Source organism: Polypterus senegalus, chromosome 3 (assembly GCF_016835505.1).
Source record: "Polypterus senegalus isolate Bchr_013 chromosome 3, ASM1683550v1, whole genome shotgun sequence".
In the NCBI taxonomy this organism is placed as follows: Eukaryota; Metazoa; Chordata; class Cladistia; order Polypteriformes; family Polypteridae; genus Polypterus; species Polypterus senegalus.
Window position 1 is genome coordinate 167,882,582 of NC_053156.1, and position 72,089 is coordinate 167,954,670.

Sequence of the window (72,089 nt, forward strand, 5' to 3'; positions counted from 1 at the left end):
CCGCTTTTATTCACATTGCATTTTGGAAGTCAGCAAAACATACAAGCTATTGATCTGAAAATCATCGAATACAAAAACGTTTAATGAGGCAGTGTCATGAGCATATACTGTTGTGATGTTCACGTTGGTTTTGTAAACTAACGTGAAGCGTCACTCAGTCTCTCTGACATGACCGACATAATGGGTGGAATAGAAGCTGAACTGTTAAAATATGCGTGCTGCCTTAGGGCAAATATACTCATCAATTTACGTACACAAAACTCCACACCAAGAAACATGGTATCCCCCTTGAATCAATCATATTGTCTCTTTAAAAACATTTATGAACTTATAAATAAGTAATACATAACTGCTTTTTAAATGTGGTTATTTTTACTTTGACCCTGCTGTATCTGCAAGCCCCACCTACAGGAACCGCAGGTTTTGAACTTATGTCGAGACGGAAAAGAACTACTGGTTACTTTTTCACCCATAGAAACCCAGCAGTTAACTGTTTCTCCAAATCGTCTTCTGACTGTTGAGATTCCCGTGAAGTAATGCCGCTAGCGCGCCTCATGATCACGTGACGGGTGCAGTTGAACCAAGCCTCTTAGCCAATCACTAAGTGCGCGTGTATTACGTCACTATTTGGCGTTACTTGTTGGAAGTTGGCGCTGGTATGGACGGCTGAGTTGTTGAGATTTTAGCACAAACAATAAAAGGTTGACAGGTCAGATTTTTTTTCTTTTCTCAAGCAATGTTGAAATGGCACTGTTTCCCATTTTACATTCTGAAATATATACCAAGTTACTGGAAACCATTAAAATACAGACAGATTTGTGTTGTTGGAGGGGAGTTTTTGAGGCTTGTGGCTCTTTCGGCTATGATTCGTTCACGGCGTACCATCCATCATTACAATTAACAACACGAGGCTTTATGTACTGATATTACTCTCAAAGCTTTTTAACAGAATATCTAAAAACGTGAAGCGTGTTAGGGCCACGGTGAATAAAAAAAATACGGACATAGTGAAGAAAAAAAAAACTAAATGTCGAGAATAAAGTCGACATGGCTTTATGCTTGACATTTCCACTTTAATGTCGCCGTTTATGTCGAGATTAAAGTCGACATGTTGACTTTATTCTCGTTGTTTGTCATTAAAGTAGAACATCATAAACTAAACTTCATCTTAAAATGAATATTTAATTTACTAGATTTCTCTCAAACCCCGTTATAAATTATGTAGCGCATGAAATGCTTTGTGTTAAGTGTTCCCTACGCCATGTTGATCGCAATGCGCTTCTTAAAATGACTTTCTCTTGCACTAAGAGGAGGCGCAGGCAGCAATCACCGTACAGAATACATTCATTTCATTATATTCCTTCACCCCGAACATTTACAGTGCTAAGATAAATACTTGATATTTTAATGAGTTAATCAATTGGGGGCACGGTGGCGTGGAGGTTGCACAGCTTCCTCGCATCAAGGTGGTCCCTGCCTTGTTTTTGCATGTTTTTCTGGTGGGTTTACTCTGGCGTGCTTCAGTTTCCTTTTAAAGTCATGTAGGCAGTGGGGTTTTGTTCTGCTAAATTGCCCCAAGTGTATATGTGTGCTCGTATTCACCCTGCGATGAGCTGGAGCTCCGTTCAGGATTTGTTCCTGCCTCGCACACTATGCTTGCTGGGATGGACGCGACCTTAAATGGATGGCATAATTAAAAATGTATAACTAAGATTTTTAAAGTTCTGAACACTGCATGGTCGCAGTTTATAACTAGTGTTAATTTCATAAAGACGTTTATCTTGTGGTGATTGGTTATGTGGAGAAAGAAAAAGGAAGGATAGGAACTGGGGTTTTGGTACGTCAGATAGAGACAGCACGCATGCAATAAAGAAAGCCCACTGAGAAGAACATCCATTTAATTCTGTGTTTGTGTCTCCGACCACCAGCTCATGAACCCAACATTTACACAGTATTTCAGTTAAACCTGTGCGATACCCATTCATATATCCAGTTTTTTGGAGCCTCCTCACACCTGCTGTAAAGTACTCTATACTGAACGTACACATGGGGACCCCTCATTGCAAGGGAGCAGCACTACCACCACACTACCGTGCATGTTTAATACCTGCTTTAATGCATTTCATCATGAAAATGATATCAAGTATTTATCGTAGCATTGTAAATGTTCAGAGAGCAGGAATATCATGAAGTGAATGTATTTTGTGCGGCGATCGCTGCCTGCGCCTCCTCAGTGCAAGAGGAAGTTAGTTTAAGAAGCACGTAGCGATTAACAACAGGGTCGGGGAACACTTAATACAAAGCATTTAATGTGCTAACTTATGACGGGGTGTGAGAAAATCTAGTAAATTAAACATTGATTTTAAAATTAAGTTTAGTTTACGACCTTCTACTTTAATGACAATAAAATATGAGACTAAAGTGGAAATTTTGACTCTAATCTCGACATAAACGGCAAGAATGGAAATGTCGAGGATAAAGTCAACATGTTAGGCTGGAAAAGGACCGCTGAGTTCTTCAGTGGCTGGAACCTCATTTCTTCTGCGGCTCCCACCCCTCTGGCTGCACATGCACGCTGCCAGCCTTGTTTCACTATGCTCACCGGGGGTCAAAAACAGCCTGTACGCCCACACAATCCTTCCAAAGCCAGGGTCCAAACACACACACACACACACACACACGGTATGCTGGTAGCCACGCACCTAGGGCATTGGTCTTTTGTAACTGATACACACAGTCGAAGGCATGTCCTGACCTTGGACGTTACAGTATCAGCTAACGGCATTTTATATGGTGCATTAGCTCAAAAACACTAGTGAGCCAGAACCTCATGCTTTCGCCATCGTTTCAAGTGACTAAAGGATCATGTGTAAGTGGAAAATGTAATCCTTCTTTTCCATTGGAACACAATTGAATGTGATTTTTAAAAAAAGCAAATCTTGCATCTTCTGAATAATGTATTGAAACAAGAATAACAAAGTGCAACAACAGGCCCTGTTGCGCCTGCGCACCACAATGCTACTTGGTTTTGTATGGCATGTTTTAGTCAAAGGGAGACTTGGTGCTTAAGGTTTGACAGGGCGAGTGGCATTAAGAAAGCCATACCTTAAAGGTAAATGAGGGCATTGAAATCCAGGCTATAGGCTACTGTAAACTGGTCAAAGTCTCCTCTTCACAGTAGAAACTGAAACTTAGTTTTTTTGACCAGTGTTAAGCTGTGTTTGAAGCTTCTGTGCTGTGAGGTGCCTTTCACGTAAGATGGTGACCCTACAGAAACTTGGGTTGCGACTGTCTCATTTAATTTGGTAATTTACATTTTCTTGCCATTATCACTGGAATTTAAAACTTTTTACAGTGTAATATGGTCGAAAAATAACTTGAGGGTGTAGTAACACAGTTTCAACTTTAAGACAGTGGGTTTTTAAGTAATCAACAGAAGTTGAAACACCTGTGTAAATTGTTTCAACTTGCAAGGCTTAATTTACTTTAATTGCTGCAGATCTGTAGATTGTACCGGGGTGGGCAGATTCAGTCCTGGTGGGTCGCAGTGGCTGCAGGTTTTTGTTCCAACCCAATTGCTTAATAAGAAGCACCTCCGGTTTCCTCATGCAGTCCAAAAACATGCAGGTTAGGTGTATTTGTGATCACCAATTTTCCCTAGTGTGTGTGTGTGCCCTATGGTGGGCTGACGCTCTGCCCGGGGATTTGTTCCTGCCTTGTGCCCTGTGCTGGCTGGGATTGGCTCCAGAAGACCCCTGTGACCCTGTGTTAGAATATAGAGGGTTGGAAGATGACTGACATAACTTATCACTCAAGTAACACATCTGCTTCAGTCGTTAAGATTTTGAACCCTTATTGCTTGTTTTAGTCTTAAACAGCTGTAGTATTGGTTTTTAATTGCTCCTTATTAGCAATAAGATGCAAATGATAAAAAGAACCCGTTTCTCCCATCTATATATATAATTCACTAAGGCAAGACAACCATGGAAAGCACGCCGGAAGGGGGCGTGGACTCACTGAGCCGCCGACAAGTAAGACACCTATGGCACACGCAGAAGGAGCCACGCCCACCAACTCCTGGCCCCTCTGAGCCACGTTGACTGTTCATAGAGGCATGTTTCTCGCGGAGGTGAATCGCCATATGCAGCGTGTTAAACGGTTTGCGAGGGGTATCCCATGGGATCCTCAAAACAATCCTTTACAACTAAGGTTAAAACACAATGAAGTAAGCAGTCTTTAAAAACGAGTTTTGATTCGACGCCGCGCCGCGTGCACCATATCAAACTGTTTTACTGTGTTGGTTCGTTCCATGCATTGTTATAATGTTGCTTTTCTTGCTGATTTATTACATTACCGATTTATCAAATGTTAATTTTCTCCCTGTGCTTAAAAATCATTAAAAAACCACGCCTGATTATGCGTATGGTACGCTGTGGATTGGCTAGTTTAGCTTGTTTCCATTTATACCCGTTTGTATTTATCATGCACCATTGAGTTTAATCAAATACTTGGAAAGTGAAGTGAAAAAAATGATGATATCCTTAGAAAGGAACACAAATCTAGGATATGAGAATTACCTGACATAGCAGAGTTAAAGCACTAACAAGCCATGAAATTAAATAATTGACAAGGATTGGTTCTTAATTAAGCAACTGGGTTGGAACAAAAACCTGCAACTGCTGCGGCCCTCCAGGACTGAATCTGCCCACCCGTGTTGTAACCCATTAGTTGTTCCCTGAAAAAGCCATATTTGTAATATTCTAAAATTTCCTTTTTTTCAGTTTTTGCTAACCTAAACTATATACCTTTGGTAGTTTACTGCTTACCTTTTCACCATTTTATGTCATTCATTGCATTTCCGGTGATTAAATTTGAAGAAAAACTGAGGTGTTGTCAAACATTTATATATGAGTTTTTGCTGTACACATATTAGCTGATTTTACTTTTCTTTTAAATTACAGTCAGATGTCCATTAATATTTTAATTGAAGATACTGTCATCTTAACATCTGTCACAAAACATGCTGGGAAACTTTCAAAGCCTGCAGGGATGTATAATATTTTATTTTTTACATAAAATTGCAAATTTGGTGGTCAACAAAATTAATTACATCTCCTGACTTGACAAAGAATGCGTAACATCACTCACCGTTGTTGACATTTTAAAAGATGGCTTTAGAAACAGACAAATCTAAATCTTACAATAGTAAATGTGAAAAACCCAACAGTGATTCTCTGACTAACCAGATTTTAAAAGCATGCAGTTAGAAAAGCAGATGAAAAAAAATTGTTTAAATTAAAATATTATTAATTATCCTGGAATTCACTATTTCAACAGTACAGATATAATATTTGAATTTTTATTTTTTTAATATTTTGTAAGCAGTGTTTTTTCAGTTACTAGAGAAAATATGTTGGAGAATAAATTTGTAAAGTATTCATGGTAACATAAAGATAAGATAGGTATTGACATCATCTTTAACCCTATGCTAAAATCTCTTCAAGATTATAAAATTTCCCTCATTTATTGTTACGCCGGGGGGTTCTGTGGTGTAGTAATTAAGGCTTTGGACTTTAAACCCAGATGTTGTGGGTTCAAATCCTGTTTGTGACATTGTGTTTAACACAAGCATGTCATATTACTTGTCTGTGCTCCAACTGGAAAAATAAAAGAAATTAAACCAGTTGTATCTTGTATGTTTTAAGTCACCTTGGATAATGATATCAGTCATATTTATAAATACTAATACATTTATTGATTTTAGTATATATTCTGTTGCAGAAAAAAGCTCAGTATTGTTCACTTTAATAATCGAGGTACTGTATTTTTACAACCCCAATTCCAATGAAGTTGGGACATTGTGTAAAAGGTAAATAAAAACTGAATACAATGATTTGCAAATCCTTTTCAACCTATATTCAATGGAATACACTACAAAGACAAGATATCGAATGTTCAATCTGATAAACTTTATTGTTGTTTTGAAAATCTTCACTTATTTTGAATTTGATTCCTGCAACACGTTCCAAAAAAGCTGGGACAGGGGCATGTTTACCACTGTGTTATATCACCTTTTCTTTTGACAACACTCAATAAGCGTTTGGGAACTGAGGACACTAATTGTTGAAGCTGTGTAGGTGGAATTCTTTCTCATTCTTGCTTGATGTACAACTTCAGTTACTCAACAGTCCAGGGTCTCTGTTGGTGTATTTTGCACTTCATAATGCGCCACAAATTTTCAATGGGAGAAAGGTCTGGACTGCAGGCAGGCTAGTCTAGTACCCTCACTCTTTTACTACGAAGCCACGCTGTTGTAACACATGCAGAATGTGGCTTCACATTGTCCTGCTGAAATAAGCAGGGACGTCTCTGAAAAAGACGTCGCTTGGATGGCAGGATATGTTACTCCAAAACCTGTATGTACCTTTCAGCATTGAAGGTGCCTTCACAGATGTGCAAGTTACCCATACCATGGGCACTAACACACCCCCATACTATCACAGATGCTGGCTTTTGAACTTTGTGCTGATAACAATCCGGATGGTCCCTTTCCTCTTTGGCCCGGAGGACACGATGTCCATGATTTCCAAAAACAATTTGAAATGTGGACTCATCAGACCACAGCACACTTTTCCACTTTGCGTCAGTCCATCTCAGATGAGGTCAGGCCCAGAGAAGCCAGAGGCGTTTCTGGGTGTTGTTGATATATGGCTTTTGCTTTGCATGTTAGAGTTTTAACTTGCACTTGTAGATGTGGCGACGAACTGTGTTAACTGACAATGGTTTTCTGAAGTATTCCTGAGCCTACGTGGTAATATCCTTTACAGAATGATGTTGGTTTTTAATGCAGTGCCTGCCTGAGGGATCGAAGGTCACAGGCATCCAGTGTTGGTATTCGGCCTTGCTGCTTACGTGCAGAGATTTCTCCAGATTCTCTGAATCTTTTGATGATATTATGGACAGTAGATGATGAAATCCCTAGATTCCTTGCAATTGTGCGTTGAGAAACGTTCTTAAACTGCTGGACTGTTTGCCCATGCAGAGTTTACAAAATGGTGAACCTCGCCCTATCCTTGCTTGTGAACGACTGAGCCTTTTGGGGATGCTCCTTTTATACCCAATCATGACAAACACCTGTTTCCAGTTAACCTGTTCACCTGTGGAATGTTCAAAACAGGTGTTTTTTGAACATTCCTCAACTTTCCCAGTCTTTTGCTGCCCCGTCCCAGCTTTTTTGGAACGTGTTGCAGGCATCAAATTCAAAATGAGTGAAGATTTGCAAAACAACAATAAAGTTTATCAGTTTGAACATTAGATATCTTGTCTTCGTAGATATCTTGTATATTCTATATACATCATACATCAAACTTCCAATATGACTCGGAGTCCTGCCACGTGCAAAAGTTCGCTGATGACACTGCTATTGTGGGCTGCGCCAGGAGTGGGTAGGAGGAGGAGTACAGGAAGCTAATCAAAGACTTTGTTAAATAGTGCGACTCAAACCACTTACACCTGAACATCAGCAAGACCAAGGAACTGGTGGTGGAGTTTAGGAGGCCCAGGCCCCTCATGGACCCCGTGATTATCAGAGGAGACTGTGTGCAGAGGGTACAGACCTGTAAATACCTAGGAGTGCAGCTGGGTGACAAATTGGACTGGACTGCCAATACTGATGCTCTGTGTAAGAAAGGTCAGAGCCGACTATACTTTCTTAGAAGGTTGGCGTCCTTCAATATCTGCAATAAGATGCTGCAGATGTTCTACCAGACGGTTGTGGCGAGTGCCCTCTTCTACAAGGTGGTGTGCTGGGGAGGCAGCATAAGGATGAAAGACGCCTCACGCCTGGACAAACTTGTTAAGAAGGCAGGCTCTATTGTAGGAGTAAAGTTGGGCAGTTTAACATCTGTGGCAGAGAGACAGGCACTAAGCAAACTCCTGTCTATCATGAAGAATTCACTGCACCAACTGAACAGTGTCATCTCCAGTCAGAGGAGTAGCTTCAGTGACAAACTGCTGTCACTATCCTGCTCCACTGACAGACTGAGGAGATCGTTCCTCCCCCACACTATGCGATTCTTCAATTCCACCTGGGGGAGTAAATGCTAACATTACTCAAAGTTATTGTCTGTTTTTACATGCATTTTTTATTACTCTTTAATATTGTTTTTTGTATCAGTATATTGCTGCTGGATTATGTGAATTTCCCCTTGGGATTAATAATATCTATCTATCTATCTATCTATCTATCTATCTATCTATCTATCTATCTATCTATCTATCTATCTATCTATCTATCGTATTCAATTGAATATAGGTTATGGATATGTGTTCAGGGTCCTCCTTGCATGGAGTTCGCATGTTGCGTGGGTTTCTTTAAGTTTTCTATTTTTCTACCACAGGTGAATTGGTGATGCTCAATTGGTACTAGTGTGTTTTGTGTGTGTTCGGTCTGCAATAGGCCAGCTCCCTGTCCAGTGTTTGTTCATGCCTTGCATCCTCTTCTAGCTGGGATAGGCTCCATCAGGTAGTCCCCTGGACTTTGCAAGTCTGTAGTTTGGTTGTTTAGATTTAAAAATGGGTAGTCACAGGTTTCCAGATTACCGATTTGTCCATCTGTTAAAACAAGTTTTCTATAAATACAAGAGTTTACATAAACAATTATACATTTTGTTGTATTAAATTAAATTCCTATCTATAGTGGCAGTATTTACTTTTATTGAAGATGCCAACATCCTGCAGAATATAACATTACATTAGCCACCACTGGTCCTGTTTGTGCTTTATACAGTACATTTCTGTTTTAAGTATTTTTTTTGTCATATTTTGCCCTCATTGATTTTCTAGAGAGAGTAGGAGGCGAGAGGATGCTGGCGTTGAATGTTCGCTGCTTCTCCCACTGAGTTTAATATGACTAATATTTTTGTCAAGTTTTATCTGTCTACTCACTTGTTGTTTGGATATATTGCCTTACTGTCTGCTGTGGATTTTATGGATTTTATTTAGTTTTATTAAGTTTTTGCTTTCATCTCACCTGTTGCCCGGATATATTGTTTTACTGTCTGTTGTGGATTTTACGGATTTTTATCAAGTTTTTGCTGTTTACTCACCTGTTTACTCATCTGTTGCTTGTATATATTGTTATATGGGTTTTACGGCCATAACCAGCCAAAGTGCTCTGCTACCAACATTTCATCTTTTTGGTCACCTGTCACACGTTTGACGCATCATCAGAGCATCGTTGCTCCAACTACAGTACTATCAACACTGGAAGTATTGTGAGATCTCTGCACCCCCAGTATGCGAAATACCCGAGCCATTAAAGAGAAACATTGCGAGATCTTCACATCCCTGGCTGGATTTATTTTATTGAGTGGATTCTAAGCTGCGTGGAGTGGATTTTAATATTTAGCGACCTGTACAGAGATTTACTCCACAGTCATTGGTTAGGTTTGAACTGTTTAATTCTCAATCCATCAGTAATAAATCCACACTGATTGAAGAACACATTAGGGAGAAAGGACTTTGTGTCTGACAGAAACCTGGCACCAGTCAGAGGTTTACTCTGCCCTAAATGAAGCCTGTCCTCTGGCTACAGTTACTTGGAGGCAGCTCGCAGCCCTGGGCGTGGTGGTGGCTTAGCTATCATCCACTGTCAGGACCTGGGGTTGTCCCCTATTTCGATACATGCAATATCTTCCTGCGAGTGCCTTGCATTTAAATGTAAGCCCCCTTTTCCCATGACTGTTCTCCTTATCTACCGACCTCCAAAACCCAACTCTGCCTTTATCCTGGAAATGACTGATCTTCTTACAACACTCTGTGCTACCTCTGCTAACATCATAATCCTAGGAGATATAAATATTCATGTTGACAATCTCACAGGTTATCTCACTGCTGATTTCCTTGAGCTGCTAGATTCTCTCAACCTACAACTACATGTTGATGTCCCCACACATTCTAGGAGTCACACATTTGATTTGTTCATTTCAAATTTTGCCCCAATCAGTAACCTACAGGTATATGATCTTGGTATTTCAGACCACAAAGTAGTGTCAGTGGAGTTGCCCTTTCTTTCCCCCATACCAAACCAAAACGACAGATCTATTTCAGAAATCTGAAGAACATCAATGTGGATGCCCTGGCCCTGGACCTTAAACTTCTCTCCTCTGACACTTCTAGCTCCCTTTCTGTTGCTAATCTCGTGAATTTTTACAACCAGTCCCTGAGCAGTCTTCTGGACTTCCACGCCCCCCTTAACATCTAGGTCCATCTCATTCTCATGCTCAGCACCTTGGTACACCTGCGAGCTGTGAAGAATGAAGGCAGCTGGGCTTGTCCTTGAGCAGCGCCTTAAGGCTTCTGGACTGACTGTCCACAAACAGGCTTACAGGGAACACAAGAGAGCGTATGCAGAAGCTCTGAAGGTTGCAAGGTCCAGGTTCTATTCTACCATCGCCAGAAACAGTTCCAGGAACCCCAAAAAAGTTTTTTTAATTATAAATCACCTTCTCAAACTTCCTTCACCTGCCCACTCTGAGGCTACCGATAAAAGGTGCAACATGCACATCAATTTTTTTTAAACAAAAAGTTGATAACATCCGCTTAAACCTCTCCACTACGGATATCCTGTCCCCCTCAACTGTCGACCCACTGTCTGAGACTGTTCAGCCCTTTTGTTCCTTCTCTGTTGCCACGCGGGATGAGGTGGAGGATGTCATCAGGAAAATGAAACTGTCTACCAGTTCCCTGGACCCTTTCCCCTCACCCTTGCCGAAGGCCAACATCTCTGCCGTCTCTCCACTTATCACCAGGATCATAAACCATTCCCTCCTGGCAGGTCATATTCCTTCTGCATTAAAAACTGCTGTCATCAGACATTTACTAAAAAAACCCACTCTGGATCATAAAGTTCTCTCTAACTATAGGCCCATCTCCATTTCTTTCTAAAGGTCTTGAAAAAATAGTTGCAGCACAACTTCATGATCACCTCAAACTGAATAACCTGTTTGAAAACTTTCAGTCTGGTTTCTACCCTGGCCATAGCACTGAAACAGCCTTGGTCAGGGTCACCAATGACCTTCTGATGACAGCAGATATTGGTTCCCCTTCTCTACTTATCCTCCTTGATCTGACAGCTGCTTTTGACAAAATAGACCACAGCATCCTTCTTCATCGCCTGCAATTCACAATTGGACTCTCAGGAAATGTTCATAACTGGTTCACCTCATACCTGACTGGTAGAAATGAGCATGTCGCCTTGGGCAGCGCAAAATCTCATGCCCATAACGTCACCTGTGGTGTCCCACAGGGCTCTGTGCTAGGCCCCATCCTTTTCACCATCTACATGCTCCCTCTTGGAAATGTCATTAGCAGACATGGTTTATTTTTCCATTGCTATGCCGATGACACGCAGCTTTACCTCAGGACTACCCCCACCTCCTCTACTGCTCCTCTGCCAACATCCACACTGACTACCTGCCTGGAGGAGATAGAGGCATGGATGAGGCTCAGCTTCCTTCAGCTAAACAGATCTAAAACAGAAGCCATCTTAATTGGCACACCACACCATCTTCGCTCTTCTACCATCACCAGTATCCCTTTCTCTGGCCAAAATATTCCTCTTTCCACATCTGTTACCAATTTGGATGTTAAAATGGACTCTCAACTCTACTTTGACACCCACATCAAACACCTCTGTAAGTCATCTTTTTACCACCTCAAGAACATTGCCAAACTCCGCCCAACACTCACCCTGGCAGATGCAGAGAAACTCGTCCATGCATTTGTCTCCTCCAGGCTGGATTACTCTAATGTGCTCCTCATCGGGATTCCTGGCAAGAGTATCCAGAGACTCCAGTATATTCAAAACAGCGCTGCCAGGATCCTGATTAGGGAGCGAAAGTATGACCACATCACTCCCATCCTGAAAACCCTTCACTGGCTCCCTGTCCCACTCAGAATAGAGCACAAGGTCTCCCTTCTTACCCATCAGTGTATTCATGGACATGCCCCCCTTTACTTAGAGGAACTTCTCACCCCTCATACTTCCTCGCGCTCCCTCCGCTCTGTACACGCTAACACTCCCCAAGTTCCTAGAACCAAGCTCATCAGCATGGGTGAGAGGGCTTTTTCATTTGTGACGCCGAGGCTGTGGAACGCCCTCCCTGACTACCTGAGTCCCACAGTCGACCGATGCTTTTAAACAAAACTTAAAAACTCATCTTTTTAGAAAGACATTTTGTTCAAGTATTTTATAGATTCTCTTGTTTATTACTTTGTTTTTACTCTGTAGCACTTTGAGATTGCTAAAATATAAAGCGCAATACAAAGAAAATTTATTATTATTATTATTATTATTAATATGCTGTCAATGTGATATAATGATCTACTTTTAACTGAGCTCTGATATTACTTTTGACTTCACTGCCTTATACCACACATGTACCAAATAATTAGACAAACTGTTTTTTTATGGTGGAGTGTATTTTTTATTTAGGACCTTTGTCATCTCCCTGAAAATAAAAATTCAAAATAACACTTAAATTGACTACAAGCATAATCATCAAATTATAGTTTATTATGCTCCTTTTTCCTACCCACTTAAATGACAGTACTGGGGGTGAAGGAGAAATGGTGGAAGTACAGCTCTGCCAGTGATCATCTAAGAAAAAATAATGTTTATTAAATGCAAGGTAATTAACTGTTAACAGTTACAGTATGTAACATTAAGTGCGGTAACACTTGAGCTGGGGGACTCAAGACATTGAAAACAGTATATTGTTTTAAATGATTGCTGTGCTGTATTAGATGTTTCACCAGGTTTGTTGTACAGGCTCCCTTTAAAGAAGTTGTATTGCCACCATTACTGCATATTGTGTTGTCACTATTTGCTGTAATGAAATGTTGCTATATGTTTGAGTGTTTGCTGCAGTCCATAGTTCATGGCCTGAGTGCTGAGTAAACAAATTAACACCCCATTGATGCGTGACTTAGGCTACACTGTTGTTATTACACAGGTCCAGGTAAGGATGTATGTGTCTGCATCAAGGACATTTATTAGACGTGCAGTTTATTGAAAACTAGCAAAATACCCGCGCTTCACAGTGGCGAAGTATTGCCTTAAAATTCTTATTAAGAAGAGAATTAAACCTTTTTAAACTGAGGGAAAATATACCAATAATTATTTGTTAAGGATCTCTTTGTATACCACATTGTCAGTTCGGCCCTCCGGTTGTAACATGACCAAGCTGTGCACTGAGCTTACTCTTGAGCATGCAACGTACAGCTGGCCATGTGCAAAGTAATCTTGTCTCAAATCTCACAGCTTGGATTGCTGTTGTCATAATCGGTTTGAGTTTCATGGTTTATTTCAGTTATGACAGTATTTGCAGGACTTGTGCTGAAGTGACATTCGGCATCTGTCAAGTGTTGTAAGCACACAATCGGCTTCATTAATAACTTTACATCCAGCTTTTGAGAGTTTAAACATTCAGAAACATCAAAGAGTCCACTACTCAGATCGTCACCTGTGAATCTAAGATGTTTAAGAGGCATTGGCGGTTGTCGAAAGGTGTAAAATATTTGGCCATTTCGGTACACTTGAAAGCAACAACCAAACAATTCAGTGGCAGCCATCAACTCACATGCAGAACCATGGGTGAAGGGCTTAAGCATTTCACTCTTAAAATGCTCCTGTGTAGTATAATTATCTCCTGTACCGTCATTAGTCCACACCTTGAACCTGTTACAGTCATTCAATACATAAGACACAATGTTCCTCCGGATATCAAGAGTGAGCCTGATATGGCCGTGCAAAATTTAACAATGAGAATGGAAAAGGTAGGTGCCATCTCCAGGCATGGAAACCACTCGGTAAATGACAGTTCTTTGATCAATGGTGATCACCTCGATAGACATGTTAATGGGGGTACGGTTGGAACTATAAAGGAAATGGGTACCTGAACAATGTAAATTAAGTCTAAAATACCTACACAATAACTACAATTATAATAAATGAACAATAAAACTGCGGAGAAGCCGTGGATTAAATAAAAAGGCTGTAGTTATCAGCAGGGAGACGTGAATCCCGTGGCGAAGCAAGGAAGAGAATGTAGAGACTGGAGCGATGGACGGTTTTATATAGGCAGGCAGCCAACAACGTGGGAGGCTTTGGGATGGGGGACCCAACGCCGCCTCACACCGTGACCGAGCTGCAGGCTATGGACATATATATGTACATAAGTAGGATTCAGTTAGCGTTGGGAACACGCGTACCAAATTTCTTGAAGATGGGCCCATAAGTAACAAAGACCATTGGAAAGTTCAATATGTCGGCCGACAGTGGCGTCTTACCACCGAAATAAGTACGTACATTGGTTTCAGTTAGCGCAGGGAAGCCGCCTACCAAATTTCGTGAAGATGGGGCCATAAATAAGAAAGTTCAACATGGCGGTTGTTGTTGACCGTTATGACCGTTACACGTTGAATTTCGAAATGAAACCTGCTTAACTTTTGTAAGTAAGCTGTAAGGAATAAGCCTGCCAAATTTCAGCCTTCTACCTACACGGGAAGTTGGAGAATTAGTGATGAGTGAGTGAGTGAGTGAGTCAGTCAGTGAGTGAGTCAGTGAGGGCTTTGCCTTTTATTAGTATAGATATACAGTATATACAGTAATCCCTCCTTGATCACGGGGGTTGCGATAGGTGAAAATCCGCGAAGTAGAAACCATATGTTTGTATGGTTATTTTTATATATTTTAAGCCCTTAGAAACTCTCCCACACTGTTTATAAATATTCTCCGCAAAGTTATACAGTAAACCATCCTTTATGTGCTCCATGACAAGACAGAGATGATTGTTCTTTCTCTCAATTAAAAGAATGCAAACATATCTTCCTCTTAAAAGTAGTGCCGTCAGGAGCAGAGAATGTCCGAGAGAGAGAGAAATGTAAACAATCAAAAATCAATAGCTCTGTTTGGCTTTTAAGTATACAAAGCACCCGCGAATGAAGGGATCAATGTGAAGGTAGTCTTTCAGCATTTTTTAGAGGAGCGTCGGTATCTTCTAAGCAAACAGCCTCTGTACAAACAGCCCCTCTGCTCACACCCCCTCTGTCAGGAGCAGAGAATGACAGAGAGAGTGAGAGAGAAAGGGAAAAACAAACAATCAAAAATCAATACGTGCTGTTAGAGCTTTTAAGTGTGCGAAGCACCACACGGGAAGCGTATCGTATATCATTGAGGAGTTTTATTTAATTCGTAATACGTGTTTGGATTGGGTAACTTCTCAGCCATCTGCCAATAGCGTCCCTTGTATGAAATCAACTGGGCAAACAAACTGAGGAAGCATGTACCATAAATTGAAACACCCATTGTCCGCAGAAATCTGCGAACCAGCGAAAAATCCGTGATATATATTTAGATATGCTTACATTTAATATCTGCGATGGAGGGAAGCCACGAAAGTCGAAGCGCGATATAGCGAGGGATCACTGTATCTATACTAATAAAAGGCAAAGCCCTCACTCACTCACTTACTGACTCATCACTAATTCTCCAACTTCCCGTGTGGGTGGAAGGCTGAAATTTGGCAGGTTCATTCCTTACAGCTTCCTTACAAAAGTGGAAGCAGTTTTTCTCCATTTACTGTAATGGAGATGAGCTTCAACGCCGTGGGGGCGGAGTTTCGTGTGACATCATCACGCCTCCCGTAATCACGCAGTACATAGAAAACCAGGAAGACCTCAAAAAGCGCTCAAGAAAACATGCATTATATAATTGAGAAGGCAGCGAAACAATAAGAAGCGAGCGAGTGACATATACAACCATATTCATGAGTTCTGCTACTTCGGAAACAAAGCATGATGTAAACCTACACTTTAAATTAAGTTCATAGACAGGCTGCCGCTGGCGTTTGTAATTTAGTGCCTGCCCATATAAGGCCGTCCGTCAGCGGCAATCCAATAGCAAACTGCCACGGGTAAATATTCACGGGTGAAGGACTGTGCTTATGGAGAGGAAGATGAGATGGTCAGGGTGGTGTTTGACACAAACTCAGCGAAACTGCGAGAGAAAGTTTTAAGTGCCAGGACTAAGGTAACATTAAATACAGCCATGGACATAGCAGGAGATGGCACCAGCACAGCTGGGAACCTTCGATGCATGTACACCGAGTGGCTCACGTGAACTGGCGCAGTGCACAGATAAAAGCAACAGTTCCAAAGAGCTGAACAAAACCGAATTACACAATTGAAAAGGCAGCAAAAATATGAAGCGTCTCATACATACAAGCATATTCATAAATCCAACTACTGCGGAAACAAAGCACACGTTGGAAAAAGTCAATGTCCCGCTAAAGGAAGACAGTGTAAAAAAAACCCGTGCATGCAGTGTGTCAGGTCTCAGATAAAGAAGAAGACGAGCTGTTTATTGATGCAGTAAGAAACGAATCGATGAATGAAACCTGTCATCTTTACAACGATTGACAAACACGGAATGTAACTTGAACACAACACATCCTACAAATACGAACCTGATTGAAAGAAATAATGATAATCAAATCCTTGATGACGCAACACTCAGTAACACTCACAAAACAAATACTGTATATTGACAGTCATGTTACGTTATTTTTAAAATGTTCCCTTTTCTTTTCTAGCTTTTTAACACACTACTTCTCTATGCGATACGCGGGTATATATATATGTATATATATATAACCCGATCTACATACTCGAATAATGGATACTTTATTCGCCATCAATGATTGTTTTGGTAAAGCCATACTCAGTGTATTCATTAGATGAGCGGTAAAAAGTAAGGCGAGGGAGGATGACTCATTGAGGCATGCAGGCTGTAGTCGCGTCAACTCTATCTGAATTGCGATCACATTTGAAAAATATATCTTTTCAAGTTCTATTTAGTCCATATGTGTCAAACTCAAGGGCGCGGGCCACATCCGCCCGGCGTGTAATTATATCCGCCCGAGATCATTTTATATACTGTATTATTGTTATTAAAGCCCGGGTATATGAAGCGCTGGTAACACAATAAACTACAGATCCCATAATGCAACGCTAGCTCACACGATGCTGAAGAGAAAAGTTGATTCTGAAAATAGAGCCTTTAAAAACCGATGGGAGGCTGAGTATATGTTTACTGAACCCGTGTGTCTCATTTGTGGAGCTATTGTGGCTGTAATTACAGAATTTAATCTAAGACGGCACTATAAAACAAAACATCAGGGTAACCTGAAAGACCTGAATGCAATGCAGAAGATACAGAAAGCAGAAGAATTAAATAAGAATCTGACACTTCAGCGGACGTTTTACCCGTGCACAATCACAAAGTGATTTCAATTGAGGCTGCTTTTATGGGAGACACAACCACTTGCCCCACTTTCCCTGTTACCAAGTAATGTTAAACCAAGTCGTCACTACGGTGTTCCCAAATCGCACTTTGCTGATAAACTGAGCGCACTGAGTTTGCACGGCGCTTTGGTGACTTTGAAGAACAAAAAGTCCGTCTACATGCGGCTCGAACCTTGTGCATGTTTGGTAGCACATATCTGTGTGAGAAGCTCTTCTCAGTGATAAAGACTAACAAAACAGCACACAGGAGTCGCCTCACTGATGAGCACCTGCAATCCATCCTGAGAATCTCCACAACACAGAACCTCACACCAAACATAAACGAACCTGTGGCCAAAAAAAGATGCCAGGCGTCCAGCTCTAAAATGACATATGAGCAAAGACAACTGAATGATTTGATTTGTTATTGCTGAAAGGAACACATTTTATTTATATTTCCAGGTTTTGTTATGCAGCATGTTCATATTTGAATTTGTATAATTTTGACAGGATATATTTTTATGGAGAGCAAAATCTTTTGGGATATTTAAAATCTAAGTTTATTTTTATAAAATATAAAATTACATAAGAGTAAAGAAATTTGAATGTTTGTTCTTTTAATGTTTACTTTATTTCTAACTTGTATAATTTAGACAGGATATATTTCTATGGAGAGCAAAATATTATAAGTTGTTTAAGGTTTGAGTTGATTTATTCAGGAATAATATTCCTGTCTGTTTTTACTATTCCTACCAAAGATATTTCTGTCGACTAAATAAAAATTCCTTCTATTTCAAATTTAAATAGAACTTGAACAAATCGATAGTTCATAATATCCACGCAGACTTGCACGTAAGAGCGGGAGTTATCCGTTTTAACAAGCAGCGTATTGCACTGATACGAAATAGCTGTGTGTGTATATATGTAGATATGTATGTATATATATATGTATTTGTGTGTATATATGTGTGTGTATGTATGTGTGTATGTATATGTATGTATATATATATGTAGATATATATATGTACTGTATGTGTGTGTATATTTATGTGTATATGTATAGATATGTATATATATATGTTTGTGTGTGTGTGTGTAAATATATATATATTTTATATATATATATATATATATATATATATATATATATATATATATATATGACATCACTCATCACTCACAACAGTGACAAAACAATTACATTGACAATCATGTTACGTTATTTTCAAAATGTTTCCTTTTCTTTTCATTGCTTCTTTAACACACTACTTCTCACTTGAAGCGGGTATTTTACTAGTATAATATATACAGTATATGTGTGTGTGTGTATATATATATATATATATATATATATATATATATATATGTATATATATGTATATATATATATATATGTATATATATGTATATATATATATATATATATATATATATATATATATATATATATATATATATATATATATGTATATATATATATATATATATATGTATATGTATGTATATGTATATACTGTAAACTGTTCCTACTAATGTTTATGCACTACTGTTCTAGCGCCCATTATTGTAACGGGCTTAATGTCTAGTTAATATAATAAAACTGAACTGAATTTAACAGCTGTAAAAGAAAATAGCATGAAATAGTTCAGTTTATGATTAACACCATACGGACACAGGGCAGTGATATTCTTTCTTACAAGTTTAAGGAACATAACACACCACTGTTTGTGTGCACACTCGTCTCATGTAAATAATTTTATTTACCCATATTGACACAGAGCCAGTTCATTTTTATAACTTTAAAAAAAGGAAATACAATACACTTATCATACATTTTTTATTGAAGAAATAAATGGTATGTTTAAAAATAAAAGTGAAAGATCTGTGAACAATGTTTCTCAAAAAACTATTATACACACACACCCATATTTATATGTACAGTGGTGTGAAAAACTATTTGCCCCCTTCCTGATTTCTTATTCTTTTGCATGTTTGTCACACAAAATGTTGCTGATCATCAAACACATTTAAACATTAGTCAAATATAACACAAGTAAACACAAAATGCAGGTTTTTAAATGATGTTTTTTATTATTTAGGGAGAAAAAAAATCCAAACCTACATGGCCCTGTGTGAAAAGTAATTGCCCCTTGTTAAAAATAACCTAACTGTGGTGTATCACACCTGAGTTCAATTTCCGTAGCCACCCCCAGGCCTGATTACTGCCACACCTGTTTCAATCAAGAAATTATTTAAATAGGAGCTGCCTGACACAGAGAAGTAGACCAAAAGCACCTCAAAAGCTAGACATCATGCCAAGATCCAAAGAAATTCAGGAACAAATGAGAACAGAAGTAATTGAGATCTATCAGTCTGGTAAAGGTTATTAAGCCATTTCTAAAGCTTTGAGACTACAGCGAACCACAGTGAGAGCCATTATCCACAAATTGCAAAAACATGGAACAGTGGTGAACCTTCCCAGGAGTGGCCGGCCGAACAAAATTACCCCAAGAGCGCAGAGACGACTCATCCGAGAGGTCACAAAAGACCCCAGGACAACGTCTAAAGAACTGCAGGCCTCACTTGCCTCAATTAAGGTCAGTGTTCACGACTCCACCATAAGAAAGAGACTGGGCAAAACGGCCTGCATGGCAGATTTCCAAGACGCAAACCACTGTTAAGCAAAAAGAACATTAGGGCTCGTCTCAATTTTGCTAAGAAACATCTCAATGATTGCCAAGACTTTTGGGAAAATACCTTGTGGACTGATGAGACAAAAGTTGAACTTTTTGGAAGGCAAATGTCCCATTACATCTGGCTTAAAAGGAACACAGCATTTCAGAAAAAGAACATCATACCAACAGTAAAATATGGTGGTGGTAGTGTGATGGTCTGGGGTTGTTTTGCTGCTTCAGGACCTGGAAGGCTTGCTGTGATAGATGGAACCATGAATTCTACTGTCTACCAAAAATCCTGAAGGAGAATGTCCGGCCATCTCTTCGTCAACTCAAGCTGAAGCGATCTTGGGTGCTGCAACAGGACAATGACCCAAAACACACCAGCAAATCCACCTCTGAATGGCTGAAGTCCTGACCTGAATCCAATTGAGATGCTATGGCATGACCTTAAAAAGGTGGTTCATGCTAGAAAACCCTCAAATAAAGCTGAATTACAACAATTCTGCAAAGATGAGTGGGCCAAAATTCCTCCAGAGCGCTGTAAAAGACTCATTGCAAGTTATCGCAAACACTTGATTGCAGTTATTGCTGCTAAGGGTGGCTCAACCAGTTATTAGGTTCAGGGGGCAATTACTTTTTCACACAGGGTCATGTAGGTTTGGATTTTTTTTTCTCCCTAAATAATAAAAACCATCATTTAAAAACTGCATTTTGTGTTTACTTGTGGTATACTTGACTAATGGTTAAATGTGTTTTTCACACCACTGTATATAATTTGTGTGTATGTATGTATGTGTGTGTATATATGATGTAGATAGGTATGTGTATATATATATATATATATATATATATATATATATATATATATATATATATATATATATGTGTATATGTACTGTATATAGATATTGTTTATATGTATATAGATATGAAGATATGTATGTATATATATGTATGTGTGTGTGTGTATATATATATATATATATATATATATATATATATATATATATATATATATATATATGTAAACTCAAACCCATTATGACAGCAGCAATCCAAGCTGTGAGAAAACAGTAAAAAGGAGGTGTGTCAGATGTCATGGTACATTTTCTGATGCAGCTAGACGAAAACAACTTCGTGACGCTGCCGCCAAATACACAAAGCAATTACTTTGACAATTATGTTACATAATTTTTAAAATGTTTCCTTTTCTTTTTCATAACTTCTTTAACACGCGACATCGCTGCGAAGCGCGGGTATTTTGCTATATATATATATATATATATATATATATATATATATATATATATATATATATATATCACAGCGACACTCATAACAGTGACAAAACAATTACATTGACAATTACGTTACGTTATTTTCAAAATGTTTCCTTTTGTTTCTCTTTCCTTCTTTGACACACTACTTCTCCGCTGCCAAGCACGGGTATTTTGCTATATATATATATATATATAATAGATAGATAGATATATTTATATATTCAATGCATTCGTAGTCTGAATCACAATCTGATTGTATGGTTGGTTACCTACCAGGTAACGCCTGTGGTTGGTCAGCAAGTCGGCTAACATACTCCACAGTGCCCTCTTTCAGTTGCGAGAAGCAGATCATAGAATGGTTGAAATAGTTTTACTGTCAAATAATGCAAAGAGTAAGCAACACGTGTTTCGCCCTAATTCTGGGCTCATCAGGCATACACACTCACTTCATCCCCTCTCTGGAATCAAACCTCGGAACGTCAGCAGCGAATCCTCTTACGTTGTGCAACGGCGTGTGGTTCATTTATTTGACAGTATGTAGATCAGAGTAATTACATTCAATGCATTCGTAGTCTGAATCACAATTACTTTGTATATTCAGAAAATCAATGTATTTGCCTGTTTGGTAGACCATAGTATATGTGTGTGTGTATATATGTAGATCTTCATTGTAAAGGGTTTAAACAATGTTTTCCATGCATTTTCATTACCCATAATCAATTAATTAACATGCACCTGTGGAATGGTCGTTAAGACCTTAACAGCTTACAGAAAGTAAGCATTTAAGGTCACAATTCTAAAAACGCAGGACACTAAAGAGACTTGTCTACCGACTGTGAAAAACACCCAAAGAAAGATGCCCAGGGTCCCTGCTCATCTGCGTGAACGTGCATTAGGCATGCTGCAGGGAGGCGTGAGGACTGCTGATGTGGCTAGGGCAATAAATTGCCATGTCCGCACTGTGAGACGCCTAAGACAGAGCTACAGGGAGACAGGAAGGACAGCTGATCATCCTCGCAGTGGAAGAGCCCGGATCTCAATCCCATTGAGCACATCTGGGACCTGTTGGATCGCAGGGTGAGGGCTAAGGCCATTCCCCCCAGAAATGTCCAGGAACTTGCAGGTGCTTTGGTGGAAGAGTGGGGTAACATCTCACAGCAAGAACTGACAAATCTGGTCCAGTCCATGAGGAGGAGATGCACTGCAGTACTTCAAGCATATATATGCCAACAACACTCATGACAATGACTAAACAATTACATTGTCAATCATGTTACGTTATTATTAAAATGTTTCCTTTTCTTTTTACTTCTCCGCTGCCAAGCACGGGTATTTTGCTATATCGATATATATATATATATATATATAGATAGATAGATAGATATAGATATATATATATATATATATATGGATATGGATAGATATAGATATGACAACAACACTCATATCAATGACAAAACAATTACATTAACAATCATGTTACGTTATTTTTAAAATTTTTCCTTTTCTTTTTCATAACTTCTTTAACACACCATTTCTCCGTTCTTGAGTATTGTATTCTATAGTATATATATATATATATATATATATATATATATATATATATATATATATATATATATATATATATGTATATATATATATATATATATATATATATATATATATATATGTATATATATATATATGTATATATGTATATATATATATATATATGTATATATATATATATATGTATATATATATATGTATATATATACTGTATATATATGTAGTTATGTGTATATATGTGTAGATATGTATATGTGTATATATGTGTAGATATGTATGTGTAATATATATATATATATATATATATATATATATATGACAACATACAGTGGGATGCAAAAGTTTGGGCAACCTTGTTAATAGTCGTTATTTTCCTGTATAAATCGTTGGTTGTTATGATAAAAAATGTCAGTTAAATATATCATATAGGAGAGACACACAGTGATATTTGAGAAGTGAAATGAAGTTTATTGGATTTACAGAAAGTGTGCAATAATTGTTCAAACAAAATCAGGCAAGTGTGGGAAATGTTATTCAAAGTTTTTCAAAAGAACATCATGAGGAGGCTGAGATGACATGCATTGAATCCATAAACACAAATATGCTAATAGAGAAAATATTTTGTGGCTCACCATTTGAGATGTAGGATTAGACACTTGTGGAGATTTTTCAAGAAACGCAAAACCCAAGCATCTTGTTGGCATCTCAAGTGCAAAGCTAGCTGTCGGAAGCACCAATTTCAAGAGACGAAAGGGCACTTGTATACTGGGAGACCAGTAAGTGTCATTTTTCTGCATTTGCTGAAATGGCATAAGCTTACCTTTCTGCACTATACAAAAGTGTACTGTAGACAGCAAACATTTGTTCACCTCAGCTTCATACCAGATGAAGAAAGAAATAGAATAAACACATTTCATACATTTAAATATTTAGCTGACACCTTTATCCAAGGGGACTTGCAACATCTGGGGTACTGTTGATTATGTGTGTTTCCGTTTTTCCAGTTGGAGCATAAACAGGTGAAGTGATTTGCTAATGGTCACACATTGTCAGTAGTAGGATTTGAACTTCAACCCCAGGGTTGAAAACTTTAACAACTACACACGGCCTGACCACACAGTGGCAAGTGTTACTAAATATTCTGCCTAAATGTAATGTTTGGGTTAATCAAGAAAGTTTTAATCTTTAAACACATACAGTAGTTGCCAATTATATACAATGCAGCACAATTAGTCTTTTTTTTGTTGCCTTATCATAAATAATAGTTAATGCAAGTTAGGTTAAAAGTTCATTGATGATGAAATTATACCCTTTTTGAATATTAATTTGTTTATTTACTAACCTGTTGTAGTCCCCATGTTTCAGGAGCCACACACTCGCTGTCACAGGGCCATTTTGAAGTGGTCTCTCATAATTGAAACTAAGTAAATAATTAAGTAAAAATATTGTTTTGGATATGGAACTGTTGGAATTTAGGATTGTGTACCTTTAAGATTATGGCACATTATGCTGAGTCAGGGAAATTTTGTGTGCAACTGTTTTGTGTACTTTAGGGTAATTTATTTTGCTTCTGTACAATACTGAATACAGGAGGCATCAAAAGTGAATAAATGAAAAGTTGCTTACAAGTGTGTTTACCTGGAGGCCAGGAGGTCAATGGTGCTAAAGTAGGTCAGAGCAGAAAGGTAAGCAAGCTTTAGGAGACAACCAGGAGATTGGACAAAACGTGAGACAATCTTATCAATTGCTGAGGCTCAGGTTATCATAACCTGCAAACCTCCAAGGTTGAGGATTTTCAGATGATAGCATACAGATTTTATGATGGGACAGGAACTTTGGAGCATGTTCAAGGACAATATAGATACAGGCACAATCATGTTCTCAGGTTGCAGTCACACAGGTCACCATCACAACTCCAGGGTTGTTAGTCAAGTCTGTTAGGGAGGGCACAAATTCAGATCCATCTCCAGCATTGTTCGTCTTTGGTAATGTAAGAAAATGGAAGTTATTGGTTGACATTGATTCAAATTAATTTTCACAGAAGTAGTGCCACCTCCCTTAGAACTGACATGAATTTACAGTGTTCAGGGAAACCTTATGTAAGGACACACAAAATGAATAAGAAAATGTACTAGTACCAAGTAGCGAAATGCTATGTAGGGTTGCACATGTGAGTGGTTGGAAGCAAAGGTAGCTATAGGGACTTCACATCAAAGTCAGAATGTGTGCATACTTTGGAAAGGGCTAGAGAATTGCAATGGTATGACTAAGCAAACTAGCAGAAAAACATCAGATTAGCTGTGGTTGAGGAGAGAGGAGCCTCACTGTGCATACTGTTTTTTCTGACCCTCAGAGGGTGTAAAAGTTGCACCAGCTGCTTCTAAGAATGCATACTATGGTAGAATGATTGAGAGTGGCCATGATAACCCAAAGGATTTGTTCTCTGTGGTTAATAAATTATATCAACTTGTATCTGGCACTAGCACATCTTACACTACAGATTGAAAATTTCATTCATTTTTAACATGATAAAATTGTAAACCTCAACAGTTCAACTAATAAAATGTCGTCTTTGTATTTTTGTATTTTTCCCTATCATCTCTCTAAATCCTGCTTCCTTTACATATTTTTGCCAATTTCATTAACATCACTGTTTCTCAGTTATTTTGGTGTCACAACCCACTTTTTTCCATGTAAGTTTCTTTACACCTCCTTTGAATTCAGTACAATTGTCATAGCGGTGACCCACCACTACACACTATTAGTGACACTACCCACAGTATCAACTTGTGACTCAAAGGCGGCAAACTTGGCAAGTCCTTTTTATCACGGTGCTTGGCTTAAAGTTGCTGAAAGTTTCAACAACCTGGAAGTCCTATGGGGACTTTTATTGCGTTGACAGTTTAGCAATTTAGACAGCAAGAAAATGAATTGAACAGAAATTTTTGTTGTTTTGTGTATTTCAGTGATATGTCATCAAATTTTAATGTTTATCCATTCTTCTGTGTATTAATCTATCTACCTATCAATCCATCTGTCTTCTAAACTTGTGTGATTTCTGCATGATGGTCACTGTAATGTAGGCTAATTTCTTTTGTAGGCCTTGTTTCTCCTCCCAGTGGCCTCCTCTCTACTTTCACAATACTTAAAAACAACTTTTGATAACCCCTGAAGGTCTCTTTGCAATATTTTCTGTTTTTGCACCCCTCAGTACTCATACTAGTACTCTGCAAATGTCTGTTTTCTTTTTTCTTCTTTTCCTCCCCTAACAAACAGTTTAGCTTGCAAATCACACCAGCCAGCTTCTTCTCTCTACTACAGCTACAAGTCTCTGGAGTGACCCACCTGTGGAGATGTAATTTCCTCCACTTTGATAGCCCGCTGACCACCCACTACAGACAACCTGCTTGCTCTTCTCCATCGTAGCTAATCACCGCAGCAGGCAACGAAGGCATGATGGACAGCTTGTGGCATATTCTTCCATCAGCCACTGGACAAGGGGCATTCTCTTCCCAACATAGTCATGTTGTCTAATGGGATATAGGAACATGCTCTGTGTCATGCATAATGAAATGGAGAAAAAAAAAACACAGAAGCTGTTTGTTGTGGACAGGCTTTATTTTCATCTATTACTGTCTTACATTCGTTCCATCTCGCTAGGTATTTCTGTTTTTAGTGTTGAAGTAAAATGGGCTTGTTGTTACTATGAACTTCTGTAATTATATTGTAAACTTTGCATTTTACATTAGTTCGATATCTGATTTATTTTTATATCCAAACTAATCACAGTCTACTAAATTAAACTTACAGCCTTTCTTTGCAATAAGCTTGTTCAGTAGGGAAAAGCACTGCTAGCTGCAATTTTACACTGTGTTCTGACTGCACATAGTGTTACCAGCTCATGAAATTGGGATAATTTATAGTCTGATTTTTTTTCCCTCTGTCCATTGTTTGTACAACTACTTAACTGTACCAATTAGTACTTAAAATTTCTAATATTTGAATATTAGTTTAAGACACTGCTTTTAAATAATTTAATCAAAAAAATTTCCCATCCTCAATCATTTCACCTCTTAACTGTTTGTTTAAAATAAATCAATCTTTACTTGAATCTCATACCACTTAGTTCCAGAATCAGACAAGTCACTCCACTCTGGACTTACTGTAACACCGCTTTGTCTTTTTTGTTATATGGACTGAAACTGAACACAGTACTCCAAGTGAGACCTTACTATTGCATTTTATAACTTAAGCTTAACCTTTCTTGACTTGTACTCCACACATCGCAATACACACTGATCAGTCACAACACTTAAACTACCTGCGTAATATTGTCCCTAATGTACCACCAAAACAGCTGTGACCTGTTTAGGTAAGGATTCCATAAAACCTCTAAAGATTCCCTGTAGTATCTGACACCAAGACAGTAGCAACAGATCTAAGTCCTGTGAGTTGCGAGGTGGGGCCTCATTGGATTGGACTTGTTTTTCCATCACATCCTACAGACATTTGATTGGATAAAGATGTGGAAAATTTCAAGACCAAGTCAACACTTTGAACTCTTTGTCATGTTCCTCAAACTGTTCCTACGCAGTTTTTGCAGTTAGAAATGGCACATTATCCTGTGGCTTCTGCCATTAGGAAGTGTCATTGCTATGAAGGGTGTACACGGTTTGCAACAATCTTTTAGGTAGTACATGTCAAAATCACATCGACATGAATGCCAGGCCCTAAGGATTCCCAGCAGAGCATTGTCCAGATCATCACACTGCCTCCTGTAGCTTGGCTTCTCTCCATAGTGCATCATGCTGCTATCTCTTCCCCAGGAAATGATATACACATACCCAGCCATCCACATTATCCAAAAGAAAACTTGATTCATAGACCAGGCCACTTTCTTCCATTCCTTCATGGTTCAGTTTTGAGGCTTCATGTCCATTGTAGACTCTTTCAGTGGTGGACATACAGTGGGGGAAATAAGTATTTGATCCCCTGCTGAATTTGTAAGTTTTCTCACTTACAAAGAAAAGAACAGTCTCTAATTTTTATGGAGCGAGACAGAATATCAACCAAAAATCCAGAAAAAAACACATTACATAAAAGTTATAAATTGATTTGCATGTCATTGAGAGAAATAAGTATTTGATGCCCTATAACCCAGCCGGAATTCTGGCTCCCACAGATTGGCTGTGTGCCACAATCAGTCAATCAGTTACAGATACTGCTGATCTCAACTCGTGTGTATAAAGCACACCTGTCCACAGAATCAATTTCTTCCATTCCAACCTCTCCACCACTATGGGCAAGACCAAAGGATGTCCGGGACAAGATTGTAGACCTGCACAAGTCTGGAATGGGCTACAAGACCATCAGCAAGAGGCTTGGTGAGAAGGTGACAACTGTCCACAAAAAACACCATTGGTAACACACTATGCTACAAGGTCCCCCTGCTGAAGAAGGCACATGTACAGGCCTGTCTTCAATTTCCGAATAATCGTACCAACAGTTGTCAACTACTCACCAAGCTTCTTGCTGATGTTCTTGTAGCCCATTCCAGCCTTGCACAGGTCTACAGTCTTGTCTCTAATGTCTTTAACAGCTCTTTGGCCTTGCAAATGGTGGTGGAGAGTTTGAAATGGAAAAAAATTATTCTGTGGACAGTCAATCTGTGGCAGTCAGAATTCTGGCTGGGTTGTAGGGGATCAAATGCTTATTTCTCTCAATGACATGCAAATCAATTTATAACTTTTATGTAATGTGTATTTTCTGGATTTTCGGTAGATATTCTGTCTCTCTCCATTAAAATTAAACTACCATAAATTTTAGATCCTTATGCTTGCCCATTTTCCTGTCTCCAACATATCATCTTCAAGAATTGGCTATTCACTTGCTGCCTAATATATCATACTCCTTGACATATGTCATTATAACAAGGTAATCACTTCACCTTTGAGTAGTTTAAATGTTGTGGTTGATTGTTGTATAACTTGATATCTTGTTAGCTTTCTTGATTGCTTCTGCACACAGTCTTAGTGTAGGTAGTGATGAGTACAATTTGACTTCTATGTCCGTTCATAAGATGTACTTTCAAGTTTCTTATTTCCCATTGTGTATTTAGATCTTACATTTACTTACATGTAGGAAGTAAAAATGTTAAAGTATTACATTAAATTTCATCTACCTACACCTGTAGGTTGTCCAAGTCTCTGTGTAACAATTTAGGTGATTCTGCATTATCTACACTTCCACCAATTTTGGTAGCATCTGTACACTTAAATATATATAATATTATAATAGAATATAAGAATATAATAATTGTATTCTTGCCAGGATCATTTATGTATATTAAAAAGAGCAGTGGCCCTAGACTGATCTCTGAGCAACACCCCTTTTAACATCACTAATTCTAATAAAGCCCCCCTAACCACTAACCTTTGCTTCCTATGTTTGAGACAGTTTTGTACCTACCTATAGATGGAGCCTTGAATTTTCACTTCTGTTACTTTGATCTCTAACTGCCTGTGGTACCTTTAGTGCTGGGCAGTATACCGGTTCATACCGAAAACCATTTTTTTGTTATGATATGGATTTTTCTTATACCGCAGCACCGGTTTAAATTGCCTAAACAAAGTTCGGAACGTGGCGCAGTGGTAAACTGTTTAAGGGGGACCTTTTTCACTGCTACACCGCTAAACACATGCCACAGAAGTGTTGCGCGGGGGCTCTTTTTCACTGCTACATCGCTAAACAAGCATACAACAGAGTACAGTACGTGTGTTAGTATTGTGCGGTGAAAATGGACCAAGAACATTCCGAAACTAAAGCTGTAACAGACGATAAAGTTGAACATGATGAAACAGAAGAACTTTTGCTAGGAAAAATAGTCACATCTGGAAATACTTTGGATTTAAAAGGTCGGATGTGGACCATTATGTTCAAATGTGTGAATACTGTTTCTATACTACTGGATAATACTACAAGCCAAGTTGTATTTTTTTAAATACTATATAATGTACCTGGGTACTGTGTAATAGTGTGACGACATGTTGACTTTATTCTTAAAATTTCCACTTTAATCTTGATGCTTATGACGAGAATAAAGTCGACATTTCTAGTTTATTCTCACCATTTGTCGAGGTTAAAGTCGACATGTTGACTTAATTCTCGTAATTTGTTATTAAAGTAGAACTTCGTCTTAAAATAAATATTTAATTTACTAGATTTTCTCAAACCCCGTCATAAGTTATGTAGCACATTAAATGCTTTGTGCTGTGTTCCCGGAGCTGTGTTAATCGCTACTGCCTCTCAAACTGACTTACTCTTGCACTAAGAGGAGGCGCAGACAGCACATAGAATAAATTAATTTCATGATATTCCTGCTCCCTGAACATTTAGAATGCTAAGATAAATACTTGATATAATTTTCATAATTAAATGCATTAAAGCATGTATTAATCATGTTGAGGGCACGGTGATGTGGAGGTTGCACTGCTGACTAGCAGGAATGGGCTCCCAGGTGTTCCCTGCTTTGAATTTACATGTTTTTCTGGTGGGTTTACTCGGTGGGCTTGTTTTCTTTCAAAGTCATGTAGGATGGCGGGTTTTGTTATGCTATATTAACCCTGCTAGTGTATGTATTGCTCGTATTCACCCTGCGATATGCTGGCGCCACGTTCAGGATTTCCTCCTGCCTTGCACACAATGCTTGCTGGGATTGGCGCAACCCTGAATGGACGTCATAATTAAACATGTATAACAAAGATTTTTTTTTAAGTTCTGAAAACTCCGTGGTCTAAGTTTATAACTAGTTTTAATTTCACAAGGACGTTTATCGTGTGGTGATTGGTTATGTGGAGAAAGAAAAAGGAAGGATAGGAACTGGGGGTTTAATACATCAAAAAGAGACAGCACACATGCAATAAAAAAAGCCTGCTCAGAAGAAAATCCATTGAATTCTGTGTTCGTGTCTCTGACCACCAGATCACGAATCCAACATTTACACAATATTTAAGTTAAACCTGTGTGATACCCATTCATACATCCAGTTGTTTGGAACCTTGTCACATCTGCCATAAAGTTCTCTACACTGAACGTACACCTGGGGACCTCTTACTGCGAGGGAGCAGCACTACCGCCTCACTACCTTGCATGTTTAATACCTGTTTTAATGCATTTCATCATGAAAAATTATCTTAGCATTGTAAATGTTCAGAGAGCAGGAATTTCATGAAGTGAATGTATTCTGTGCGGCGATCACAGCCTCTTAGTGCAAGAGGAAGTCATAGCGATTAACAACTGGGTCGGGGAACACTTAACAAAGCATTTAATGTACTACATAACTTATGACGGGGTTTGAGAAAATCTGGTGAATTAAACATTGATTTTAGGATGAAGTTTAGTTTACGACATTCTACTTTAATGACAAAAGAAACTACGAGAATAAAGTGTAAATGTCGACTTTAATCTCGACATATAGTTTTTTTTTTCTTCACTGTGGCCCTAATACAATTCCGTAGGGCTATACCTCAAATAGCATTATAAATGCAAATTGCAGTTTTATTATTTATGTCTATAGCTTAGCTTGAAGCAAGGTCCATGTTATTGCAATTTGCCTTAATGATGGTTTAGTTGGTAAAGATGTCATCACCAAGTTGCACTTGTTTTATTTTATTTTAATTTGGTGAATATTGTCTAATGCACCTGGGCTTGAAGTGTGGGAAGTAATAGTATTATTACTGAAAGTTGCACTATTATTTATTTTATTATTTATTAGTTTAAATATTATGCAGTTTAAAGATGGTAAAGTTGTTTAAAAAGTCACTTTAACATGTCAGTGAACAGAGATTGTTAACATTAACAAAGTGTAGTTGGTTTACAAAAAATATTTACTATTTATTCCTTTTCTAAGACATTGTTCAGTGCAATACAACTTTTGACAAGCACCTCTGGATATTTTACTAAGTCTAAATGCCTCTTTGGGTTGTTGAAAATATGTTGTCAAAATTTTAGTTTAAGTTGTTTGCAAATATTGTTCAATAAAAAGGCTCTATATTTTGACTGCAACTGTCATGCAGTGTGATTCCTTCTCTTCATTAGTTCCACCCCCTTGAAAATTATCACTTTATGGGGTCATGCAAACCTGTATTAATAATACTGCACATTAAAAAAAGTTTTTTGTTCAATGGACAATTCTCATGACAGTGGGATAGGTTATTCTTAGCCAATAATTGCAGTGGAAATGTGGTTAACATTCACTCATGCATGGGGAAAAAAGTACTGTCCAATACCGGTATAATTTTGAAAAATACCGTGATATAGAATTTTGGTCATACCGACCAGCACTAGGTACCTTGTGAAAAGCCTCCTGAAAAGATAAATATCATAGAAACCATTCTGATCATACTTTTTTGTTGCTTCCTCATAGAATTCTGGCATATTAGTAAAACATGACCTTCCTCATCTGAAGCCTGTTTTAGTATTTGCTTCTCTTCCTGTTTCAATATACTGTATTTGTTGTTCAATGTTTTCCTTGCTAATTCCTTCTATTATTTTACCTGTGTTGTGCATTGAGTTTACTTGCCTATATTTATTTGAATCCGCCCAGGCGCCCTCTTTATAAAACACAGAGTAATATTTGCTAGCCCTCCTGTCTTTAGGAGTTTCCCCAGTGTCCAGTGAGTTTCCAAAAATATGTGCCAAGGGTGTATATATGTACTCGCTAACCTCTTCAAGCACTTGAGGATAAATGTTATCTGGTATTGGTGATTTGCTAGATTTCAGCCTATTTAATCTAAGCAGTACTTCTCCTTCTACAATTTCCAAGTCAGTAAAGTATCTCATTAGTAATCCCTTTTACTTCTTTGAAATGATTGACTACTTCACATGTTTAGCTGCTGGTAAGTAAGGCAGGATCTAGCATGGGTGAAATGCATACCAAAAGAAATCTTTCAGTCCAAAAAAGGTTTGTTTTAAAAACGTTTAGTGAAAATTCAAAGTAAACAGTCCTCACAAGAATAGAGAAAAGTTGTGATACATGTAGAATAAAGGGCAAAAAAAGGAAAAGTGTTTCTTCTTAATTGTTTATATACTAGATGATGAGTTATTTCTCTGTGCTTTACTTCACATTTAGTACATTCTAAACGTACAGGTCTTCACATAAAACTAACCACGTTAAGGCACAGTTTAGTTTGAAACCATATGCCTTACCTATAGCAAGGCAGGTCACTAACTGAGACTAGTCTATGGTCAGAGGGAAAAGAAATACTTAGAATATATCAATTCAGTTCATCTTGTGGGGATTATCAAAATGTCCCATATACTATGTACTAATTTATAGGCAAACATTTAATATAACTAAGAAAATACTTTTATCAACTTAACATGACCTAAATAACTGGCAAAGAGCTCTTACAACTTGTATAAAATGCAAAAGGAAAGCATTTGACATTGGATCCGTGCCAGCTGTTTTGAAAATCACTTCTCTAACCTTAGTCTTAAAAAAGTCAGGCCTTGTTACTACTATAAAACTTTCAAAGGCCTTGCACTAGACAATATACATAACCTCCTCTATCATTTTGCTCTTCACCAACGACTAATTTTGGTAATATTCTTGTATTCCAAATTAACATATGCTGTATGGGTAATGAAACCTTAAACTTTATTTCATCAAGACTTTGGAAACACCACTAAATTAATTAGATCAGCTGACTTAAGGCATTTAACTTGCTCTCTCTGGCCAGATGCTAAAGTTGATATGTTTTGTATCAGAAATTATTTATTTGAGGATTTCTTATAGTATTATGTAATTTTGTGTTACTTCCATGGAAAGGTTTGCTACCAAGTTTAGTTTATATTCTAATTCCATGATATTCAAAATGTTGAAAAAAGGTTGTTTATGGCATCGTGTCTGTGTGGGTGTGTGTTTGATTAAAATCAAAGTTTTCACATCTTGAAAATGACAATTTTCTTTGGAAAATTATGCATTTTTCTGCATTGTGTGGAAACTTAGAGACCATAGCAAAGTTACAGCAGTTTCTGAGATATATGCCCTAAATGCTAAGACTTACGTAAAATGATAACTTCATTTCAATCACATGTTAACATGTTTTTAAGGATATGAAGGTAACGACTGTAGAAATACTTTAGTTTAACCAGAATGTTTCCAGTCTACTCTGTTTAAGCCTATTGATTTGCAATATTTTTGCACAAATAGTTTTTGTAGATGGGTAGTTTATTTACACACATTGATGGAGGCAAATGCATTACTTGATATTTATTGGTAATAAAGTTGTAATGGGTGGTTCTTGGAGAGTGTGTCCTTTTTGCTTCAGTGGTAATCACTTGGAGGAATTGGGCATGTAGTTCATGCAAATGAACACTGCAAGCATATCTGCATCATTGCACAAGTGGATCCTGTAATTGGATAGAGAAACAGGGCTTAGTGTGTTAAAAATAGAAGTTTCCCTGCACAGGAAAAAGAGAGAAAGTGGTGAGCTGCATAGAAAATGCGTTGTGAAGTGGATAAAGAAGAATTAGTGTCTGAGAATCAGTGTCTGATGATTGCATATAGCGCCGAAGTTACTGGTCTTTACCATTCTTTCCTCTGCATGTCCTGTAGTACAAAAGAAACAGCATACAGCAACATGCGGGGACTGGCAGGAACACTCAATAAAACTGAATAAAAAGAAAAGCAAGTGACGGTGTTTGGCGTTAGTATGCATCGTGGTACACTGCAGAGCTATAGCGCGTCTTTAGTGAAAACAGCTGTGTCAGATGGGGTTGTATGGATTGATTCTGAACGCGACTGAGAGAATGAAAAGTGAATTAAAAATAAAAAAAAAAAAAAAGCTAGCCTTTACAAGGATCATAAATTGCACCGGCTGTTACATACTGAAATCAAATGTATGCTTCTATTTTAAAACAGTAAGACTAAGAGCAGTTTACTTCTCAAAACGGAGGGGCGCAGGATCGAACTCGTGACCTTTTGATTCCCAAGCGGGGGCTGAGTCTATTGAGCCACGGAGTCAGTTACAATAAAGTGGTGTCAATGTCACATGTTAAGGCGGCTTTTTGTTTCTGCAGTTATATTTTTGAATAAAAGTGCAATTGTGTTATTCTTGTGAAAATGTTTCTTTGGTATTTGGACTTCAGGCTTCATACATTATATAGTTTATGCCTACATTTTGTCATCTACTACTAGAATATAAAAAAACGTTTCTGTTTTAACAATGTGTTGACACAGATTACTGTAGAAACGAAACAGACATGAAATGCGTGTGTTCCAAACAACGATCTATTATTTCCACTCTAAAACTCCACTTCACTCCCAGATACTCAATCAAGGCATGAGCTGAGAGAAGTTCGTGCACGTTCTAAATTGGTGGGGGGATGGAATAGCCGGCTGCTCCGAGCTTCTCTTTATCAGCACATTTAGAAGACAAAGGCTGGCGGAGAGGTGTGAAGGGATTTAAGAAGCAGTTTAAGGTGGGACGGAATTACGAGTTTTTTCGTAGGCTCTGGTAATTCTAGTGTTAAGTGAAACTCAGATGTGGTTACCAAGTGGCCACCTTGGGTACACAGAGTACTGCCTATTTTGTTGGCCTCTTACTACTTTTAATGAGGCATAAAATACATTCAAATTCAAGTCAGATTGATTGTTGAGTGCTCTTCTGTTCATGAACTACAAAGAATGGGGTATGGGAGAGCTGCTTTGTAGTAAAATACATACAACTAGCCATGCTACGCCGCATAATCAGGCAGGTTTTTTAATAATGTTTAAGCACAGGGAGAAAATTTTACATTTGCAAAATCGGTAATGTAATAAATCAGCAAGAAAAGCAACATTGTAACAATGCACGGAACGAACCAACACACAATCGTCCGTGTGGCGTAGTGAGGTGGGAGGGGGGTGTGCACAAAGTGCAGGAGCATTTAAGAAGATGCATGTTTGTCACGGATGCGAATTGCTGTATGTAACGTGTACAACACTTTGCTATGCTGCACGCGGTCGTGCGTCGTAACTGAAAACTCGTTTTTTAAAGACTGCTCACTTCATTGTGTTTTAACCTCAGTTGTAAAGGAATGTTTTAATGATCCCATGGGATACCCCTCGCAAACAGTTTTACACGCTGCATATGGCGATTCACCTTCACAGGAAACATGCCTCTATTAACAGTCAACGTGTGGGCGGGGGGTGTGTACAAAGGGTAGGGACGAAAACAGTGGGAGCGTATGAGGCGCACTTAGTGGCAATTCCACGGTTTGCAGCCCGAATGGGGTTCAACGGCTTACCCACGCCTAGACACACGCTCAATCTCATGCATAATTATTTATTGAATGGTAAACACTTCTGGAAAGACACGGTTGTCTAGAACAGGTTAGTGTGAGAATACAACAGTAAGTGAATGAAAAGATGGAACTCTGGAGAGAGCAAAATACAACACAATAGTGAACCCACGGCATAACAAATGCCGCATAATTATTTATTGATGGTTGAACACTTCTGGAAAGACACAGGGACACCGCTCGCAAACTGTTCTACACGCCGCATACAGCAAATCACATCTGCAACATGATTTTTCCTAGATGGTCCTGTCGCGTCCACCCTCGTTCTCGAAGCATACACACCGCCTGGTCATGTGTCCGCTCGCAAGAGAAACTCACGGAGAGCCGCCCACCAGCTGCCTGTGTGTGTGCCTCTGTCTTGTCTCTGGCGCGGCTTTCTCTTGCGCTGCCTCTGTGTGAACTGGTCAGGCACAGAGAAGGTCAGCTGCTGACAGAGCATCTCGACTGTTGCAGGGCCTGCATTGGTGAAGCAGGTGAGACGGTAATGAAACAGAGGCACAGGGCTTATTGGTTTTTAAAGACTGATTCCTTCATTGTGCTTTAACCTCAGTTTTAAAGGATTGTTTTAAGGATCCCATGGGATACCCTCGCAAACCGTTTCACACCCTGCATATGGCGATTCACCTCCGCGAGAAACATGCCTCTATGAACAGTCAACATAGCTCGGAGGTACATGACATTAACCTGACCTGCACTGCATGTGGCCTTTACGACAGACGAAAAAAAATGACGCCATTTTTTCTGTGTCGTCGCGTCCGAGTTGGTGGGCGTGGCCCTGCGAGTTGTCGTCGTATCCAATGGTCTTGGAGTTGGTGGGCGTGGCTCCTTCCTGTGTGCGCCATAGGTGTCTCACTTGTCAGCGGCTTAGTGAATCCACACCCTTTCCGGTGTGCTTTTCATGGTTGTCTTGCCTTAGTGAATTATATATATAGATATTGAAGAGAACAGGGGTGTCCCACTTCAAGCACTATGTACAACGCAAGCCAGGAGCAACGGCATACCTTGTTTAGTTTAAATACCTGCAAACTTACTAAACGAGTCCTCCACTTGACAGAATGTAGAGGAGGTGGACATTTCACATAGTTTGTGGTTGTATTTCTTTTCTGCAAAGTGTTTATAATGTTCATTGTATTCCATTGGACAGTTAAACATGCAACCTGTAAACTCCAATGCTGTGTGTAGTAAGTGTAAAGAAACCACTATTCAGCTTGTATTGCTCTTGATCTAAACCTTCCAAAACTTTGTGAAGGTACAAGATTATACGTAGATCAAAGCTTCACATTCATATCTGACTGTAGCTACCACATTTACAAGTTTTTCTACAGGTTCAAATTATATTTATACCCAAAGTTCCCATTTTTCTTACATATTGCTTGTTTGAATTTAAAAAGAATACAGTTTCCTCTAAAATTCTTTTTTGCAATGACCATCAACAGAAGCCAAGTCACTAGGAAAAGCAAAAACTGATCTACGGCAGGAATGTTTGACTCATGTGCAATTACGTATAGCACGTTCAAGAGTGGGCTGCATGGTAGAAGTAATGATCTTAGTGATAGTGATGTAGACTTTCTAACATTGAATAAAATGTGGCTTAGTAGTAATGGCAGTGCCCTATTAATTTGCGCAGTACCTCTGAATTATAATTTCGTTCTTACTATTGACAAGGGTAAAAGAGCTCTGAACAAGGTTTTCTGGAGCTGGTAGTAGTTGATTAGATTACTGTAATACTCTCCCAACAGGACTAACTTTGCAGTTAATTCAAAATGCAGCAGCTACAATCTTAACGAGCAAAAGAAAATCTGCGTGCATCTCATTGGTTTTACTATCATTACACTAGTTTCGTGTGTCCTTTACAATGCATTTTAAAGTGCTGCTAATGGCGTCTAAAGCTCTGAAAAATTTTGCTTCCATTTATATTTTGGAGTGCCTGTCCTCTTACATTCCCAGTAATAACCTTTGATCTTTTAACACTGATTAGCATAATATATTGAGAGCTAAGCATAAAATAAGTAGTTAGGTGGCGGCCTTTTGCTGTTATGCACCAAAAATTAGGAATCCTTTACTGATAAAGATAAGCCAGGCTAATACCATGGAACAATTTAAAAAACTTTTAAAACCCCACTTTTTTAAAATGTTCTTGTCTTATTTTATTTCTGTTTTAGTTCTAATAGATTATATATGCATTGCAAAATTATATACTTCATGGATGTGCTATCATTATTAATTCAAACTTTTCTGTTTTACTTCCTGGTTTCCTAGTGGCGTTTTATGTAACCACCAACTGATCACAGTACTATGTAGTGGAATGGAAGTAGATAGTCTATCTTTGAGACCAAGTGCATTGAATTGACTACTAAAATTAAAAAAATAATAATACTGACTATTGCACCTTTGTTAGGTAGATTGCCCATTGGGGGCTCTTTTAGCCTGGAACCTCTGCAGGTTTTTTTTCCTGCCTCTCGCCCTGGAGTTTTTTTTGTCCTCCTTGACCATCTGACCATAGGATTGGACTTTACTTAATAACCTTGAAAAGCTTATATTCAAATTTAAGTTCTGCTACTTGTATATCAGTGTTATGTAAGTGCATACATTTTTTAAATTATTTTTATTTAGTTAAATATATAACTATTTCTAACTTGCTGTTTTTTTCTCTAGAATCTTTTCTATTGTGTAAAGCACTTTAAGCTACATTCCTTTTATAAAAATGTGCTATACAAATAAAAATATTGTTTTTGCTTTGTACCCTATGCTTCCTGGGTATAGGTTCCAGCTCTCCCGCCATCCTGGTATGTCCAAGAATAAGGAGCTCCAGTGAACTAATTATTATAGAGCCTAGGTAGTGGTGGTGGTGGGGGGATTGTATATAGAAAAGAACTCTGTTACTTGCACAGTGCTTCTGAAATCCGACTTGTTTTAGGAGATTTCCTGGGTTAAGCTCAGTAACACAACTAATATGTTTGTATTATGATGATATTGGTTGAATACCTATAGTGACACATTGTATGCAAGTGTTGTCCTGGGAACGATAGACTGAGGCAGTTCTAAACTGCAGGAGGAAAAGCCTTTGGGACTCGCATCATCCAGTTTGTCTGGGAGCAGGAAATGGCTGGGTGTAATGTCCTGATTTTTGGTGCAAGAAGCTCTAAGGGACATCACCTTAACCCTTAGCTGTAGGTAAAACCTAGAGTACTATTAACCAACTGTGCCATAAATTCTAGAAATAATACTGAAAGTGATGAAAGATTGTTAAAGGCTGAGCTTCAGGCCTCCATATGATCTGTAGATTCCAGCTAGCTTGAAGATGGTGGCACCATGAAAACCAGGGCAAATAAAAACAAATACAGTGATCCCTCTCTATATCGCGCGTTGACTTTCGCGGCTTCACGTCATCGTGGATTTTAAATGTAAACATATCTAAATACAGTAATCCCTCCTCGATCGCGGGGGCTGCGTTCCAGAAAATCCGCGAAGTAGAAACCATATGTTTGTGTAGTTATTTTTATATATTTTAAGCCCTTATAAACTCTCCCACACTGTTAACATTATTAGAGCCCTCTAGACATGAAATAACACCCTTTAGTCAAAAGTTTAAACTGTGCTCCATGACAAGACAGAGATGACAGTTCTTTCTCACAATTAAAAGAATGGAAATAGATCTTCTCTTCAGGAGCAGAGAATTTCAGAGAGAGAGAGAGCGCTCGCAAAGAAAAGCAAACAATCAAAAAATCAATACTTGTGCTTTTAAGTTTGCCGCGGCATTTTTAGAGGAGCGTCAGTATCTTCTAAGCAAACAGCCTCTGTGCAAACAGCCCCTCTGCTCACATCTCCTCCGTCAGGCGCAGAGAACGTCAGAGAGAGAGAGAGCAAGATTAAAGCAAACCATCAAAAAATCAATAAGTGTGCTTCTGTAAGCACCACGATAAAGTGGCATTTCTTAGAGGTGCGTCTGTATCCACTAGGCAAACAGCTTCTGTGCAAACAGCACCTCTGCTCACAGCCCCTCCGTCAGGCGCAGAGAATGTCAGAGAGGGTGAGATAGAGGCAGAGACAAGCAAACAATCAAGCTCCGCGCTGGAAGCTTATTTAATAGCATTGAGGAGTTTTAGTTAATATGTAATATATGCTCTGTAGCTTCTAAGCCATCCGCCAATAGCGTCCCTTGTATGAAATCAACAGGGCAAACAAACTGAGAAAGCATGTAACATAAATTAAAAGACCCATTGTCCGCAGAAATCAGCGAACCAGCGAAAAATCCGTGATATATATTTAGATGTGCTTACATTTAAAATCCGCGTAGTGAATCCGCGAAAGTTGAAGCACGATATAGCGAGGGATTACTGTATATATCACAAATTTTTCGCTGGTTCGTGGATTTCTTCGGACAATGGGTCTTTTAATTTATGGTACATGCTTCCTCAGGGACGCTATTGGTGGATGGCTGAGAAGTTACCCAATCAAAGCACGTATTACGTATTAAATAAAACTCTTCAATGATATACGATATGCTTCCCTCGTGGTGCTTCGTGCACTTCAAAGCTCTAACAGCACGTATTGATTTTTGATTGTTTGCTTTTCTCTGCCTCTTTCACTCTCTCTGACATTCTCTGCTCCTGACGGAGGGGGTATGAGCAGAGGGGCTGTTTGTACAGAGGCTGTTTGCTTAGAAGATACTGACGCTCCTCTAAAAAATGCTGAAAGACTACCTTCACATTGATCCCTTCCTTGCGGCCGCTTTATCGCGGTGCTTCCACTTAAAAGCTCAACAGCCCTATTGATTTTTGATTGTTTACTTTTCTCTCCCTCTCTGACATTCTCTGCTCCTGACGGCACGTCTTTGAAGAGGAAGATATGTTTGCATTCTTTTAATTGTGAGAAAGAACTGCCATCTCTGTCTTGTCATGGAGCACAGTTTAAACTTTTGACTAAAGGGTGTTATTTCATGTGTAGAGGGCTCTAATAATGTTAAAAAAACGTATTTAGAAGGTCGTAAACAGGTTTTCAATGCTCTTAAGTGCGAAAATATTAGTTTTATAGATAAAGAATCCTACTTCGTGGAAATTCATTTATCGCGGTAGAGACTGGAATGGATTAACCGTGATAAACGACGGTTTACTGTATGGGATCTTCTGAGGCTAAAATGGCAGAGCTAAAAAAAATACTTTGTATCCCATGGCCATAACAGTGGGAGAGTTCATACAACTTGTAAATAGTTACAATTCCAATATAAATAAAGTACCAGATTTTTTTATTCTACATTTTTTTTTCCTGTTGTTTCTCTATTCCTTTCCTCTTTGTACTCCAAGAGTTCACAACAATGTTTTTAATACATGTGTTTTGTGTAATAATCGTTAGATACAAAAATAAACAATAAAAATCAGAGCTTGACCAATCAGAGATGATTGTAACTGATACCAATATAAAGACTCTGGTGTGGGATTACCAATATTATTGGCCAATAAATAATGCCTCTCCTTCAAAAAAATATAAAACATGAGTACAAAAATATTCAAGTAAGTGTCTTACATTTTATAACAAAATATTTATACATATTAGATTATTCTAGCAATGTGCAATGTACAAATTGTCAAACAATTATTAAGAAAATAACAGTATAAATAACAAAAACAATATAAACTGATGTTTTTAATCATAGTTTTCATCATTGTCTGAATGCCCCTGGTGTGGGACCTGGCTGACCAAAGAAACTGTTTTAAAAATTCAAATGCTGGCAGGGTACATGAGATGGATATATTCTGCTTGCTCATTTTTAGTTATTTTCTTAAATGGACAGAGGGTGTCTACAAGGTTGCCTATAATATCCCACTCGTCAGCAGCTGGACAAGTGAAATGTCTATAGTTAGTTGCATATGCTGTCAAAACTTTCTTCTGTTCTAACATTCTTTGCATTGTATTTAGTGTGGAATTCCATCTGGTTGGAACTCTCTGTATGGTAGAGTGCATGGGCAAAGCTGCAAGTTGTTGCACAACCACAGAATGATTGAAGTGTGTGGGATGCCTTCTTAGCATGGCCAAAATGACAATTCTCTGAAATTCATGTCATCATTTATAAGAAGCTGTAGCTGGTGTTCAAAGCAGCTTAGATCTGGCATTTCAGTAAGCCTCTGGCCCTTCAACATGTTTGAACCACTGTCACACAGCACCAGTAATACACTATCACAATCAGTTTCCCACTCCTCCAACACTATAATGAACATTTTGGAGATGTACTCTTCTGTATGGGCTTCAGTGATGGTTATTACATTTAAAATCACTTGGATCCTCATGTATAAATGGTGTGTACACACAAAAATGTTGCGTACACGTGTTTCCACGCTAACATCAAGATGTATATAAACTAAACTTGGTGTAAAGTTATGCACACTTTCAAAGCAGCCTCAGACTATACGTATGCATGTTTTGTTTAGTTTTGTAAAAGGGTGTCACCCAGCAGCAAGGTAGTGCTGCTGTTTCTGTGTGATTTCCCTTTCTTTTATAGGTTCGCATCTATGGCGCAGGCTTTATCAAATACAGTAAAACCTTGGTTATCTGTAACTTGATTCACTGTCAGTCTCACTGCGCACACAAGTGCCTACCTATTACTATTGCAAGCTATGCACATTGGAACAACTCTGCCTTGTACTAACACATAGTGTTCTTCCCCAGCACCACTTGTCATGCTGCATTTTGAAATCACAGTGTCAGTTGCATACCTTCAGTTTTAATAGCATTTCATAGCGTTTCTCTTTTATTATAATTAATCTAATATATATAGTTATGGCCAATGAACGTAAGTGTGTGTTATTGGAATAGTCACAAAAAACTGAAATAATTAAATGTTTATAAAACGGCAAAAGTACTTCAAGTATTACTTCAATTTACAGAATTTGAAGAACAGTGAACGATATAAAACCTGATGCCGACAAAATAGAAACCACTGATGGTAATGTTATTCTGTATTAATGTTAATGTTCTTCTGCATAATAATTTTGTTTTGAAATTCCATTATATTATGTTTTGTTAATATACTATGACGTGCAGATAACTTGCGATGTGATAGGCAGGAGCGGAAATGATGGAAAGAATGCTTTAAGTGAAGGGCTTCAGTTCTGTGATGGGTGAACATGTCTGTTGTGAGATGAATGACAGGAAAAGTCAGGAGAAAAAGGAAGGCTCGGCAGAAGGAAGTTTTGAGTAGGGAGTAAGGAGGCAATAAGCAGGAGTGTTTGTGGTATAGAGAAAGAAATAATGTGAGTGGCAGGAGATAAACTGGTAGGGATTTCTTTTATTGTTCTGGAGGTGTAACAGATAACAGAGTATAAGACATGGCACCATTTGTTACAGAATGAAGACTTCAAGTAAAATGTGGAAAACTCCTGTATCTCTGAGTTGTATTTGCTTATTACACTTGTCATTACAATAATACATGAATTAATTAAATTTGTTAATACTATATTATATTTTGTTAATTGCTTTAAATAAATGCAACTATTCACTAAACTAATCTACTATATGTCATTTTTAAAGTAGCTGTTCTGTTATCAGTTTTTTCTCTCATCTGTCATGGGCTCAGTCCTGACCCCTGATGAGTAATCAAGCTTTAACTGTACACTGAAATTAATTGTGTATTGTTAAAAAATTTAAGGCACTTGATTGTAATCATTTTGTAACAATATAATGGTGCATGGAATGTCCCAACTATTCCAACTACCTTGATTGCTTTAGCATTGTTAGAAGACACTGCAAAAGGTAGAATTAGAAGTGAGCGTGTGTTTAGAGATCATACTAATTTCTTGTCCAATGATAGGGGCTGGCTTCTTAGTCGATTTAGATTTCCAAGAGTTATCCTCTGGGAGCTGTGTGCTGTTAGAATACTAGGATGCATACAGTACCTGATAATATTTTTATGATGAAATGAATTATGAATATTACATTTTACAAATAAATTGCTAACTTGATTTAAATAATGTATACTGTTAATAATTAAAAGTGTGGGGGCACAGTAGTGTGGCGGAATCTATGCTGCCTTTGAATTAGGGGTGTCATGTTCATGGTGTTCTGTGCCTAGAGTCTGTATGTTTTCCTGGAGGGTTTCCTCTGCATGCTTCATTTCCTGCCAAAGGCATGTAGGTTAGAGGATTTGGTGATGCTAAATTGATGTTAGTAGTGTATGTGTGTGCTCGCATTCACTCTACAGAGCTGGTGCCCTATCCTGGGATTGTTCCTGCCTCACACTCGATGATTGCTGGAACTGGCATGACCCTGGATGGAATAATTAAACATGTATAATGAAGATTTTTTCAGTGTTCCTTAAAAGTTTTGGAGAATTGATGTTCTAAACTTACAGCTGGTTTAACGTTTATTACAGATATTATTGTGTGGCGATTGGTTATGTGGAGAAAGAAATCGGAAGGACAGGAATTGGGGGTCGGTACATTTGACAGAAGACAGTATTGCTGAAATTAAGAAAGCTCATTCAGACGAACATCCAATAAATTCCCAGCATGAATGGCTGTCCCTGTGGTTTAATTGAAATGATATGTAAACTTTGGGTTTGTGAGCTGGTGGTCAGGGACACAGACATAGAATTCAATGGATGTTCTTCTGAGCGGGCTTTCTTTACTGCAGCCATGCTGTCTTTATTAAACGTACCAAACCCCAGTTTCTATACTTTTGTTTTCTTTTCCCACGTAACCAGTCACCAACAATAACGATCTTCGTGATAGTAAAACTATCTATAAACTTAGAACACAGAGTGTTCAAAAATTTCAAGGAATATTGAAAACTCTTCATTATATATTTTTAATTATTCTATCTAGGGTTGCGTCCATCCCAGCAAGCATCGTGGACAAGGCAGGAGCAATATGTGGACGGGGCACCACATATGAGGTGAATACGAGCACACACATACATTGATAGCATCAGTTCAGCATTGCCAAATCCCCAAACCTGCCTGCCTTTGGAAGGAAACCGAAGCATGTTGAGGAAACCGCCCAGGAAAACATATAAACTCTAGGTAAGGAACACCAGGGGCATGACCCCCTTACTGCGCTATTACTGGGCCACCATGCCCCCACATGTTTAATAAATGCTTTAATGAATTTCATCATGAAAACGATATTAAGTATACATTTTAGTATTCTAAAATGTTCAGAGAGCTGTAATATCGTTAATCTGTAATGTATTCTGTATGGTGATCACTGCCTGTGTGCTCCTGCCGGCGTAAGAGAAAGTCCGTTTAGGAATCACATAGCTATTAATGACCGGGTCAGGGAACACATAGAATATGAAGTATTTAATGTGTTACTTTAGTCATGGTAGTGTTTGAGAAGCTCTAGTAAATTAAACATCGATTTTAAGATGACGTTTATGACATTCTACTTTAATGATAAAATTGGAAAGTTCTATAGTAGATTAAAGTTGGCATTTTGACTTTAATCTCAACGTAGGCCCTTTTTATTATTATTACTATTATTATTATTATTAATAATAATAATATGTAATTTTATTCAACTTGCCCTCTTTGTTTTTCGGGGTCAAATTTTGCAATAAAAGAACCAAAAAGAAGAACCGATTTCCTTCAGACTTTGCATGCATGTTGATATCCATTGACAATGCAGTATTTCATCCATTTTGATCAAGGATCTGTACTCTATGTCAAGTTTAAATTTCTCATTTCCTTATATTATACTTTAAAATTATAAACCATATATATAAAATATATAATGTAGCGGTGTTGATCAAGTATTTAGCAAGTTAGACTACCAAGTTCCGATCAAATGACCAAAGGTTCAAGACCAATGTAGACAAATTAATAAAAAAAAAAAAATTATATTGATTAATTGATATTGAATTTTTGTCAGATTACTTCAGTATGACTGTTAAGCAGCATTGGTCAAGTGGTTGATTAAAGTATATAGGATAGTAGTTATACTTGAGAAATGGTTAAATTCCATTCTGTCACTATTGTCATTTCAGGCTAATCCCTTTCGCACCCAAGTCAAGGTTTTTGCAGTGTGCCAAGTATGTGTGGCATTAGAGTCACTAAACATATATATATATATATATATATACTGTGGCATCCGGCTGGGGGTGGAGCCCAGCCGGGACGCCCAGGAGGACCGGAGGAGGGCTTGTACCTCCTCCAGACCGCGAGGGGGCGACCGCCCTGGTTGTGTTCAATCAATCAATCAACATTTATTTATATAGCACATTTTCATACAAAAAAATGTAGCTCAAAGTGCAGTGTTGGGGGCCACGGGTAGAGGGCTTGGAAGCCCAACCCTGTAGGGGCCCGTGGCCACTGCCAGGCGGCGCCCCAGTGCCTGAAGAAACGTGGAGCCCAGCACTTCCGCCACACCAGGAAGTGCTGGGGGGAAGAAGACAGGGGACACCTGGAGGGCTTCCGGGTGCGCAGCCGGCATTTCTGCCACACTGTGGCGTGTCTGCGGAGGAATGCCGGGAAGCAGCTGGAGCCCATCCGGGTTCCTATATAAGGGGCCGCCTCCCTTCATTCAGTAGCGGAAGTCGGGTGGAAGAAGGACGGAGCTGGAGAGAGGACTGGAGGTGGCCAGAAAGGCATCTGGACTGTGAGGCCTGGACATTGGGGGATCGGTTCTGGAGGCACGTTAAAGTGCACTGAACTAAACTGTAAATATAATTAGTGTAAATAAAAGTGTGTTGGGTGAAGAAACGATGTCCGTCTGTCTGTGTCCGGGCCATCTTTCACAATACACAGTGCATCCGAAAAGTATTCACAGCACATTACATTTTGTTATGTTACAACTTTTTTCCAAAATGGATTAAATCCATTTTTTTCTTCAGAATTCTACACACAACACCCCATAATGACAATGTGAAAAAAGTTTACTTGAGGTTTTTGCAAATTTATTAAAAATATAAAAAATGAGAAATCACATGTACATAAGTATTCACAGCCTTTGCTCAATACTTTGTCGATGCATCTTTGGCAGCAGTTATAGCCTCAAGTCTTTTTGAATATGATGCCACAAGTTTGGCACACCTATCCTTGGCCAGTTTCGCCCATTCGTCTTTGCAGCACCTCTCAAGCTCCATCAGGTTGGATGGGAAGCGTCGGTGCACAGCCATTTTAAGATCTCTCCAGAGATGTTCAATCGGATTCAAGTGTGGGCTCTGGCTGGGCCACTCAAGGAAATTCACAGAGTTGTCCTTAAGCCACTCCTTTGATATCTTGGCTGTGTGCTTAGGGTCGTTGTCCTGCTGAAAGCTGAACCGTTGCCCAAGTCTGAGGTCAAGAGCGCTCTGGAGCAGGTTTTCATCCAGGATGTCTCTCTACATTGCTGCAGTCATCTTTCCCTTTATCCTGACTAGTCTCCCAGTTCCTGCCGCTGAAAAACATCCCCACAGCATGATGCTGCCACCACCATGCTTCACTGTAGGGATGGTATTGGCCTGGTGATGAGCGGTGCCTGGTTTCCTCCAAACGTGATGCCTGGCATTCACACCAAAGAGTTCAATCTTTGTCTCATCAGACCAGAGAATTTTGTTTCTCATGGTCTGAGAGTCCTTCAGGTGCCTTTTGGTGCCTTTTTACTAAGGAGTGGCTTCCGTCTGGCCACTCTACCATACAGGCCTGATTGGTGGATCGCTGCAGAGGTGGTTGTCCTTCTAGAAGGTTCTCTTGTCTCCACAGAGGACCTCTGGAGCTCTGACAGAGTGACCATCGGGTTCTTGGTCACCTCCCTGACTAAGGCCCTTCTCCCCCAATCGCTCAAGTTAGATGGCCGGCCAGCTCTAGGAAGAGTCCTGGTGGTTTCGAACTTCTTCCACTTACAGATGATGGAGGCCACTGTGCTCATTGGGAACTTCAAAGCAGCAGAAATTTTTCTGTAACCTTCCCCAGTTTTGTGCCTCGAGACAATCCTGTCTCGGAGGTCTACAGACAGTTCCTTTGACTTCATGCTTGGTTTGTTCTCTGACATGAACTGTCAACTGTGGGATCTTATATAGACAGGTGTGTGCTTTTCCAAATCGTGTCCAATCAACTTAATTTACCACAGGTGGACTCCAATTAAGCTGCAGAAACATCTCAAGAATGATCGGGGAAATAGGATGCACCTGAGCTCAGTTTTGAGCTTCATGACAAAGGCTGTGAATACTTATGTATATGTGATTTCTCAGTTTTTTTATTTTTAATACATTTGTAAAAATCTCAAGTAAACTTTTTTCACATTGTCATTATGGGGTGTTGTGTGTAGAATTCTGAGGAAAAAAAATAATTTAATCCATTTTGGAATAAGGCTGTAACATAACAAAATGTAGAAAAAGTGATGTGCTGTGAATACTTTCCGGATGCACTGTATGACATTAAAAAAATGCCTCAGATCTGAATATCAATGTGCTTTTTAAGATGTGGGATTTTGACTCCCACACACCTCACCCCATAAAAGTCTGAAATCCCCCTTGTGTTAATTTTAAGATGGATCCCTCCAATTTCAAAAATGAATTTTAAGCAAAGTAAACATATTATGAATAAATGTTAAAATGTACACGTAAACTTTCCTGTGAAAATAGAGTGGTGCGTCTTTTGTTTCTTTTTTACAGTGTACATAATTCACACTGTTGTGGTAGACAGATTTAAAAACACTGCTACAGCTATATGTCCATTTGGAAGGTTTTGAAGATTACATTCAACTCATTTCCTGCAAAAGATTTATGCCTCTTTCCTTTACCCTGAAGTGGATTTAGGGGGTTGGAGATTATTATGTTAGTCTGTGATTTAAATACTTGTGTAAAAATTGTATAGATTAATTGTCTCATTGCTTTTGATGGAGTTATGTAACAAATAGTCTGCACTACTTGTTTAAGATTTGCTCAGGCTCCAGGTACCAATTCCTTTTTCCTGTACAGCATTTATAACAAGATTATATCTTTGTTAAACAAGAACAAATAGCTGATGATAATCCTGTTTTGATTTTCTTCATATTTTTGAAATGTTGTATGTAGTCAATCTAAGGGCTTCCACACACTTCAGTGGATATGAAGTGTGCATGACTCTTAAATATGCGTGTCCTTTCATGCAGAAGTGGTAGATGCACATGTGGACATGCACCTTTCGGTAATTTCTCTAATGTGTGTGTGTCTTTTTCAATATGTGAATTTTAGTTACCCCCGAGCACCTACTGAATGTTTTAAATTGAGACCACCATATAAATATTTTGAAATCTCTGAATATCTCATTAAAAAAAGCATTGGTGAATTTACTAAATTGTCTATGTTAAAACAGATCAGTATTCTCAGTGACTTCAATTATAAATTAGTTTACTGTTCCAAATTTACCCTAAGAGAAGGCAGTTCAATTTGTATATTTGCATGTTTTCTTTTCTTAAGAATTCACTAGTCATGCTTTTCAACATAACTGATCCCTATTACAAGTTGAAACACTTGAAGTGGTGCTCACACACACACTTCTTACACATAGACCATTTTTCCCTAATCTTAAAGTAAGATAACAATAAAAGGGATAAAAATAGTCAATAGTTCCTTTTACCTAAAAATGAATGAAAGTGGAATTGAATTATGTGGTGTTCTGTAACCATAGAGTGAACAAGTATGTTCAAAGTTTTATTACTAAACAACCTCACAGCTGCATTGCCTGCATATTATAATTAATCCAGCATTTCTGTGACACTGTAATTTATTGGCAAGTATCTAGACATGCTTTCTATTATGGTCTAAAGCTGTAAATTTCAGTGTACATTTTAATTCTGCATCAGGCACTTCTTTAAAAAAAATGTTACTTTTAAAAAATTTGAATTACATTTAGTCAATTTGATCCTCTGCAACCAACAACTTGAATTGGAATGTACTATCTGTGAAGGTTTTTAAGCCAGCACAAGCCTATTTTGACCACATTTGTAACTGCATGACATTTTATAGTACTGTTAGAAAGCATTTTTAATGTAATACTTGCATCATTTATCTTATTTTTGGATTCCAAAAATTTAAAAACCAAAAATGTGATAACTGACGCTCTGATGAAGTGACTAAAATGTAAAATGCTCATACTTTAAAATCATTCAACTAAGTCCCTGAACAAATATGAATGTTATGCCACACACACATTTGCCAACCTATTCAGCTTTGTAACACTTGCTAGACTTTTGCTTTATATCTTTATTTAATTGTATTTTTTTTTTTCGCAGAACCTGCAGTGCTCAAGAAGGGAGTACATGTAAGAAATGGAGGTTTCCAAAGAAAATAGGTAAAGAGTACATTTTACAAATATTTACAGCACAGTTAAAGTATTAATTTCTATATACTGTTATACTTGTTAAATATGTGTATGCTAAATCATTCAGCTGTATTTAGAAGAGCTGGTAAACGGTTTTACATAAAGACATGAATATTTTACCCTTCTTCATTCATTCAAGGGCAGAATCTATTACCTTTCTACCATATCTGTTAATTCATTCATGAAGTTGTCTGTCCCATTCTGGACATATGATTTATTAAAATGCATCTCCTTCATGGAAATAAATCAAAAATGGAAACAAAACTACCAATAGTGTGAAAAGGGACTCTTATAGTGACTCATCTTACCCAGAATGGCAAGAGGGACAACTTATACAAAAAGAGTGTTCTCTGTGTCAATTTGTAGTTTGTATTTATTTACCTTATAAACAGTGAATACAAAACTTGACTGCTCCACGTCCAATGCCAATCTTTAATTCCAGTCTTTATTTCATCACTCTGTGTTATGGTCCTGTCCTCCTTTGGCTTTTCCTAGTTGTACTGTTATTGTCTACTTTGTTGTAATGGCAAAAATATCATTTGGAAAATGTGATTCTTTCTAACATAAAAGACAACTTTTTTTGGTTCGGGACAACTGAATTGTTGGTTATTGTTTTCACTTTCAAAAACACAATCTGCTGTTTTAGGAGATAAATCACAACCATGCAAGTCCTTAACTTTAACAAGTACTTGAATGTAAACTAAAGATTTTTAAATTGATCTAACTGTTTGGTTAGAAAAATACATACAGATCCATTGTATATGAAGGAATATGCCAAGTTTTGATTAATCCTCTCCTTATAAAAATAAAATCTAGTCACCTTTGTAGATATATAGGTATGCCTGCTTTGGCATGTATGCCACAAAGACAAACATTTAAAATATGTGTTATGCACATACACACTTAACTGCAAGAAGATTTCTACTCCAGCCCAGTGACATATGCTGCTAGCCCTATCTGCACAAAGTTAAGTCAATACATATACTAAGAAAATAAAAAAACACAACCAAAACAGTACTCCAACCAGTAATATCTATCCTGCATAACCACTACCTTTTCTGGTCTCTGTGTGCTTTTACAGTGAAACAGTATTGATTGTAACATTGATAATAAGTTAATCAAGATCGATCCTGTGACTCTCTCTCCTTCTGCTTATCTTCGTTTTTGGCATCTGATCCAGTAGATGACACTAATGCACCTGTTAAGGCTTTCTACAGAAAAAGCACTTAACTACTTCGCATAAATTGGTGTGTCCTCCTCAACTAAAATAGGCAGCTTTGACACTTAAGTCAGATGTGTAGACTTCCTATGTATTTAGATGGTGTGTTGGTGAAGGACAACTGGATAAAAGCAAAGCCATATGTAAGCTGTGCAATTCAGAAGATAAGTATTGTTGTAACATCAAATTTGATAAATAATACCCACCCCCCAACGTCACCCATAAGTGTAGTCTAAGTCGACATCCAAACGAGTAGATCCTAGACAATCTACACTGAAGATGGTGGGTACCATTTAATTTGCCTCATGCCCAAAAAAATTACAATCTATAGCAGTTTTTATCTGTAAAGATATAAGACACTACACCTTTGCTGAAAATGAGGGCTTTCAACAAATGATACAGGTTTTTGAACTGTGGTGTGCTATACCAAACAGTAAGCACACAAGTGAAGTTATTGTACCATGCTTTATGAAGATTGTAAACAAAGCATCGCCACATCTCTCATATCCGCAGAGAGAGCAACCCTAACTTGCGACAGCTAGATGTCCAGGGCAGCAGATACCTTTGTGACACTCACATATCACTGCATTAGAAACGATTGGGCACTTGTGGCAGATGTGTTACAGACAAGTGTGCTGTATGCCAGTCACATCGGGAGCAACTTTGCTGCCCATATACAGAGATTCTGAGATGGCTGGCTATTGTTCCAAAAATGCTTCTACCATTTCCAATGCACCATTCCGTCACTTGACCGCATCAATCGCAATAAATATTGCTTCTCTTTAAGCATATGGCTAGCTATGCTACTACAGTGAAAAAAGTTTGCAACTTGCCTCACCTAGCTGAGCAAGTGGGCAATTGCTTGCTGCTCCAAAAATTCCAAAAAATCCAAAGGGAGTGTGTGTGCAAAATATTCATCATGAAGTAACTCCATAAGCTGTAGCTCACGGATCATATTAGCATTTTTTTTATGTTCCATTCATCTAACACCACTGTCAACAAGCATCAGCTCTAGATCCTTGTTTTAAAATGCTTAATTTTTGTCTGAGGAGAGCCTGTGAGGACACATTTTCAAGACAGATTAACGTGACTGCTACAGGTGAGCAGCTGAAGATATGTGTAACTTGTAGAATTATAGAAAGTCACGAGTCTTCCCACTGTATCTTTAATTTCAACTAATTCAAGGTTATTTTAAATGTCCAATAGGGAAATAAATGTGGCAAGCAGTTTAGTTGAAGGGTGGCTCCATGCAGATCCATAACATGCAAATAGGTTATTGAATAACATTTGATTTTATAATATTATTCTTGGCAAGATGATATGGATGTTTTATAAAGGTGATGGCATTACATTATATTAAAACAAGGAGCCCCCCTTAATATGCATGAACTCTGGTGTGGTGATGCATATGTTAGTTAAACTGTGGTGAATTTGAGTGCAACATTGTGAAAAATGTTTTTGAGGAGCAATGCTATTTTGTTCCACATCTTCCAAATACTGATGTTAACTGTTCATTACTAATCAAGTATTCTTAAATGTTATTCCATGCTTATGCATATGTTATGAAGTACTATGTAGATACTCTTTAAATAAAGTGTTACTGAAATTTGTCACATTATATTAATGTTCTCTATGCACGGTCAAGTAATCTCTAAAAAAGCCACCACTTGAAATATATCAGTGCTATATATATACACACACACACTGTGTATATAGTTGTGATTAGATAATGGAGACTACAGTGATCCCTCCTCGATCGCGGGGGTTGCATTCCAGAACCGCCAAAGTAAAAGGTGAAAATCCGCGAAGTAAAAACCATACGTTTATATTGTTATTTTTATACTGTCACGCTTGGGTCACAGATTTGCACAGAAACACAGGAGGTTGCTTCTGATGGAGGGGGTGTGAGCAGAGGGGCTGTTCGAACACTGGCATAGAGGATACAGACGCTCCTCTGAAAAATGCTGAAAGACTACCTTCACATTGCTCCCTTCCTTGCGACTGCTTTGTCACGGTGCTTTGCATACTTAAAAGTCCAAACAGCACCTATTGATTTTTGACTGTTGGCTTTTCTCTGTCAGAGAGAGAGACAGAGACAGTGAGAGAAAAGCAAACAATCAAAAATCAATAGGTGCTGTTCGGGCTTTTAGGTGTGCAAAGCACCATACGGGAAGCATATTGTATATCATTGAGGAGTTTTATTTAATATGTAATACGTGCTCTGATTGGGTACCCTCAGCCATCCTCCAATAGTGTCCCTTGTATGAAATCAACTGGGCAAACCAACTGAGGAAGCATATACCATAAATTAAAAGACCCATTGTCTGCAGATAGTTGCGAACCAGCAAAAAATCTGTGACATATATTTAGATATGCTTACATATAAAATCCGCGATGGAGTGAAGCCGTGAAAGTAGAAGTGCGATATAGCAAGGGATCACTGTATTGTGTGACCCAATAGGCCTAGTTTTTATTCCCAAGACTCAAAGTAGATTTTTTTTTTATGTTAGCAAGGGAAAAAAAGTAAAATCACTGCTGTGTCTCCCTACATCAGTTTTCTGGTTTGCTGTAACTTTTATGAAGGCTTTTTTTTCTTTTATGCAAGCATATGGGTGTACTTACTTCCTAATTTAATCTTAAGTGATTTCAGAGAAATTTGCTTTGACAAAAATCAACTGTTAATTGAATAGCATTATTGTCTTATTAAATAATTGATTTAAAAATCAGATAATTTGTCTCTTTAAAAGTACTTTTTAATCTGACAGGTGATCTTGTAAAATATAAAGGAACTCCATGAATGAAACAACATACTTAACTTGTTTTGTTTTGATTTTAGGTCAGACACCGATGCTGTCCTTCCTTTGCCTTATTCTGTCTGGTCAGTGGAGCTGAAACTAACTCATGTTGACTGTAATCCTAACCAGCCTCTGGTACATTTTCAGGGTCAACATTTATTGGTGTGTGAACTTGACTATAATATTTTACATTCTGAAATACAAAACGCTGTTAAAATCCAAGGAACTGCAGAGATTGGTACCTTTTGTTTGGTAGAAGATTGTTTTTCTGGACAGTGGTACAGAGGAAGAGTTCATCACAGATGTGGTAAAATGTTTGACGTGTTTCTTCTTGATTATGGCAGCATTTTATCTTGTGATGAGAGTCATATTGCATCTGCTTCTGATGATCATTTAATTTTACCACCCAAAATTGTGTGTGGATTTTTTGCAAACATTTTGCCAAATGGTGAAACGTGGGATAGCATTGCTATGAAGTATTTTTCAAAATTAATTGGGCAAGAAATCAAAGGATACATTCAAGCAGTTTTACCATGCAAAGTGCTTATACTGGAAATACCTGACATTAAGAAAGAATTATTACAACAAGGTTCTGGAAAGACAGTTGACAGGAATACATTTTTGGTTATTGTGGAAATGTTAACAGAGTTATCAGTTAAAGACTGGAAACCTATTCCCCATCTGTTAAGTGAAAGAAATCTTACTCAAAAGAAAAATCCTGTTCAACAAGATTCTTTTCAGGGTCTTTTAAATATATTTCCCTATTGCCTTCCTGAATTGAACATTGGTGAAAAGCTAAGTGTTAAAATAACTGCAGCATCAACACTTAGTTTGTTTTTCTGTCAGCTAATGAACAAAGCAAGAGATCTCGAAGTTCTTACACAGAAACTGAAACATTTCTGTGAATCCTACATTGGAGATTTTAAAGAAAACAATAGTGGAATCTCTGACCGACTATGTGCAGTTAAAGGAAAAAGCAATATGTGGTATAGAGGACTTATTCAGCACGTTCTGCCTAATGGCAATATAGTTGTTTTTTTTTTGGATTTTGGGTATTCAGACATTGTAAAGTCAGATCACATTCTTCCTGTTGTAAAAGATTTCTTTTCTGAGCCGGTGATGGCTTTTCCATGTACATTGACTTGTTTAGCAGAACAAGATGAAGAATTACTGAAACTGCAGACTGACCAATTAAAAGATGGACTATTAGGAGGAATTGTGCTTGCTTGTGTGGATCGTTTCAGTGTTGCTCAGAGCAGATATTATGTAACTCTTTTTAGCTTACATAACAGCTCTGAGAAAAAAAATCAAGGGACTTTGTCCATTGATCACCCCATTACAACTACTAATATGAATACCCTTCCTGAAGTTTCACATGTATTTGATTTATCAATAAAAAGACTTGATGATTCATGCTTTTGTGAAAACATGGAATTTAAGGAGAATTCTAGTTTTGTGGGATATATAGAACATATTCTTCACCCATCACATTTCTGGATGAGATCTGATGATCGAAATGCTGAGTTTGAAGATATGATGGAAGAAATCAATAATTTATATAGTGGTAAGGAGTTGGAAGACAATATTCTGCAAACCTTAATTCCAGGTGTTTGGTGTTGTGCCATGTTTGATAAAGACTGGACTTACTACAGGGCTGTTATTGTAGATATTTTTGAACAAGGAGCAGAAGTGTTCTTTGTGGATTTTGGCAATACGGAAATGGTGCCATTTATGTATATTAAAGAAATGCCTTGTGAGTTATCCAAGATACCAGCATTTGCTTTTCCTTGTTCTCTTGCACATGTGGTTCCCATTGAAGATGTCTGGACAGTAAAGGCAACAGATGTTTTCAAAAAATTAGTCATGAATAAAGTCCTCCTAGTGCGCGTTGCTTTGATACAGAAAGATAAATATATTGTGGATATACATGACAAAGAAAATAATAAAATAAGTGTGGCTAGTGCATTAGCCATGGCCGGACATGCAGAGTACTGGAAAAACACAACAATAAATGTAAATTTTAAGGAAAAAAAGCAAATGGAAAGCTCCTGTCATCATTTACAAAAAAAAGAGTTAGGTTCTAACAGTTGGAAAAAAACAAGTGAGAATCTTCCTTTAAGGGAAGATGCTTTGAAACAGCAAACAATTCCTGCATCAAAGATTCCCCAAGCACAAAACAGATTTTTGACTAAGCAAGATGGGAAAATGGTGTTACCAACTCAGTGTTTGTCTAAACATAAATTATTCATCAAGCCACTGATTTTCAAACCTGGAATGGTGGTTGATGTAATTGTGTCCCTTATTATCTCTCCTTTTGAATTTTGGTGCCAGTTAAAAAATCAGTCCTCTAAATTTAAACTGTTAGTGGGTCAACTTCAGCAATACTATCGGGTTAATAATTTTGTCTTCCAGCCAGATGAAAATGTTTGCATTGCAAAGTGCGCAAGGAATGGACAATGGCACAGAGGATTTATTACTCGCTACTGTGGTAGTTCAGTAGATGTCTTTTTTGTTGATCTTGGTGTAACAGAAACAAAACCAATCTGTGAGATTCAGGCAATCAAACCTGAGTTTACCCATCTTGAAGGACAAGCATTTCGCTGTAGCTTTTATTTACTTATTGAGCCCACTGTGGACTTTCCTTACTGGAATGAGAATGCTTGTAAAATATTTAAAGAAATGGTTGAAAACAGTAATTCACTTTTCACATGTACAATACTTGGACTAGTATCCAAAGGTAAAATTTTGTGCTGTATTGTAGATATGAAGAATCATTTTTTTGTTGCCAATCAGTTTCTTATTGACAGTGGTGTTGCTAGAAAAACTGAAAATTTGTGTATCACATCTGCTTTTTTTCATACTTACTTATACTGTAGCTTTAATTTGATGCTTGGAAATGAAGAAAAAGTACATATTACCCACGTGAAAAGTCCCTTTGAACTGTACTGTCAGTTGGATAGAAATTCACAAATGCTTGAAGACTTAATGTCAAAAGTCTCCAAAGTGGCCAGTGAACGCCAAAACCAAAGCAGTTCTGATATTCAGTGGAAACTTTGTCTGGCTTTATATAGTAGGGATGGATTTTGGTACAGAGGTTTGTGTCACCCATTGCCATCACCTTTACATTTTAATGTGCATTTTGTTGATTATGGAAATATGGAGATAATAGAGAAGAAAAACATTATTCCTATTCTTGCTAAAGAAAAAGATCTGATCTACACGCCTGTACAGGCTGTAAAGTGCTCCCTGTTAAATATTCCCAAAGGAGAATTGATACCAGAAGTGCTTGCCTATCTGGAGGAAAATATTTTAAACAAAACACTAAATGCTATAATTTCTGGGAAGGAGACTGATGGAAGCATTGTTGTAGAACTTTATGATGGAAAGATACAGGTTAATAAAAAGGTAAAGGAAATAATTGATAAGAATTTCCAAAAGTCTGATTCGTTGAGGAGACAGTTACATAAAATATGTAACATTAATCACAGAGCTGTACATTTAGAAAAGTATTGTACTTCTGATACAACTAAAATGAAACAAAGTCAAAAGAATCAAAAGGTCAGTGTAATTCGGACAGACATACTCTGTAAAGCAGTCAGTGAGTGTAGCTTAATGAATGTTATGCCCAAGAAGACTCCAGAATTGGAATGCACACAAAAGAAACCTCGCTTTCGAAAGGAAAATAAGTATACAGGTGTAATGCATATTAACAGAGACTGCAAATCTACATGTGAAAAAGAGTGTAATACCCCAGAGTATTCTGACCTTCCAAGTAGGAAATTTAACACTGGGTGGAAAACAGATGCATGCATTTCTCATGTAAACAGTATTTTTGATTTCTTTATCCAACTTGCAAAGGACAAATTTTCAATTGTAAATATGGGGAAGGAACTCAGTGATAGCTTAAATAAACAGAAAGAGCACTTTGTTGGACATGTCAAGATTAATGATTTGGTAGCACTGGAATCTGAGAATCATGAGACTTTCTATCGTGCAGTTGTTAAGAATTTGTCCTCTAATTCACAGCTTCTTGTTGAACTTATTGACTATGGAAAAGGTATTTTGGCAGATAAAAGTAAATTGTATAAGATTCCTTATAATTTTGTAAAAAAACCTAGACTAAGCATCCATTGTTGTTCATTTAAATCAGACCTTGTGGGTAGTGACTTCCCTTTTAGAGTAGAAATACCAGAACAACCAGTCCGTGTCCAGTTTGTGAAGGAACAGGGTGAACGGTGGGTAGTAAATATAAACATTACTGAAGCAGGATTTCTCTCTCCCCAAAATTCAACACTGCAGTCATCCGATTTGAAAAAGAAAAATCCTGAAAACCTCTCCCATCCTGATGATACTTTTCCAGCTGAACAACTTTGTGCAAAAGAGAATGGAAAAAACATTTATATGCAGGATATAAATGTTTCTAGTGAATTTGCTAGAAAAAAGAGAACAGAATCTAAGACAGATTTTTCAGTGAAACCGCACATACAAAATATAATTGAAATTCCCTGCATGGACTTAAATATCAAGCAGAAGGAAGCTTGCATTTTGTTATTTGTGCTAAGAAATGGAGATGTATATGCTAACCTTATTAAGAACGATAACTTTTCTTGGGTGACACCATATATAATGGAGCATTTACAGAAATGCTGCTCTGTGACAGTGGAAGATGTAAGAGAGCGACTTCATTATTTAGGAGTACCTAAAACATACGGATTATGCTACAGAGCAAAACTCAACCACATAACTCTGACAGATAAAGTTACTTTTTTTATTATCAATTGTGATGACATTGAATCGTATTCTTTGAGCAAAATAAAGCAACTACACAGTAACCTGAGAAGTGGACTCAAGGAAATTATTTTATGTGATTTGAAAGGCAGTGAACCTCTGAAAGAAATATCAGAAATACTAATATCTCATTTGAAAAATTTCAGCAGTCATCCTTTTGAGGCTGCATTTCTTTCAGCTTTTGGTGATCCTGTTGTACAACAGGTTAACATACGAGTAAATGAAATGTCTAATATAGTAACACAACTTGCAGGTGCAGAAAGGTGTTGTCCTTTGCTTAGGTTATTTACACCATCTTACAACTTTGAAAAGAATTTAATACCAGAACCACAATATTTCTTTGAATCTGTCCAGACTGACGGAGAGTACTTGGGATATGCAGCAGAGGCTGCACTTCCATTCGAATTTTACTTTCATTTGGAAGACTCTTCTGAAAAAATGACTACTTTATACGCAATGTTACAACAGCTTCCAGAGGATTTACCAAATTTACCAGCAAAGTTCATACATCAAGGAGTTCCTTGTCTAATTAAATGTGAAATTAAAGGCATGTGGTGCAGGGCTGTGATTAAAGCCATATTTAGCACATTTATTTTGGTACTACTTGTTGATTATGGAAATAAAATCTTAGTATCAGAAATAGGTAAACTAAAGCAAATTCCCAAGTTACTTGTCACAGTACCTTGTAATGTAATGCCATGTTTACTTAAAGGTGTGGAGCCAGTAAATGGGATGAAATGGAGAGAGGAAGCAGTTACATTTTTTCAAGACTGTCTTTTTCAGCAACAACTTTTAGTTTGTTTTAGACAGAGAACCTGTAAGGGGGTGTGGGAAGTGGATGTTAGGATAAATGATGTTGATGTAGCTCAAATGATGATTGCTGCTGGGCAAGCTGTATTTGTACAAAGCAATTTTCTTCAGCAGCTTAAACCTAGACAGTTACATTATCCTGAACTAGAACAAGAGGCCAATGAGAACAACATGCTGAAACAGACTTGCCTAGCTCCTTCTAAAAAGCCTCAACCTCAAAATAAGGTACCTAACTGTAATATAATTTAGATTTAGGCTTTATTTATTCAACAGAAGTAACACAAACAATACATTTCATATATTAGCAATATTATTGTTGATCAGTTACTTTGTTTTATTTGTATGCATTGTAATTTAACCAGTAAGGACCGTGCACTTAATTGTAAAACAAACTGTTTTTCTTTATTACTGTAGCAATATTTCAATGTAAAATGCTTATGGTATATTAGACATATGAGCAATAAATTTGTTTAATGTAATATTTGTGTTTAAGTGCGACTGTCACATGTTCTGTTTTGTTGCCATATTTACAGGGTACAATGAAATGCTTGTTTTCTTTCTTTAAAACAGTTGACAGTAATACAATACCCAAATTAGACACATATACAAGTTTGTTTCTCTTTTCCAAAACAAATTTGTGGTACATACAGGAATTACAAGTAGATATACTGGTATTTCAAGACCCTTTATTCTTTTGTGGAACTTAACAAGCATGGCCATGCAGCATAGTTTTCCCATTCTTATGTCCTATAGCATTTTTATTTTCTTGTATTTTTTTTTGTGTTTGGGTTTACGCTTAGTTCTTTTCACAAAAAGCATTAGTTAAGGGCAAGGAATTACTTAAAATTGAAAACACACCCCTACATTCAGTTTTGAAACATTAAGTACATGTTAAATAGAGCCGCAATACAGTGTATATATTAATATGTAATACATTTTTTAAAGTCATTTTCACACTAGTAGTTTGTTTGCTTTGTTACTTTGTTTGTATTTCTAGTTAGTTCAGTTGTGTTTCATATTGTAAACTTTCAAGCTAACTAAACATATCAGTAAACATCCCGTGGGCATGTCTTGAACTTCTTTGATTAGACTTTTATTTTCCATGAGGAAAATATATTGGGGCAGGTATTTGTGTACTGCTGTATTTTTCATAATCATTAACTGGAAGATTACTTGAACATTATGCATTACTAACTTTATATGCTGAAGGACAGCCTGGTGTACAACAAAAGACAATGTGTGCTGATGACATGCACGGACATTCACTTTAGTTTCATGACACAACACTTGTCATGTAATTTTCATTTAACTGTATGAAGTTATGTACTTGCTCTTCAGTAGCCAGAAGTTTGAATGTAACTTCAATTTAGTTGATCTCAAATCATGTCTACTGTCTTAAATTTTGTAGACATTTGTTACTAATGTTTGTTTTGGTATGCTTTATTAACATTAACTAAAATGTTAATGTTAGTGTGCGCACTGAGAAGGCACTACACCTGTGCTCATGGAGTATTAATGTAAGATTAGGGCTTTTGATCAGTGGCCTCACAGGGTACTGCTGTTCAGTTCTTGCCAGCTACTCCACTCTTTTTTTTCTTTCAACTGCTGTCTGATCACACACACACAGGAGCATCAGAGACTGAATAAGGTGTTGCTCTCATTGAGTGAGTAATTGTGTCAGTAGATTTATGTGAATTGTGTTATATTTGCACCTCTGTGCGTATTTATTGTTTAACTGTGTTGTAATGGTCCATGCTAATCCTCACATCATGCTATAAATGAGATTCCCCAATAACCTATAGCAGACTACCGCAGCATTTAAAAGTATCATACATAATGAACAGTGTTTCATGTAGTTAAATCGGTTTAGCGCCAGATCACGTTCAGACCTCATGTGAACCTCTCCAGTCTTCGCTTTCTATTGTACAGAGACAACCCTTTCCAATAGGTCTTGGTATGGTTGTTTTGGTCTGTATCAGAGTGTGATTGACATCCTCATATCCATGTAAATGACCTGGGGTCTCGTATATAACGCCGTGCGTAGAACTCACACTATAACATGGTGTAAGCACAAAAGCGGGAATGTGCGTACGCACAGAAAAATCCAGATGTATAAATCTGTGCGAACACAAACTTCTGCTACATAAATCCCGGTCAGCGTGAAAAGTAATGCACGTGCATGCGCCTGCTGTCCCGTCCCAACTCCTCCCAGAATTACGCCTCTTTGAATATGCAAATCAATATCAATAGCCCTGAAGCTCAGCCTTTGGTGAAAAGCACGGGGGGAAAATATAAGAATATCAGCGAATACCAAGTGGAGGCAAGGAAAAACGTACTATTTGTTGGTTTAAACAGTGGTATAATCAACAAAAGGAAGTTGATTGAGTGACATAGTGTGTCGAAGAAACTTGAAAGCTCAAGTTCACAAAGTCGCACAGTGTCTGAAATAAAAAAGAAGTCGCATATCAAAATAGCCCACCGTCTGAGTGTCATATGAAAGCTTATTAGTGGGAAAAAAAAATAGCACAAAATGTCAACTTTAATCTCGAAATGTACACTTTAATCATGTAGTTTATTTTGTCATTAAAGTAGAACATCATAAACTTCATTTTAAAATCGTTTAATTTACTAGTTTCTCAAATCCCATTGTAACTAAAGTAGCACATTAAATACTTTGTTTTGGATTTGATCTTCTATGTGTGTGAATCACTACGTGCTTGCAGGCTTTCTCTTCCTCCGACAGGACACAGAATCCATTACATTCGTGATATTACAGCTTTCTGAATAATTAAAATACTGAGATGTATACGTGATATAATTTTCATTATGATAGGAGTTAAATCATGTTATTAAACATGGGAACACAGTGGCGCAGTGATTGTTCATGTCTCACGGAAGATGCTTGCTGTGCCATGCGCGACCTTCGATGAAATACATTATTGTAGCATTACTGTCTCTTTCAAACGTACTAACCCCCAATTCCTGTCCTTACTTTTCTTTCTACAAATACCCAATCGCCACACAATCAGCTCTGTAATAGACATTAAGCCATCTGTAAGCTTAGAACGCTGATTCTACAAAACTTTTAAGGAATATTGAAATACTGTATCATCGTAGTACGTGTTTAATTATTCTATCCTCCAGTGTTGTGCCAGCACAAGCAAGAATACAGCAAGAGGCAGGAACAATCCGTGAACGGAGTGCAAGCTCCTAGCTAGCGCTGCAGAACCGTGTCCTGTCATGTTTAACTATTAACAATGTAGATTACTGCGGTGGGCTTGCTCCCTGCCCGGGGTTTGTTTCCTGCCTTGCGCCCTGTGTTGGCTGAGATTGGCAACAATATAGATTATTTAAATGAAGTTAGTTCAACGGCGGTTTTGGAAAGTAAAGGCAAACCGGAATTGAGAGTCGGGGTGCACAGGAATAGAAAAGTAAGCGTTAGCAAGGTCAGTAACAGAGAAATAATGGGCGGACGGGGGTATCGTAGAAAGAATAGTGGAAGTATTAGGAACAATAGGTGCCCTAGGAAAAACTGCAGAATTAACTTGTAGAAGATCTTGAACAAAACGCCATGAACCGTCAGCCTTTTTAAACCGGTAAAATGGGGGAGTTGACTGGAGAGTATTTAATTTGAATGAGTGCTCCACGTTTCACGAGATCGGAATGTACGGTGGAGATGCCAGCCTCTGCTTCTGGAGACAGAGGACACTGGGCGCGATGCGGGCGGAAGGATGATTTTGGGTAAATCACCAGTGGATCACAGTGCGCCATCCTTCCATAATCATTTTTCCCCTGGGACTACAGTGCATCGGGAAGTAAGGAAAGCCAAGAGGGATATGAAGTCTGTAATGAAAATGTGGAAAGGGTGGGATGGCATAATGAACGGATAACTGGAAGGTCATCCCGAAGTAAAACCTTAGTTATCAAATGATCTGAAGTATCAAAAATACCCGGAGCAATGTGCAGCCAGTCCGTCCTATCGAGACATTGTCCCACCCATTCCCCAATTTCGACCCAGCGAACGGTGCTAGATTTGGCTAAAGAAACATGGGGAACTGAACCTCCTAAATAGAAAACGCTTTGTGAATATGTGGGGTGGGCTTTGTTGGATGAGAAAAAAATGCAAGGGATATGGAGGGTCTCTGGGCTAGTACCTGAAGAGAGAAAAGATTCTAACCAAGGTGTGTCCAGTTCAGCAGGGAAGTACTGGGCAGTACAGTGGAGGGTGTTGGGGACTTGCAAGTGGGGAAAAAGACATGAAGGAAAAGAGTGTAGGGCTTTAAGGAGAATGGTGGGTGAGGAGATGTTAAGGGTCCAGGCTGCAAAAGAGCGGTTAGTGTTGGAGGAGGTTTGGCACAGGAATTTAGGAATAGAACAGTAAAACCCTCGTTCGGTTAGAGAAATAGAGAGGGAAAGCTTAGTCATCAGAACCCTTCCTAACAGATTAACAGGGCAGAGCTGATTTAAGAAAAAACAGTGCATCAAAGTGGAACCACTGGAATGAAGCTGAACCCGAAGAGGTTTAAACACCAGCAAAACATGTGGTTGTCCAGAAGCAGTAAGTAAAGTCACTGTATCGTTCGAGGCAGACTAGAAAAGCAGTTTCAGTGTCATTTACTGGCAAAGTCAATAAAGGATCTGTGTCCGCATGGCAAGTGAGCAAAGGCAACTGAAATGAGTGGCTGGGGGTCCCTGCGAATTCCTAGGACCAAGAAATATCCTCAGGTTCAGGTAAGAGAGGCGGGGGAGGAAGCTGATATGGGCAATTGCAGCAGAAGTATCCTGTCGTATAACAGGCAAGATGTAGGTGCTTGATCTGAGGGGAGAGGCGGCTGAGCAGATGAAGAATTCGGATTAGGAAGCAAAAATCCACAATCTCTCCCCCGGCTTCGCTCCTGTTCTCGGAAAAATCCACGTCCTCGACCCTTGCCTGAGGCAGCTCCACCTGCATAATAATTCATTTGTGCCGCGATTAACTTGGTCTGAGTATCTGAGTCTTTTTGCTTAGTCTATCGTTCAGCATGCTCCACGTGTCTTTTAACTTCATTAAAGGTGACACTTTCCCATCCAAATACAGGACGTGCGTACCTTATTTTGGATATCACTTCTGAGTCCTGACACAAAAGGAGGAACTGCTGCCTTGGCACGGTCGTCTGGGCTGTCTAAGCCAGAATGGTTTGTCATCAAGTCCTGAATGCGGTGTGCCCATTCATCTACTGTCTCATCTTTCTTTTTGTTTGGCAGCTGAAATAAGGGACCAGTCGGTGCCCTTTTTATATTTTGCAGTTTTCACGGGTTTCTATTGGGCAAGGAAAGGACCCTAATTATTTTGTCCATGAGGCAATGCCTCATTTCGCTGCCACTGTACTCCATTATGCTGCCCATGATTGACAGTAGCCCAAATGGTGCCCACTTTCTGTGTAGCACCTGGGTCCACTTGGCTGCACTGGGTTCGTACATATTGTCTAGTTGTTGCACCTGTTCCACAAACTTCAACTCACCGATTACCGTAGGATCAGGTACTTCGGACACTACGTCTTTCAGCTCTTGAATATCCCAGTTACGATGTATCACTACAGTCGTGAGGTTATCATTTCCTAGGGGCAGTTGTGTGGGATCGTGTCGGGGGTTAGGGACCTCAATTAAAGGGCATGAAAATGTGGGTGCTAAAGGTTTTGGGGACTTAAACGGGGTAAGGTTTTCAGGGGACTTATCTCAGAGGGTCTTGCTTCTAGTATGTTGTGAAATGGAGGGCTTTTTGTGTGAGCAAGAAGAGCCTCCCATAGCCCCTAACAAGTGGCCGTCAGTCTCATCATCTGGATCCGTAAGTGAGGAGGGGTTGCACTGATACTGTTGTTCAAAGAAATCCTCAGTAACTGGGGCATCGGTAACCACAGGAGCTGTTGAGGCAATGAGTGAATGTGGCAGTGGAAAGGGTTGTGGGTAAAGTGTTGGTAAAGAGAGCATGGGATAAAAAGGGTCTTTTTTATCACTCCTTTTCCTCCTTCCTTCAGACTGGGGTCCCGTATCAGCCTGCACTTTCTGTAAAGATATAAGCAGCTCTTCCTTTTCCTTTCTAGTCTTAACTTTGGCAGCTAAAAGCTCATTCCGTTTCTGTGCTGCTTCCAACGTACGGTCTTTAATAACCAATTCCCATCTGTCATACATATCCATCCGATTAAGACCTCCATCACAACAACCCTGTGTATTTCTGCACAGTATTTTTCTAATTTCCTGTATCTCACTAATATCTCCAGTTCCTTCCACTACGCCATCTACCTGCACTGTCCTTATTCCACTTCATACATGCCTTTTTTAAAATATAATCCTGTCTTCTTTTCAATTAGCTTTCTAGGGGACCCGCTTTTCAATCCCGACAGAGCACTAGGAGCCTGGCAATCCCCCGAAAACATTAGGTTTTTAGGACTCCGGGGGGACTGTTTGACTGGCTTGCTGATTGTTTTTTCCCCATAGTAAGCGGCAGGATCTCAGCAGAAAATGACTCAGCCCTTGATGAACCCCGTTCCACCCACCATCCGCTCCTGTCCCCGGATTACAGCTTCAGGTGACTTCGTGTCCGTTTATTCGCATCAGCAGAATCCTACATCTAAACGCCCTGTGGAGTCCGGGATATGAAGGTTTTAACCCCGATCCCTTCATCAGACGGTTTGTATGCGTCAATCTGCCAGGGTATTGTCTCCGTCACCTTAGCAACCCATTGAGACAAGAGTATAACTAGACAGCGGATGAAAAACTCAACCTCCCGTTTATTTAGACACACATTCTCTAAATACGCCCTTTCACCCCCATTCCTCTATAATTATTATAGGAGCGTGTCACTCGCCCCTTTCTATTCCACTTCACAGGGGTGACTAGCTAACATTCACACTGTGCCGTTTTCCGTAGGGTCCCAAAGCCACTTTCCGTGAGTCCCTAGAACCCTCCTATGGGTCTGATACAGTATGCTCTCTTATTCTTTATTTTGCATATGCTTTTTACTCTTTTTCTTTCTATATTCGTATTACTTCCAGCACACCAGTCAAACTAACAGGAATCCCCCGATATACTCACCGTGACTCCGTCCACCTGCCTGGAAATGCCCGTCAAGTCGTGCCTCGTATCGGCTAGGATGAGGTCAGGGACTCCCCACACAGGAAACGCCCAAGGCAGGCCTAACTTTTACCGGAGCTGGACCCAATCCGGCTGGAATCGGCTCCACTACGGTCCTCTGGACGATCCTGCTCGAGGAGTCGTCTGCCGTCTCCTGCCCCACGTTTGGGCGCCAAAAACTGTGGACGAAGACGTCAGACTAGGCAGCAGGTGTGGTTATAAAGCATCTTTATTTTGCAGAGTCACAGTGAGAAGAGTTTCAGAAAAGCAGACAATCAAATATACATGACTGAGTCAGGGCTCTTCTGAACCCCGTCTGTTGGGTGGGGCAAGTTTTTATACCCCTAGAATGCGTGATTTAATATCATTATGAAATGCAACAGATAACACTTTATTATACACAATCCTTGAGCCCCTTCTAAGCCCCTTGTGCAACTTGATTTCTTGGCCCCTTTTGTTATGGCGTTCAGATGTAAGCTAAGGGAAAACGTGATAAGGCAGACTCATGTGTGGAATGCTCAGACCTTGAGTCCTTTGCACAAATATTTTTCTGTTTGCTAAAACAAAGCATGCTTTTACATGGTTTAGTAAAGCTTACTTCTCAGACATGAATTAGTACAAGGGAACGAAGAGAACATTCGTCTTCCACACCATGAAGTAGCGAGGTGTAGCCCACCATCTGAGTGTTATATGGAAGTGTATTGGGGTATAGAGAAAAGAAAAACAAAACAGGGCCACAGTGGAAAAAATGGCCAAATGTCAACTTTAATCTTGAAATTTCCACTTTAATCATGTAGTTTATTTTGTCATTAATGTAGAAGGTCATAAACTTCATCTTAAAATCGTTTAATTTACTAATTTCTCAAATTTCATCATTACTAAAGTAGCACATTAAAAGCTTCGTATTCTATGTGTTCTTCTGTGTACACTATGTGCTTCTTAAACAGGCTTTCCCTTCTGCCGACCACACAGAATACATTACATTCATAATATTACGGCTGTCTGAACAATTTAAATACTAAGATGTATGCTTGATATAATTTTCATAATGATAGGAATTAATGCATGTATTAAACATGGGGACACGGTGGCGCCCTGTCCAGAGATCGTTCCTGCCTCTTGCAAGATGCTTGCTGTGCCATGTGTGACCTTCGCTGAAATAATTTATTGCAGCAGTACTGTCTCTCTCAAACTTACTAACCCCCAATTCCTATCCTTCCTATTCTTTCTCCAAGTAACCAGTTGCCACACGATCAGCTCTGTAATTAATGTCAAGCCGTCTGTAAGCTTAGAACGTTGATTCTTCAAAACTTTTATGGAACATTGAAATATCTTTGTAGTACATGTTTAAGTATTCCAACCCAGGATTGCGCCAGTCCCAGCAAGGATACAGCGTGAGGCAGGATCAATCTCTGAATCAGGCACCAGCTCATCATGTTTTGCTGTCCACCGTGTCCTTACATGCTTAATTATTAACAACTAGCAAAATACCTGCGCTTCGCAGCGGAGAAGTAGTGTGTTAAAGAAGTAATGAAAAAGAAAAGGAAACATTTTAAAAATAACGTAAATGACAATGTAATTGTTTTGTCACTGTTATGAGTGTTGCTGTCATACAGTGGTGTGAAAAACTATTTGCCCCCTTCCTGATTTCTTATTCTTTTGCATGTTTGTCACACAAAATGTTTCTGATCATCAAACACATTTAACCATTAGTCAAATATAACACAAGTAAACACAAAATGCAGTTTTTAAATGGTTTTTATTATTTAGGGGGAAAAAATCCAAACCTACATGGCCCTGTGTGAAAAAGTAATTGCCCCCTTGTTAAAAAATAACCTAACTGTGGTATATCACACCTGAGTTCAATTTCTGTAGCCACCCCCAGGCCTGATTACTGCCACACCTGTTTCAATCAAGAAATCACTTTAAATAGGAGCTGCCTGACACAGAGAAGTAGACCAAAGGCACCTCAAAAGCTAGACATCCTGCCAAGATCCAAAGAAATTCAGGAACAAATGAGAACAGAAGTAATTGAGATCTATCAGTCTGGTAAAGGTTGTAAAGCCATTTCTAAAGCTTTGGGACTCCAGCGAACCACAGTGAGAGACATTATTCACAAATGGCAAAAACATGGAACAGTGGTGAACCTTCCCAGGAGTGGCCGGCCGACCAAAATTACCCCAAGAGCGCAGAGACGACTCATCCGAGAGGTCACAAAAGACCCCAGGACAACGACTAAAGAACTGCAGGCCTCACTTGCCTCAATTAAGTTCAGTGTTCACGATTCCACCATAAGAAAGAGACTGGGCAAAAACGGCCTGCATGGCAGATTTCCAAGACACAAACCACTGTTAAGCAAAAAGAACATTAGGGCTCGTCTCAATTTTACTAAGAAACATCTCAATGATTGCCAAGACTTTTGGGAAAATACCTTGTGGACTGATGAGACAAAAGTTGAACTTTTTGGAAGGCAAATGTCCCGTTACATCTGGCGTAAAAGGAACACAGCATTTCAGAAAAAGAACATCATACCAACAGTAAAATATGGTGATGGTAGTGTGATGGTCTGGGGTTGTTTTGCTGCTTCAGGACCTGGAAGGCCTACTGTGATAGATGGAACCATGAATTCTACTGTCTACCAAAAAATCCTGAAAGAGAATGTCCGGCCATCTGTTCGTCAACTCAAGCTGAAGCGATCTTGGGTGCTGCAACAGGATAATGACCCAAAACACACCAGCAAATCCACCTCTGAATGGCTGAAGAAAAACAAAATGAAGACTATGGAGTGGCCTAGTCAAAGTCCTGACCTGAATCCAATTGAGATGCTATGGCATGACCTTAAAAAGGCGGTTCATGCTAGAAAACCCTCAAATAAAGCTGAATTACAACAATTCTGCAAAGATGAGTGGGCCAAAATTCCTCCAGAGCACTGTAAAAGACTCATTGCAAGTTATCGCAAACGCTTGATTGCAGTTATTGCTGCTAAGGGTGGCCCAACCAGTTATTAGGTTCAGGGGGCAATTACTTTTTCACTCAGGGCCATGTAGGTTTGGATTTTTTTTCTCCCTAAATAATAAAAACCATCATTTAAAAACTGCATTTTGTGTTTACTTGTGTTATATTTGACTAATGGTTAAATGTGTTTGATGATCAGAAACATTTTGTGTGACAAACATGCAAAAGAATAAGAAATCAGGAAGGGGGCAAATAGTTTTTCACACCACTGTATATATACACAGACACACACACACACATATATACATATACATACATATCTATATATATATATATATATATATATATATATATATATATATATATATATACACACATATATATACATATATATATATATATATCTACATATATACACACATACATATACATATACACACACACACACACACATATATATATATATATATATATATATATATATATATATATATATATATATATATATACACACACATAAATATACATATACAGTGCATCCGGAAAGTATTCACAGTGCATCACTTTTTCCACATTTTGTTATGTTATAGCCTTATTCCAAAATGGATTAAATTCATTTTTTTCCTCAGAATTCTACACAAATCACCCCATAATGACAACATGAAAAAAGTTTACTTGAGGTTTTTGCAAGTTTATTAAAAATAAAAGCACTGAGAAAGCACATTTACATAAGTATTCACAGCCTTTGCCATGAAGCTCAAAATTGGGCTCAGGTGCATCCTGTTTCCCTTGATCATCCTTAAGATGTTTCTGCAGCTTAATTGGAGTCCACCTGTGGTAAATTCAGTTGATTGGACATGATTTGGAAAGGCACACACCTGTCTATATAAGGTCCCACAGATGACAGTTCCTGTCAGAGCACAAACTAAGCATGAAGTCAAAGGAATTGTCTGTAGACCTCCGAGACAGGATTGTCTCGAGGGACAAATCTGGGGAAGGTCACAGAAACATTTCTGCTGCTTTGAACGCCCCAATGAGCACAGTGGCGTCCATCATCTGTAAGTGGAAGAAGTTCGAAACAACCAGGACTCTTCCTAGAGCTGGCCGGCCATCTAAACTGAGCGATCAGGGGAGAAGGGCCTTAGTCAGGGAGGTGACCAAGAACCCGATGGTCACTCTGTCAGAGCTCCAGAGGTCCTCTGTGGAGAGAGGAGAACCTTCCAGAGAGAGGACAACCATCTCTGCAGCAATCCACCAATCAGGCCTGTATGGTAGAGTGGCCAGACGGAAGCCACTCCTTAGTAAAAGGCACATGGCAGCCCGCCTGGAATTTGCCAAAAGTCACCTGAATGACTCTCAGACCATGAGAAACAAAATATGAGACAAAGACTGAACTCTTTGGTGTGAATGCCAGGCGTCACATTTGGAGGAAACTAGGCACCGCTTATCACCAGGCCAATACCATCCCTACAGTGAAGCATGGTGATGGCAGCATCATGCTGTGGGGAAGTTTTTCAGCGGCAGGAACTGGGAGACTAGACAGGATAAAGGGAAAGATGACTGCAGCAATGTACAGAGACATCCTGGATAAAAACCTGCTCCAGCGTGCTCTTGACCTTAGACTGGGGTGACGCTTCATCTTTCAGCAGGACAACGACCCTAAGCACACAGCCAAGATATCAAAGGAGTGGCTTCAGGACAACTCTGTGAATATCCTTGAGTGGCCCAGCCAGAGCCCAGACTTGAATCCGATTGAACATCTCTGGAGAGATCTTAAAATGGCTGTGCACTGACACTTCCCATTTAACCTGATGGAGCTTGAGAGGTGCTTCAAATAGGAATGGGCGAAACTGGCCAAGGATAGGTGTGCCAAGCTTGTGTCATCATATTCAAAAAGACTTGAAGCTCTAATTGCTGCCAAAGGTGCATCGACAAAGTATT

At 38.5% G+C, this 72,089-nt stretch overlaps 1 protein-coding gene across 1 annotated transcript; it reads left to right on the forward strand.

The window, feature by feature from the left end:
* The first annotated feature begins 622 nt into the window (after window positions 1–622).
* Window positions 623–60,488, forward strand: tdrd15 (tudor domain containing 15). The gene is made up of 3 exons (XM_039749786.1): window positions 623–709; window positions 50,383–50,441; window positions 54,527–60,488. The coding sequence occupies exons 2-3, from the start codon at window positions 50,419–50,421 to the stop codon at window positions 60,330–60,332; spliced, it is 5,829 nt and encodes a 1,942-aa protein (XP_039605720.1). The 5' UTR covers window positions 623–709; window positions 50,383–50,418; the 3' UTR covers window positions 60,333–60,488.
* Window positions 60,489–72,089: the final 11,601 nt, after the last annotated feature.

Bases quoted from the DNA above. Each gene is read 5' to 3' on its own strand.
- tdrd15 (XM_039749786.1), top strand. From the start codon at position 50,419: ATGGAGGTTTCCAAAGAAAATAG. The intron at 50,442-54,526 runs GTAAAGAGTACA...TTTTGATTTTAG, and splicing joins GAGGTTTCCAAAGAAAATAG to GTCAGACACCGATGCTGTCC.